Source organism: Lactuca serriola, chromosome 2, assembly GCF_051521515.1.
Source record: "Lactuca serriola cultivar US96UC23 chromosome 2, Lser_US96UC23_V15, whole genome shotgun sequence".
In the NCBI taxonomy this organism is placed as follows: Eukaryota; Viridiplantae; Streptophyta; class Magnoliopsida; order Asterales; family Asteraceae; genus Lactuca; species Lactuca serriola.
In genome coordinates, this window is record NC_136409.1 from 124,551,527 (window position 1) to 124,623,615 (window position 72,089).

The 72,089-nt window shown below is 35.1% G+C and overlaps 2 protein-coding genes and 1 non-coding gene across 3 annotated transcripts; 1 reads left to right on the forward strand and 2 right to left on the reverse strand.

The window, feature by feature from the left end:
- Positions 1-22,646: 22,646 nt before the first annotated feature.
- LOC145091201 (small nucleolar RNA R71) lies at positions 22,647-22,752 on the reverse strand. The gene has a single exon (XR_013702087.1). It is a non-coding gene; the product is annotated as a small nucleolar RNA R71 (small nucleolar RNA).
- A 20,679-nt stretch (positions 22,753-43,431) lies between these two features.
- On the forward strand, positions 43,432-45,486 carry LOC145086748 (L-ascorbate oxidase homolog). The gene has a single exon (XM_079024589.1). The coding sequence runs from the start codon at positions 43,608-43,610 to the stop codon at positions 45,273-45,275; it is 1,668 nt and encodes a 555-aa protein (XP_078880715.1). The 5' UTR covers positions 43,432-43,607; the 3' UTR covers positions 45,276-45,486.
- A 23,807-nt stretch (positions 45,487-69,293) lies between these two features.
- Positions 69,294-71,256, reverse strand: LOC145086749 (purin-rich alpha 1). Its single transcript, XM_079024590.1, has 6 exons — positions 71,140-71,256; positions 70,731-71,028; positions 70,516-70,563; positions 70,087-70,227; positions 69,738-69,992; positions 69,294-69,605 (listed from the first exon to the last, which is right to left on the reverse strand). Coding segments are annotated over exons 1-6 (903 nt in total). The 5' UTR covers positions 71,142-71,256; the 3' UTR covers positions 69,294-69,446.
- Positions 71,257-72,089: the final 833 nt, after the last annotated feature.

Sequence of the window (72,089 nt, forward strand, 5' to 3'; positions counted from 1 at the left end):
GTTCCTTTCATGCTTACTCGCGGTGTCGTCCTATATGACCAGAGCACGCTTGGTAGCTCCTCGACCCAGTTGCCCTTAGCTTTCTTAGACGCTTCTTGATTCCATTTACTAGCATTCTGTTGGAAACTTCTATTTTCCCATTCGCATAGGGATGTGTTACCCACATGAACCGCTGGTTGATCACCTTGTCGGCGCACCAATCTCAGAAAAGGTTTTCAATGAACTGCAAACCATTATCACTGACGGGTATCTTTGGTATTCCAAACCTCATCACAATATTCTTTCACACAAACTTTATCATCTGTCTCCTCGATATACACGCCAACGGCTCGGCTTCTATCCATTTTGTGAAGTAGTCCACTGCAACTACTAGGTATTTTATCTTGCCTGGGGTGTCTGGGAACGGACCTACAATCTCTATTCCCCATTAATAGAAGCGCCATGGGATAGAAATACTCGTTAGAGGTGCTTGGGGGGGGGGGGTTCCCTTCGACCGGGGAATATGCCTGGCATTCTACACATTTTCATGTCACTTCCAACGCATCATGGTGTATGGTTGGCCAGTAGATACCCATTCAAAGTATTTTCCCTATTAGGGCCCTTTCCCCTTCGTGTGCACCTGCTAGGCCGGAGTGCGTTTCTCGAAGCGCCTCCTTGCCTTTGGTTTCCTCCTTTCATTTTAACCATGGTGACATGAACCCCTTCAGGTACAATACTCCGTTAAGGATTGCGTACGACGGTGCCTTGATCCGTACCTTTCTACCTTCCTCGTGTCCGTCTGGTAGAATACTGTGCTACAGGTATTCGATTAGTGGTGGCATCCATGTATGCCTGGTCGGCGCTAGGGTTTGCACCCGTCGTTCATCTATACTTCTTTCTTAAAGCACTTCCACTTGGACAAGTGATTGAAACATGTTGACGCTAATTTACTGAGGGAGTCCGCTCTTCTGCTTTCTCCTCTTGGAATCTTCTTGATGGTGAACTCTCAGAGGGCTTCGACAGGCCATTGCACAGCCTTCACGTACTTCTCCATTCGTTTGTCCCTTGTTTCAAATTCTTTGTTGATCTGGTTAGTGTCCAATCTTGAATCTGTTAAGGCTACTATTGACTCTGCACCCATTTTCTTTTCCAATCGTAGGCCGGTTAGCAAGGCCTTATACTCAGCTTCGTAATTGGAAGTGTGGAAGTCGAAGAGGAGGGCATAAGTGATTTCTTCCCCTTCCGGGCTTGTCAAGATTAGGCTTGCTCCTAACCCTTTCTTACTGACTACTTTATTGGTATACAAAGTCCACTTATGGTTGTTCTTGGGTTCGTCCATCACCAACGATCCCGTTGCCTGAGGTGTAGTCTTTTCCTTGCCTGGGATTTCGAGTAGGAAATCTACTAGTGTTTTACCTTTAATGTCGGTACATGGGCGGTAACTGATATCATGCTCACCCAGTTCAATTGCCCACTTCGCTAATCGCCCGGACGTCTCTGACTTGAGCAATATTTGTTTGATCGGGAAGTTTGTTAGCACCTCTATTTAGTGTGCTTGAAAGTAGCGTCTCAGGTGTCGTGCTGCATAGATGAGTGCCAACACTAGCTTTTGGAGGATGGGATAGTTGATTTTGGGACCCTGTAGTGCTCGGTTGATAAAGTAGACTGGGGCTTGCCTTCCTTCCCTTTCCACGAACAAGACCAAAGAGATGGCTTCATTCGAGGTTAAGAGATATACTTGCAGTGTTTCGCATAGAACGGAACTGGCCAACGTGGGTAACTTGTGCAGGGCCTCTTTGATTTGTTGAAGTGCTGCTTCTGCCGCTGCTGTCCACTGGAAGTTGCTCTTTTCAATACACCCTTTAAGGGTGTGGAAGAGCAGCAAATCCTTTTCTGCTGACTTGGAAATGAAATGGCTCAGTGCCGGTAGCTTACCATTCAGTCCCTAGGCATCTCGCAAGGTGTTCGGGGATGGCACTTCCATGAATTCGTAAACTTTTTTGGGCTTGGTTGTATCCCTTTTTTGGTAACATAGTACCCCGGGAATTTACCTTCCTCGACATCGAAGGTGCACTTGCCTGGATTCCGCGTCATCCTGACCTTTTCTAGTGTTTTGAATATTTCTTCTACATCATCTAGTAATTTCTTCTCATCAAGGCTCTTAATGACCATGTTGTCAACATAAAATTCGATGTTTCTTCCAATTTGTTTGGTGAAAATGGAGTCGACTAGTTGTTGATAGGTTTCCCCTATGTTTTTTAGACCCAACGGCATTTTGGTGTAGCAAAAAGCCCCATGGTCTGTGTAGAAAGTTGTTTTCTCCTTGTCCTCCTTGCTTATCAAGATCTAATGGTACCCTTTGTACGCGTCTAGAAAGCATTTTAGTTTGAAGCCTTGCAATGATTCGACTTTTTGGTTGATTTATGGTAGAGGGTAGCAGTCTTCGAGACACACCTTATTCAAATCAGAGTAATCGATGCACATGCACCATGAGCCATCATGTTTTCTTACCATGAAAGGTTTGGCAATCCAGGTTGGGAAAACTACTTCTCTTAGTATCCCTGCCTTGGTTAGCTTAGCAACTTCGGCGTTGATTGCCATGTTTTTGTCTCCCCTTTGAACCCTCTTCTTTTGCTTGCTTTCCTTGGTGCTTGGTTTGATCATAAGCTTATGCTTACCTTTCTATCTACCCCTACCACGTCTGTAGGAGTCCAAGTAAATACATGCATGTATTTTCTCAGGAGGCTGACCAGTGCCTGTCTCGTGGCTGGTGGGAGGTTGCTTTTGATGCTAACTGGTTAGTCCGGGTATTCTTTATTGATAATTTATGTCACTTTCCGGCTCGACACGCGACTTCTTGTTTTCTTGCACTATTTCTTTTGGCTGCATGATCTCGTAACACCGTAACTCCCTTGGTGGCGTTGCAAGAACTGTTCCCCGCCCCTCTGTGGTGTTGGATTTTATGATCCCATGCATTATTGACAGGACTGACCCAAATTTGAGCAAAGATGTCCGCCTAAGGATAATGTTGTGTTCTGTCGGTTGTCTTATCACAACGAAATCTATTAGGGTTGTCTTCCTTTTCGCTCTTTCGTGCCTGGTCAATGTGAAAGGAATATGAATTGTACCTAGGGACCATAGGTTGTGCCCTGTGAAGCCTGTTAGTCTATTGTAGGCTTGAGGTTCTGCTTCCATCTGTCAGGGAGAAGGCAGAAGCAATGCTTGTAAATAATGTCTGCAGAGCTTCCTGTGTCAATGTATACTCAGTGGATCGTTATATCCTTGATAGACCCTTAGATTGTGAGTGGGTCGTCACCCCGTCAGCCCATTAGATGGGGGTCCTTTGCTGAGAACGTCAACCCTTGCATGGATCTGGTGAGATTGTCGTCATGTTCCTCTTGCCTTCCCCGCTTGGAATGTATCATCAAGATTTTGCGAGGTTGGTCGCACTCTCTGGCTGCATCTGTGGCGTTTTCAGCATCAAACTTGGCGCCAAGGCTTCGTGTCACCTCTATGAGGTTCCCCTTCAGTTGTTTTTCTTCCATCTCCCTTTTTAAAACAAAGCAGTTTACAATGTTGCCAGTTTTGCTTTTGTGGTACTCACAGAATCGTCCTTTCCCTCCTTTTACTGGTTGTTTGTCAGAAACGGTGTAGACATCCGGCTGCCTGCCCTGCCTTTTCATCTCTTTAGAATGGCCTAAAGCATCCCTGCGGGCGCTTGCCTTACCCAAAGTGCCTGCTCCCGCCTTGGGTTTCTGAGTGGGTTGGTTGTGGGACGTATCGTTTTGTAGCTTGGGCGTTCATGGCATTCAAGTATGCTTGTTTCGTTGCTTCACCTTCCTCCTGCCTCAGGTAGTGTTCCACTTTCTCTTTTAGCTCTACCCATGTCTGCAGCTACTTTCCTATGAGCTTTTGAGACAGAGGTCCTGGCAAGAGGCCCCATGTGAGGGTGCCTGCTATTAATCATTCGTCGTGGCTTGGGACATCTAGCATGGCGTTGGTAAACCTGGTGAAGTATTCTCTGATTTCCTCTCCTTCCTTCTATTTGCAGCCAATAATTAAATGTGAATCTCCCTTGTATTTACGAAGTTGCATGAAATTTTTTAGGAATAGGTATTTTAACTACTCGAAGTTGTATATGCTCCCTGGTTGCAACATCTTGAACCACGTTCCTGCATTGCCATCCAAGGTTGTTGGGAAGTACGAACACCAAAATCGCTCGTCCTGTTTGAGCAATGTCATCGTCCACACGTACGTGTCGATGTGGCTATTAGGATCTATAGTTTAATTGTATGTCTTTAAGTGTGGCAATTTTGTTGTGTTTGGGATTTCGTAATCAAAGAGCTCCTTGGCAAACAGAGATGTCACGCTATGCGATAGGCAATCTTGGTTTGGGATGGGAAAAGCACCCTGCGGGTTATACTGTTGGGCAGTAGCATGGGAGTGCATAAGCATGCTGTTATATGATGGGTAATGGTTGAGGTTTTTCCCGTAGAATACTTGGTGTGGAAATGGTAAGGTGAATGTTGGATTTTCGTTCAAAAATAGTTTCATAAACAAGAAAAATATGGCAACGGAAGACTTTAATTTTGAAATAACATATACATTTTATACCCACCAAGGATCTTCTTGCAAGTTATAGAAAGATTGAAACACCAACCAAAGAAGAGGTGAAGAAATAACAACCTTTGTTGTTCTTTGGGTCCTCTTGGGAGGCTTGGAAGTTGATGAAGAATGTGGAACTTTTGAGACACCAATAATGACTCAACTTGATGTAAATGCTAGTCCAAAACTCTTAAACCCTTAAGCTTTAAGTTCATAACCAATATGAACTTAAAGAATGCTCGAAGATGCAAGTGTTCTTGAAGAAAAGAAGAAAAAATGGAGAGAGTAACTTTCACAATGCAAGTTACGGTTTTGAGATGGAAAAATGGTGCAAGTCATTCAAGAGTGCAAACCTCTTATTTATATGCATAAAGTGAAGGTATTAACCATTAGGTCTTAACACTTTAAGAACATATGTCCCCATGTCATAAACATGTCTCCCATTCTTGAATTCTTTTGAATAAACTAATGGAAAAGCCATAACTCTTTATCTTTACTCAATTTTTCGGAAATTGTATATAAAAAGAAGAGCTTGTTTATATTTTATAAACTCAAATTTTATAAGATATAAACTTTGTCTTTTCCTAAAAGAAAAAAAAAACTTAACTAGTCCAAAAAGTTCTACACAACTTACTAATTCATACATTATGAAATAATATATGTTATATTACTTGCTAATGAAAATTAACTATTTCCTAGAAATAAATAATTTCCAATTCAATTATAAGAGTTTTATTGAATATTTGTTAAAATAAATTTCTAATAATAATCAAGTGTATCAAGTTGTTGCTAGTGTGACCCATTAGTATCATATGTTATTTAGCAATATCACTTTAATATGACTCTTGAGCATACTAGACCTTTCAATCTCCGACTTGTGCAAGACTCATATTAGATTGATATAGACAATGGTGAACGTCTAGCAACATTTCACTGCCCCCAACACCATATGACTTTTTGTGCTATTCTATCAATGCCCAATTCTTAAAAAGCTCAAAGCTACAATTAGTGTATAAGGTATGTTTATCAGTTATCCCTTGGCTACAAACATCATGTTGAACATGATGTTCGGATCGCGATCAATCTCATTATTGTTCAACTTTTGGTAAGGCGCCTTAGATGTCTAATTCTCAACACATAAGAGGAACAAATCCTATATTGACTACGTAAGCCTCTTGCATAGTTCACACCATACCTGAAAATGGCTTTTATTACTGCCCGGTTAAGGAACAACATTTGACCATTATCAAAGCATAGTACTCCCCATACTTAAGTCCCACTATGTATCTCAGGGGGTAAGGATACAAAGATAGTACCTTTTAATCAAGTATCATTCATGATAGTGATCCATGAGATGATCTTGATGTGGTTCAGTTCAATACTAGTTCTCTGTAAAGTACCTATGAAACTTGGTTACAACCACCTGCCTAATTTCATCTAGTGAGAGTCAACCAATCCAATTCATATTAGTCTTACTTCATAATTGTTCCCACAATTATAACCAACTATGAACCTTTAGAATAATAACATTATTCATGGATTAAACATATTAATATAGAACACAACAAGCATTAATGTGATGACTATATCCTAATATATGATCACATTATCGAATAGTTGTTGTTATAATGTTCCAATATCCAAATACTAAATCCAAATCAAAAATCCAGTTCTAGAGTAATAAAGTCTTATAGCTAATGTGTGATCATCCATACTTAGCTCAAAAGAATGACTTTATCGATGGATTTGAAAAAATTTAATTTGTGTGAATTATGTGAATACTATCATCTCCGTACTTAACTTTACTCTAAGTGTAGTTAAATATCTTGGAGAATATGATTGGTGTTCTCTCGTGACATAGAGTCTCTTAACTTGATTAAGTATACTCTCGATGTCACCAAGATTTCTATGTGATCCTTGAATGGCAGTAATCAACATAGTTTTTCAATGATCCCATTCCTCCAATCATATTTGGATTCAACTTCTAAAGTAGTGTATTCTTATTTTTGTAGTAGATTATGTCATTATGTTTTTCTTGGACCTCATTCCAACAAGACTTACCCTTCATTCCATAATGATGTCAAAATCCAATTTTAATTCATAATTATTTATATATGTTTAGAAATTAACGTCTTGTGTAGATCTTTCCATAAAGATCCTTTCTAAACTGATTGTCACAAATACATTCTCTTAGTTCTTCTAAAGTACTCTTAGAATGCTCTCTTAGTCATCCAGTTACTTAACCATGTATTCAGTTAGTATCGTATGACATGTTTATAGCATGATCAAATACGATGTCCTACGCATAATATGGCGTATATGATGGATTCATTTTCCAAGAAAATATAATATAAATCATTTCATCTAGCTCAAACCTATGAGTTATGTACTTTTGAGGCTATCTCAAAATGGTGTCATATGATAATGCCAAGAATTCTCCAAAAGAATCTTGTGTCTTGATCCATTTCAAGATATTTCCAGTATATGTATAAGGACATGAAACTTTTAACATTCATTTTATCTATCTCTTATAGATTTTACATTCCAAGAATGTATCTTCTCCTTACTAAGTCTTTCATTTTAGAAACACTTTCTGAGTCAAGGTGAAAACGACCTTGCTTAGTCCGAATGTGATTTCAAATGACTAAGTATGTCTCACTCATACAAGATTAGGAATTTCATTATGCTCCCACTAGTTCTTAGTAAACACACATGCTCTAGTCATTTTGATATAAAAACATACATTGTGGTTTTACATAAAATAATGATTGCAACATTAAGATGTTTTCTTTATATCCACAAGTGGATCTCAGGCTCTACACATTTTGTTAGGATAACATGGACTAAGAAAACCTCCAAGCCAATCTATATAGATATCTTCTGGTAGATTTCTATTAAGAAAAAGCGGTCTTTCTTGAAATTTATTTGCTATATCTCATATTAAGAATATGAATTTATAGTAAACAATATCCTTATTGATCTAGTCATAGCTACTTGTGAAAATGGTTTGATCATAGTCAATGTCATGAGTATGATGAGGACCATAGTTAATGACTTGAGTATAAGAAAATCCTTTTACTACAAGTCTTGCTTTAAATATGTATGGTTATCCATATAATTTATTCTTTCTAGAAGAATCATTTTCTCTTTCTAGCCTTGCTATAGGGATAATTTTTAATCAAGCCCATACTTGATTCTCATACATGGATTACATCACATGTTCATGACTCTAAGTCATTTATCAGATTCGAGAATTGACATAGCATTTTAGTATTTGATGGATTTTCCAGAGACCATCAAAAAAATATCATCAATGAGAGATTCCACATTTCTCAAGTCATAGATGAATTCTACCATTAATGCAAACAATTTGTGTTTGTGAATAGCTGTTATTCAAGTTTAACAATCCTTGTTAAAACTAGTGTCAACTATTACTACATAAGGTTATGGTTCTTGAGTTGCTTCAAGTTCCATGTACCTCCCATTTGCTTTGTCATTAGAAGCTTGCTTTCGACTAACTTAGCTTTCACAAGAATAAGAGGGCTTATTCTTGGCGGGTTTGCATATAATAATCTAAGCCACATTTAGAGTATTATACAAATATGTGTTTAGTAGATTTTGGGTTTAGAAGTTTTAGTCCAACATCAGCTTCAAATCCATAAAACATTAAGTAAGATGAGGATGGAGCCCTTCCATACTAAATCATATAAAGTGTTTAATCTACTTATTAGTTAGTATTTGTATTCAAGATATAATTAATAGTGATTGAAGTATTATCCCAAAAGATTAAAGTAGGATATTTCTACCGAGTAGAAAGTAAATCATACCAAGTAAGATTTAATTCATCCTTTATTATCATTAAGGCCTTAGATGGTTAGTACCGGTTTGTATCTCAACTTTTGAAACCTTCAACAAAGATTTCACAATTATGCTTTACCACGTAAAATATAATTAAAACTACTATAGTTGTTAATAAATTTGATTTGGTATCTTGTGCTTAATCTCAGACATTCATTAGAAAGGAAGTCATACACCAAGTGTATAGTTCCTTAATAACTTTCTCTACACCTTAGTGAAAATATCATTAGAAATCCTCTACATATAAATAAGGTTCACATATGCCAAATAAACTACATTATTTCCCTTCAAAGATCCATTTCTTGAAGTTAAAATATGTAAATGTCATTTATATCATAAAGATAACAATGTCAAAGATGAGTTTGATTTAAAACAAGTTTAAGTCAAAAAGTTTTTGCATATAGAACTTAATTTTATTTATAAAAATGTTGAGATTTACTTCACAATTCTATTAAGAGATCTAGTCTCGTAAATAGAATTTAATCATTTTAGAATATGAATATTATCGTTACGAAAAACGATTAAGTCAATTATCAAACATTTGAATAAAATAACTGAGACATAAATTTAGACATGCTAAATTAAAACATACTTTGTTCCAAAACAAATATTGTTTTACATTACAAGTAATTTAGGTTCTAAGCATAAATAATAAACTAAAATCCAAGAGTGTATTTCCAACTTGATTGTGCTCAGCTAGTACTCTTCAATAAATATATGTAAGCCATTTACAAATATTAGATCAACATTTAAGTCTCAAATACCCACGTGCTACATGAAAAGTATGAGTTCTATCTAGTAGATACTAGAAGTACTAGTCTCTTCCACACTTTCTTTCCAAATAAAAAGATTAAATCCTCTTTCCAGTGTCTAGTTTCTTCACAAAAGAAACAAGATCCATATATGTGGGCTTTAATAGATTTCCTGGGCTTAAAGGTGTTCAGTGCAAAAACATGGGCCTCTTAGATCACACTAGGTGACTCTTTTAGCCTTGCATTATTCCAATGTTTAAATTAGCTTTAAATAAAATATCACTATATTTATTGGAATATTGCTCGACCTGTTATATCATCAGATATATGTTTAAATTATCCAAGACTTCATAGAAGTCACGAATAACTATTTCCAAGCTTGATGTTAGAAGCATCTTTAGCATCACTGTGATGCCTTTACTAGGTATCATATTCAGGTTCTTTGCTCAAAGCAAATAGTTCAGGACTAGGACCTTTAAGTGTATACAGTTTCATATCCCTTACGAGATTGTCTCTTAAGACATGAACCCATTCATTGAAGTTGTGTCTATTGAATGTTACTGTTTCATTAAAGAAAATAACAATTCATGATTATAAGAATAGATTATATAACTACAAAATTTTAACAAAATTCATTTAGTATTTTCAATATTTAATCTTTTAGTTTCCAAAAACATTAACTATCAAAGTCTAGGATCCAAGTTACAAAACAAATAAATGGTTAGGTATCCTTTATCCCATCCATTTGAATTCGACCTGGTAGATATCAATTATCAATTATATATTGCTATATGATTCCTACATTTATGGGATCTCTAATAACAAATTAGACATGTTTGATCCCATCTATGCCTCAGAACTCTCTTGCTTAGGTATCCTTTATCACAAAAGATTTTCGATCAAATCGTCCAATTAGAAAAACTTGTGTACTCGGCCTATAACTTGGTTATAGAAATCACAAATACACCCCAACCATCAAAATCCAACACTTAGGTATCATTTACCCCACTAGTGCATACAAGAGATGTGTGGGTGTTTTTCAAAACGATTACACAGATTTGAGGATTGTAAAATAAGGGTCTTTCTATGTTTTATAACTCTAGTTTAAAAACATATGATATCATGTTTATTACTTGCATAAAATAAACCATGGTATCAATTTTCAAAAAAAAATCATTTTTAAAGGTTCTTTATTTAAAAAAGCTAGTTTTTATATAATTTGACGCAATTCAATTTAAATAACCGGTATTAAGTTTGAGTGCATTTGAACCTTTTATATCTTTAATAAAACTTCATTTTAATACTTATATATTTGGAGTTTCTATAAGTTATAAAAATCATCATTTTAAACTTATAATGGGGTATTTCAAAATTTGTCACTATTAACGATTTTATAAAAACGGATTTTATTTTAAAATTAATAACATGTTACATATTATGTCTAATTTTGAAAAACTCAACCTCTTTGTGATGTTTATTTTGTCAAAAATTATTTTAGCATGTGAAAAACTAATTTTATCAACCACACAAAATAATGCATAAAATGAACAGCACAAACATTTATAAAAAGATATGTGCATAAACATAGCCAACTAATGACATTTTATGAGCCAACACAAAAATGTCAAGTCCATTCCTAAAGAGAAATTTAAAGAGACCAAAAAAACTTCTCGTAATGTTGTTGTAGAAGCTCTCACTTGAGTAAATACTCATTGCTTACAAAAGATAGGAAAAACATCTTGAAGGACAAAATTCAGCAACAGTCGCTAAAAGTCCAACAGCCCTTTGTAAACAGCATTAGTGACACTTTGCAGAAAATGCCACTGAAAATCCTGCACACCTTTTAGACTTGAAAAATGCTCTTTTGTCTTCAAAAATGGTTCCAACATCATTTCTTGTTACATTTTGTACAAATAAATTATTTCTAAAAACTAATCTATTACTTTACAAAAATAACCAAGAAAAGCTAATCTAATTAATTATTATATATCATATGAATAAATAAATTATTACAACCACTTTATAACAAAAAATAACCAACACAACAACATAACACACATTGGTCATTGGCTAGTTTATGCATATCATATACATCAATATACACATCAAACAACCTTTGTTTTTCTAAGACAACTTTAAATGACAAAATATCCATGAAACTTTGTCACATAAAATAACAAAAAAAAAGTTGTCATAGAAAATATGTATGAACTTATTTTTATACAAAAACAAGTTATCCATATTCTCCAAAAACTAATATTTCCAAAAATAAAAAATCTAACCAAGCTTGCAAGGTGGCTCTAATACCAATTGTTGGATTTTAGTTCAAAAATAGTTTCATAAACAAGAAAAATATGGCAACGGAAGACTTTAATTTTGAAATAACATAAACATTTAATACCCACCAATGATCTTCTTGCAAGTTATAGAAAGAATAAAACACCAAAAAAAGAAGAGGTGAAGAAATAACAACCTTTGTAGTTCTTTGGTTCCTCTGGGGAGGCTTGGAGGTTGATGAAGAATGTGGAATCTTTGAGACACCAACAATGACTCAACTTGATGTAGATGCTAGTCCAAAACTCTTAAACCCTTAAGCTGTAAGTTCATACCCAATATGAACTTAAAGAAGGCTTGAAGATGCAAGTGTCATTGAAGAAAAGAAGAACAAAAGGGAGAGAGTAACTTGCACCATGCAAGTTACTTTTTGAGATGGAGAAATGGTGCAAGCCATTCAAGAGTGCAAGCCTCTTATTTATATGCATAAAGTGAAGGTATTAACCATTAGGTCTTAACACTTTAAGCACATATGACCCTATGTCATAAACATGTTTCCTATGCATGAATTCTTTTGAATAAAGTAACTAATGGAAAAGCCATAACTCTTTATCTTTATTCAGTTTTTCGGAAATTGTATATAAAAAGAAGAGCTTGTTTATATTTTATAAACTCAAAGTTTATAAGATATAAACTTTGTCTCTTCCTAAAAGAAAAAAAGCTTAACTAGTCCAAAAAGTTGTACACAACTTATTAATTCATACATTATGAAATACTATATGTGTTATATTACTTGCTAATCAAAGTTAACTATTTTCTAGAAATAAATAATTTCCAACTCAATTATAAGAGTTTTATTGAATATTTAATAAAATCAATTTCTAATAAATAATCAACTGTATCAAGTTGTTGTTAGTGTGACCCATTAGTATCATATGTTATTTAGCAATATCACTTTAATATGACTCTTGAGCATACTAGATCTTTCAGTTAACGTTCGGGTGGACAGTAGGGATGAGTTATGTTCATGGAGATTATTGGGCATAACTTGCTGATAATGTGGGATTGTGGAGCAGAGAGGAATGTTTGTTGCAAATAGAGGTGTTAGGAAGGCCACTATTTGGTTTTTCACCGTCTAGTCCAGCAGCAGCATTTAGATAGCCACTAGAGTTTCTCTCGCCATCTGGGTTATCGGTGGTTTCTGGAGGAACATCGATTGCACTCATGTCACCTGGTTTGTCGATGGTGTCTGGAAAACCACAGGTTATGCGCATGCCATCTGATTTGGCGGTGGTGGTGTCTGGAAAACCACCGGTCGTGTGCCTACCATCTGATTTAGTGGTGGTGGTGTCTAGAAAACCACCGGTTGTGCGTCTGCCATCTGATTTGGCAGTATCTGTTGGAAGAGACTCAATGTGGTGCTATCATCTTCCATCGTTGGTGGCATCATACTTCTTGGTATCATTGCTAGTTGGGGTGCTTGTATTAGAGTGCTTTGTGTTGACACAGCGGCGGAAGAAGGTTGTCCTCCATCGACTAGTTGCTCTTGTCCGGTTGTTGGTGCAATAGTTACTGTTGAACTGCCTTCTTTTGATGCTTCGTCGGCGATTATTATGGGATTCGGAGTAGTGGGTTGCTCCAGTGACATCATAGACCTAATGGGGCTGGCTGGCGTTCCACCGGTCCTTCCTGTATCGTCGGACGCCATTTTTCACCGATGAGTAGTGTGCTTTTGGTTTGTTTTTCGTCACACTTCGGATTGCGACAAATGATCTGACATGGTTCCTCTTCAGTAACGTTCTTCATTCTCAGTAGTTCCGGCGAACCTGTGAGGTCACAGCAAGAAAGGGCCGTCAGCCGTTCTCTGGGAGGGGCTCCCTGGAAAACACTCTGACAGTCAAGTCAATGGATAGACTTGCGGTTGTATTTTGGGTAAAAATGAGAGAGAATTTCTTACTTCCCAAGGTGCCTGTAGTAGCCTTTTATACTAGACCCTTCTGCTAGTCCGTACGGGACAAGAGCTTCAGACCCGATGGAATCGGGGGCGCTGATTGGTGGATCGTGCTCCTTAATCTGTCAGAGCCAAAGATTGGTTCAGGCGGTAATGGTCTAAGCATATGCCTTGTCGCCTGACCGTTATATTTGTTCTAGAGTGGAAGATGCCTTGGGCGGGGCCGAGCCTTTCTCTGCGAGCGCCTTGCTCTTAGGAGTGCTGACGGGCACAGAATTCCATCGGGCTTAGCCTGTCGGGCGCGTCATGCCTTGGGGCATTCTCTAGTGAGACCGGTTGCGGCTCCTTCGTGTGCACTAGGGCACATCATCAACCAACATACTATGGGTCCAATCAACCATCGAGTTGGAATACCCTAGGCCCTTAACCATAGGGTTGGAAAGCCAACATACTATGCGTCCAACCATCCTCATGATGGAATACCATAGTCCCTCAACAATCGGGTTGGAATGCCCCGATTTGTTGGCTTACGCACAAAGCAGTGAAGCCTCAGGCACCGACCAAACATTTGCACATATAATAGATAAACATACAAATAACCAGCCAGTAAACAAACAGACATATCTTACAGATCATTAAGCATAGCATCATCCTATCTACCCGGATGCAGATCTAACATATCACTAAAGCACACAATCATATGATAAACTAAGATAACAATCCAAAGGGTTGGCCTTGATGCCTTCGACCTGTAAGTACAGTGAGGAAAACTCACCTCACAAACTGAACAGAACTAATGGGGCCCGACTCCGAATCTCAGCTCCCTCAACAATACCTACATCCACCAAGTGACCAATTCCATCAAGATCCCTGATGTGTGTAAAACCAACTAGTTTTAATCCTACTAACTTAGACACAAAATAAACACACGAAAGGCAGTGTACCTATCGATTAGTAATATAGTTCAAGCAAGTAGGATATCGAACACAGGGAACAGTAAACAATTAAAATAAATGCTAATATTATCTAAATAAAACAAATTAACTCAAGCAATGGCCAGTTGTCTAAATTAACGGGTTTCCTAGATTATTGATTCGGGTTAAGTAAGACTTGTAGTAGTTAACTAAATTGGCCCTTCAATTAACCTTTTGTCGATGTTCATCCAACAAGCTTACACATTAACTTATCTATCTTCTAGTTAATTCTAGTTTCACGTTCGTTATTCCTAGACATACAACTATGTGGTCACAATAAATCATATGAAATTAATAACTAAGAGGTGTTCATACAACTTAATTACTGATTTATTAACAGAAGAATAGTTATTGTCAACACATAAGGTTCTTTAACAAGCTTAACAAAACATAATTACCAATTAAAATTAATCCTACTCAAATAATCAATCCATGTTCACAAAATTGTCTACCCTAACAGAAGAATAAGTTTTTAGCTCATGATTGCAGTAAACATAAACTCAAAAACGAAATCAAAGTATGTAAACATGATTCAAATCAAAAAGTTACTAAGAATAAACCAAAATTGTCTTGATTCTCTTCACAATTGAATGTAGGGTTGATTCTTCAGTTCCTCACGACCTAGCAGCACTTCCAATCGTTTCTCAGCCTCCTAGGGTTTCTCTCCATCCTATGATATCGACATGAAAGTCGCTTTATATAGATTTTCACAAAACAGAGGCTACTCGGCGAGTCCGGTGACCTACTCGGCGAGTCCGTCACTTAAAACCCGTGTACGACAAGTCAGCGCGTCCAGAATCGCGAAAGTTCGATACAACTCGCCGAGTAATCGACCCTACTCTCCGAGTACGTTTCGAATCAGCATTTTCTCAAAACACGAAAGTCGTCCGAAATTGTGTCTACTTTTCAGAACATGTTGAGTCTCGTCAATCGGAGTTACGGTTCATGAGATATGGCCAAAACACTGACAAGGGGTCAAGCTGTCCAGCAACATCCTTCTTTCTTCAAAATCCAAGATCCAAGCCTCCAATCGCTAGTTCCGCTTCCTTTTCCATCCGAGCATGTCTTTGTTACTGAAAATGAAATATTTAATCTAATTAAGCACCTTTTGTTCATTAAATGAGACAAAAACAACATAAAATATTAAGATAATGCATGAATTTTATAACTAAATATGCCCATATCAAAATACCCCACACTTGACTTTTGCTTGCCCCCAAGCAAAACTGAATTTTAGTACACTAATATTACATAAGACAATCCCAATCGAACCCAACCATTATGCCAAGACCGCAACGCATGCATTTGTGTCTAAAATTTTTCCTAAGGACCCCCCTCAATTCTAAACACTCACAATCCTCATAAACACTCGCCCACTTCTTTTGAACAACGCTCATTTTATGCATCCCTCCGAATCCATCCCCAGAAAACTTTGTTAACCTCAAGTCATTTTTGGTTAAATCCCCAAGCATACATACGATAAAATAACCTAGAAAAGAAAATTACAAATACAACTTTTGATTGAATCTTTTATACTTTGTAGCTTTTCTTGATGATATTCTTCTTTGTCTTCATAGTTTTGTAGATTCTTTATTCAAACATTTCATCACTCTTTTTTCAACTTTTTTTTTGTTTCTTTTTTTTTCTCTTTTTTGTTTTTTTTTTCAACACACTTTTTCCATTCAAAACTAAAAACCTAGAAAAACATATGCTTAAGCAAGGGAATTTAACTTCATCCTTTATTGGTTAAAGGCATTAGTCTAGTGTGCAATGACTACTTAAGCTTTCCTGGATACATTTCTGGTACACGATGCTAAACATGTTGCGATCCTCAAACTAAGCGAGGTTGTGTTTTTGTCCCATGATTTCACTAGAATAAGGGAAGCCACAAATGCACTAGAACGTATATAGGCTCAACTAAACATTTGAGTTTTGATGCAATCATCAAATATAATACTAGCATGGAATCCTAATTACTTTTACCAAAATTTTCTAAATTAAGTCCTAAGCAACATTTTTGGTATGCAAAATTTTAAAATTATACCTAAAATAGGATTCTAATTCAACTAATATGACCAACCCCCTAAGATTCTAATTCAATTAATATGACCAACCCCCTACCCCACACTTAATTCATGCAATGTCCCCATTGCATGCTATGCATGATAAAGAAAAATACTAAAGTAAAGAGGGAATTGGAACAAACTCCCATGGGATAGCAGTGGCGAGGCTGATCATCCTCAATTTAGCTCCATCTTCAATTAACTTTAGACATGGGAACAGCTCATCCATGCCTGGGGTGTCAAGTATCTGTGGTATAGCTCCAAATGTAGACGAAAAAAACTCTCGGAAACGCTCGGAAATTGTTCTTCAAAGGTGTAGCCAATTGTCGTATCAAATCATCAACTTGAGAGACAAAATAAGGATCATCTCGTCAAGTCTGTAGGGTGGCTCGCTGAGTTGTTGCGTAATACTGGCAGAAGTCGAGTTTTTATACTGGGACTCGTCGAGTAGGTAAGTGCACTCGCCGAGTCCATCGTTGTATAAACAAAATGTTTCTGCTCCAGGTCCGATTCTGATGTGTGTGGGGAATATTAAATTGATACTTTCCCCATTTTTTTCTTCAGTAAATGAGCTCTTAATAACCTCTTTCATCACTGGACTCGTAACTAGACTCAAAACTTCGTTTTCTCTCTCGCCTAGAATCGATTCTTTCCCTAGGTTATCCTTGACTCTAGACTCTCGCATGCATCCTTACACTCAAACTGAAAAGATCAAAAACAAATACCAAGTAATAAAAAAAAACATCAAAATAAAAATCCTAAATTATCCCTAAATACTAGAAGTTTAGAAAGAAAAAAAAAAAGCAAACTCTAATGACGAGTTGCCTCCCGCAAGCGCTTCTTTTGGTGCGAGTCTTTAGCTGGACTCCCAACTTAATAAACTTCTAATAAATTCGATGCCCATCCATCCATTGCATTAAATATTTTCTTTGGACCAATTTGTAAAATTTGGCTCTTTTCTTCTAAAATTGGCCAAACGAGCTTGAATACATAAAACCCAAGAATTCTGACAAGGGTTGGAACTGGTCGGGTACTAATCAGAAATGGGTCGCGCTTCAGAACTTTCTCCAAATTTGGAATCGTCACCCCATGCTTCGAAACACAAACCGGAAGAACAGGGGACCATGTCGTGGTAATGGTCAAACCACGGGTTGGTTCCTGCAATTTAGCTTGTTCTTGTTCTTCGTCTGACCTCTCTGCTAGCAACCTTTCCAGCTCCTCCAAATCTCTTTCTGGATTAAATTCATCATCTTATAACTTTAGCTCTTGTGACTCAAATTGTTCTTGATCGTTAGACAAGAAGTTGTCTAACCATCTATCAAATTTCTTCAAATCTTCATCCGAGTCATAATCCTCATCTTCCTGCACTACTTCATCAAGAAAAGCATCAAAAGCATCGAGATTTGGAAAATACATAATAAATAAAAATAAAGATAAAAATTAAACTAAATAAAAAATAATCAATAAAATAAAACCGATAACAATTAGCAAATAAAATTAACTATTTGAACCGTTCCCCGGCAACGGCGCCAAAAACTTGATGTGTGTAAAACCAACTAGTTTTAATCCTACTAATTTAGACACAAAATAAACACACGAAAGGCAGTGTACCTATCGATTAGTAATATAGTTCAAGCAAGTAGGGTATCGAACACAGGAAACAGTAAACAATTAAAATAAATGCTAATATTATCTAAATAAAACAAATAACAAAAAGGGGGTTTTCTCTAGTTTTACAAGACTAGAAACTTAATTAGAATAACCAACACACAAATTAACTAACTAGCAACTAAAACAATTAATTACCTACTAAATTCAATAGTAAAGAGGACTTCTATTTAGGTACGACTCATTTGTTCCCATGGATGATTTTAATGTATCAGATTAATTCTTCATTGGCTACCGATTAAGATAATTAGGTTCATGTTCGCTATTCCTAATTCTTAGAAAACAAATTAACTCAAGCAATGGCCAGTTGTCTAAATTAACGGGTTTTCTAGATTATTGATTCGGGTTAAGTAAGACTTGTAGTGGTTAACTAAATTGGCCCTTCAATTAACCTTTTGTCGATGTTCATCCAACAAGCTTACACATTAACTTACCTATCTTCTAGTTAATTCTAGTTTCACGTTCGTTATTCCTAGACATACAACTATGTGGTCACAATAAATCATATGAAATTAATAACTAAGAGGTGTTCATACAACTTAATTACTGATTTATTAACAGAAGAATAGTTATTGTCAACACATAAGGTTCTTTAACAAGCTTAACAAAACATAATTACCAATTAAAATTAATCCTACTCAAATAATCAATCCATGTTCACAAAATTGTCTACCCTAACAGAAGAATAAGTTTTTAGCTCATGATTGCAGTAAACATAAACTTAAAAACGAAATCAAAGTATGTAAACATGATTCAAATCAAAAAGTTACTAAGAATAAACCAAAATTGTCTTGATTCTCTTCACAATTGAATGTAGGGTTGATTCTTCAGTTCCTCACGACCTAGTAGCACTTCCAATCGTTTCTCAGCCTCCTAGGGTTTCTCTCCATCCTATGATATCGATCTGAAAGTCGCTTTATATAGATTTTCACAAAACAGAGGTTACTCGGCGACTCCGGTGACCTACTCGGCGAGTCCGTCACTTAAAACCCGTGTACGACAAGTCAGCACGTCCAGAATCGCGAAAGTTCGATACAACTCGCCGAGTAATCGACCCTACTCGCCGAGTACGTTTCGAATCAGCTTTTTCTCAAAACACGAAAGTCGTCCTAAATTGTGTGTACTTTTCAGAACATTTTGAATCTCGTCAATCGGAGTTACCGTTCATGAGATATGGCCAAAACACTGAAGAGGGGTCAAGCTGTCCAGCAACATCCTTCTTTCTTCAAAATCCAAGATCCAAGCCTCCAATCGCTAGTTCCGCTTCCTTTTCCATCCGATCATGTCTTTGTTACTGAAAATGAAATATTTAAGCTAATTAAGCTCCTTTTGTTCATTAAATGAGACAAAAACAACATAAAGTATTAAGATAATGCATGAATTTTATAACTAGATATGCCCATATCAATCCCAAAATACACTCAAGGTCTAGCTTGGTCAAGGTCAACAATCCATGTTGACCCAACACATCGTGTTCCTCTTGGCCACTTCGTGTTCCATGATCATTCTAACAATCAGAAAACCTCAGCCAACACGTCGTGTTGACTTGCAAACACGTCGTGTTCACCTGAGTTCCAACAGCTTAATATATTCAGCTGCCTTTTCGACTTCAAGAGCTCTAAAGCTTGGATCTTGACCAAAATGTGATTAGGAAGGGTAAAGTTTCCAACTTTATCCATTGGGGCTACCAAAATGGTCCAAAAACCAAAACCACAAGCTTGATAATGCAAGGGCTTAATCAAAATACCCTTAATCCTTAACATATGAAGTCTATCCTTTCCATAAGTGATTCTAACACCTAAACCATCCCAAAGGTTGGTGCTTTTTAGAATACATGTCCAATTTATGTCTTGAACCGATATTAAGTTAAAATGAGGATTAATGACCTAATCTCTATGCATGCCATCAAAACTTGATTATAGACCATATCCAAGACACTACTAGGTCACCTTGACATGGAGATTCATAAAGTTGCAAACTTTATGAGATCCAACCATTACAACATTCAAGAACAATGAGGAAAAGGGACAAAACTCAAGATCTAACAACTTTGAATGATAAAAATCGGGTCTTGGACACATACAAAGGTCCAGAAGAGTGCCAAACTGAAGAATGGGGTTTCCTTGTTGGATCTTTGCTTCCTTCTTCCACTTTCTTATTTCTTTAGCTTTAAAACACCAAACTAGCTTCACAAATGGGAGAGAAAATGATTACAATTTCTTTCAGGGCTTGAGGGGCTTATGGGGGCTGAGGATGAACAAACCTAGCCTCCACATTCCTTTAAATTAGGAGAAAATCCCAGAAGATTAGGTTTTCTTTCTAGCCATCAACACACCGTGTTCCAAGAGGGAGCACTTCGTGTTGCCTAAGATGAAACCCACACCTTCTCAAGTCTTGACATGCTGTCTTGGTGCCTGATATGTGCATATCTACATATATATATTTTACATCATATCTTAATACTTTTAGCTATAATTATGCTTATTATAAAAGAAAAGCTACTTAATCTATTATATGTTGTTATGTAGCTTAAAAGATATTCTCAACAGCAATATGGATGTTGGAAGCAAGAAAATACGAACTAAGACAAGAAGAAGACACAAGAAGGATGTTGTAGGACAACTTGACCCCTCGTCGGTATTTTAACCATATCTCAAGACTCGTAAGTTCGATTGACGAGATTCAAAACGTCCTGAAAACTAAACACAATTTTGGACAACTTTCATGTTTTGAAAAAAAGTTGAATCTCGTAACCACGATAGGGTGATCCCATCATGACGGGGTGAATGAAATCTTCGTGATTCTTGATACTAGCTTGGAGAATACGAGATATACACGAGGACCACGACGTGGTGCCATTACCACGTCGTGGTGGCCAGATTTTAGGCAAGTATATATATCCGAACATTATGAGGAATTGAGAGACTTGGAGGTGACTTTCTAGAGAAGTATTACGATAAAAACCCTCCAAAAACCCTTAGAAGATGAGGAAACGATTGGAGCTCAAGTTTTAAAGAGATCCAGAAGAAAACATCATCAATTCATTCGGTTTGATCATGTTTATCTTTATTCCTATTATTTTTTGTGTTTGATTACTGCCATGAGTAAGTAATTTAGTAGACTTTCATTTAGTTAGATGAAACCCTAATAACTATGGTTTAGTTTATTAGTTTATGGATTTATAAAAGTTTGTTTGGAGCTTGTGTTTGATTAACTTACCTAGCATGTTAAAGTGTTTCTCTTTTTTGCTTTAATTCATGTTAAGTCTAGCTTAGTGGCCATTAAATTACATGAACTTGTTTACCTAGTGATTTAGTGACCATTAAATTGCTAGAGCTAGGATTGACCACATCTTAGCTAAGTGATAAAAGTAACAATTTAGTTGTGTTAGAGAATATAATTGTGACCATAATTGTGTTTACCAAATCTTACGTAGCCCAATTATAATTGATAACTAATTTTGTGTTTGCTTGTGTAGGACCTTACAAAGTAGTACATGAATTGGTGAAAATATTAGTTTATTGGACCAGATCGCTAATTACACAATAATTGGTAACCAACTTAATTAATCCATAAATAATAACTAACCATAGAAAAAGGTGGATTTGAAACTAAACAAAAGTGTTCTATATATATTGATAACAACCATATTAGCTGAGTGATTAAGTTTTTGTGAACTTGAAAAATCAGATAAAAACCCTCATTTTATTTGTTTTTCTTAGTTTAGCTTCTAGTAGTTATTTTATCAATTAAATATCGTTCCCTGTGATCGACACCCGACTTACCTAAACTATTCTATAATTCGACTAGGTACACTGCCTATGTGCATTCTAGCTAGTTAAGTTCGTTAGGTTATAAATTTAAAACTAGATAGGTATAATTTGTGCACATCAAGTTTTTGGCGCCATTACCAAGGAACGACTTATTTGATTATTAGTTTAATTTCTTTTAGTTATTTGATCCTTTTGTGGGGTAAAAACCACAAAAAGTTACTTCGTTTCATTTGTTTATTTTAGTTTTTTCTCTGAAACGCAACCACATCGTGGTTATCTTCACCACGTTGTGGTCTCGCTTCAGTTAGTTTTTCGTTTTTTGTTCTTTTTTATGCGTGTGTTTTCTAGTTTTTTAGCACAGAATATAGGGGACATCACCACCATGTCAATGGAAGAGTATAAGCGAGATATGAGGAATGAAAACAGATGGGGTCTTGATTCACCTAAAATCCCAACCACGACAAAGTTTGAACTTTCGGGGCATATTATTAATATGTTAAGGGAACTACCTTTTTATGGGAAGGAGCACGAGGACACTTATGAGCATATAGAAGAGGTGGTGGAGATTTCACATTATTTTAATACACCTAACGTGAGTAAAGATGCAGTGATGCTTCGAATTTTACCGGTCACATTGAAGGGTGAAGCAAAAGAATGGTTAAAATCACTAACCTTTGGAGCAATCACGACATGGGCTGATTTTAAGACCGAGTTCATCAACCAGTTTACCCCTCCTTCAAAAGTGGCATAGCTTAAGAGAAATATCTAGAATTTTCAACAATTAGAAGGGGAGTCATTATGCGAAGCTTGGGTACGTTACAAGAGATTGTTATGACATTGCCCTCAACATGACTTCAATGTGCAACAAGAAATCTCAATATTTTATGATGGATTCAATGTGTGCACTCGTCAACTTCTAGACTCGCAAGGGCCCATGACAAAGAAGAATCTGGCAACAAATTAAGATTTGATTGAAGAATTTTCTAAGCAGTCAAGAGAGTATCACAACTCAAATGAGGATTTCACTAGAGGAAAGTCAAGCAAAGATGGAGGTCAAGATGCTATTAGTGCCGTTATTGCAAAGCTCGATGCAATGGAAGAAAATATCACAAAATTAGGTGGACCAATTCAAGATAGATGCGGAGCTTGTGGAGGACCCCATTCTACTAAGGATTGTGAGTTGGAGCACAAGAGAGCTCAAGACACGACAAAATACCAACAACTAGAGCATAATCTCTACCAACTAGAACGAGTCTTATCTGAGAAGATAGATGCTCTCGAGCTGATGTTATTCAGATTCATGGAAGCTAGCGAAAAAAGACATGATGCAACACTTAGAGTTCAACAAGCATCTATTTTGAGCATCCACACATAGGTTAGGCAATTAACAAAACTTTTACAAGAAAATATATCGGATCTACCATCAAGAAAAGTCGATTCAATCCCTATGGATCCAGTCATGACCGTTGATATAGAAGAAGAAGATGAATTGGAGCATATGAAGGACCTTGAAGAGGAGTCTAATTAGTCACTCGAAGTAAAAAGGAAAGAAGAAGAAGAGTATCTTGAAGCTTCCCAATTGCCACGACGTGGAGACAATAGTGCCACGTTGTGGGCGATAAAAGAAAATTATGATTTCTTAGTTGTTGAGCCGTATCGACCACCTCTCCTTTTCCCATCTCGTGCCAATGTAAATTTGGTGAAACAAGAAAACACGAAGTTCCTTAAGCATGATGAATTTGAACACATGAAGGAAGAAGAGTGGGAGGAATGGGAGGAGCCTTTACCAAAAGAGCAATTGGGAAAACAAGTGAATTATTCAAAACCTCCAGTGTCAATGCCAATGATGTTTGAGGTGTTTGCTTTTACAAGACCACCAAATCTAGTAATAGAGGCGATTGAAGAAAAAGTAGTAGAGAGGGATGAGTCTCATTTTGAAAAGAAAAACCCAGAAAAAGACAAGACAAAAGCTAAAGACACGAGAATGAGGAAAGAACTCAAGCGGAAACATAAAAAAGATGTCAACCCAACAATGCAAGAAAGTTCAAGAAAGGCATTCAATAGAAGGGTTGCTTAGAACTGAGTAAGGTTCAAGATGATGGAGAATGGGGAGGTTACACTTCCACCCAACACAACGTAGAGTGGGAAGGAGGTCGACTCACGACTCCTCAAAAAGAATCGCTTGTTGGGAGGTAACCCGATTTTTATGAGTTTGCATTTTCGTTTCCTTTTGATTTGTTTTAGTTTTTAATTTTTTATTTTTAGTTTTTTTTTAGTTTAACCAAATGAATTGATTTTTTTCTCTAGTCTTTGATCTTATATTATAGTATTGAACGAAAGTAAACCAATGAAGAAGCTTAATTTGAAGAAGTCGTGCAATTTTTGAAGATTAGAGTTGAAGAACAAGTTTTTGAATAAGTTTGGTGTTCCCACATAATGAAGAGAAAAGCATTTTGAATCATATCTATTGAAAAGAAAAGTGGGAATGATCTTACACATTACAAAGATTCGATGCCCACCTGTTGAGATCTTAGAAGATTCTCTGAAAAGATACCACAATGTGGACATCATCAACACGTCGTGGCAAAAATTTTAATCTTGACTGAATCTGACTACACCACGATGTGGCATCATTAAACCACGTTGTGGCAACATTATTTTGCTCGACCTTGATGATCATTTGCTCGACACCACGACGTGGCGTTACTTTCCCATGTCATGGCAGCGGTTCAACACATTTTTCAAGAATGGTTCTTTGATTTCATTCGATCCGACACATTTGCATTCACAAGAAGAAGGTCCAAAAATAATGTTTCCAAAAATTATACGAGAAGTCTAAGCTTTCCACACGAGTCTCTGGTTCACATTTTTCGGCACATTTACGAGTAGCTGCATGCGTCTGGTTTCAATTACATTTTCGAGATGTCCAAGCTTTCCCACCAACAATCAAGATCAACCTCACAACTACTACCCAAGGGGAGTCTGTTCTAACTCTTCCTTTTTAATTTTTAAGTTCTTTAATTGTTTTATTATGCAATGTGGACATTGCATCATTTAAGTGTGGGATAAGGGGTTGAATTTCGGAAGAAAGAAAAACATTATGATTAAAAAAAATTAAAAGGACTAGGATTTAAAAAATAATTAGAAAGATTTGAAATAATAATATAAAATTAAATCTAGTGATAATTAACAAATTAAATGCTAGTATTATGTGAGATGATCCGATGAGAGCTCAAATGTTTACATGAGCCAATATATGTTATAGTGTATTTGTAGCTTCCCATTTCCTAGTGAAAAGTCATGAGATATGAAAGGTAATCTCGTAGTTTATATGGCTTAATAAGTTTTGCAGCATGTACCTGAAAACTATCCAGGAGAGCTTATGTAGTCATTGCACTTAAACTAATGTCTCTAACCAATAAACGTTGAAGTTAAGCTCCATTGCTTAAGCATGTAGGATTTGAGCGGAAAAAATGAGTTATATATAAAAAAGAGTGAGAGAAATTACATAAAAAGTTAAAAGAATTTTGGAGCTATCAAAGTATGAAGATCAAAAGATCAAAAATTCTAAAGAATCAAAAAGTTGAAGATACCAACAATCAAACAAAAATGCGGTGAATTCAAAGAAATCAAAGAGCAAATATCAAAGAAGAGATGAATTCCAAAGAGCTCCATTATGGTATCAAAGTTGTAATTCTTACTAGATTATGCATGCTTGAGTAGCTTAACCAAAAATACCATGAGGTTAACAAAGATTTATGAGGATGGATTCGGAGGGTTGCAAAAATAAATGAATGACTTATAAACTAAGGGATGAATGTTCATAAGGATTGTGGGTATTTAGGATTGGAAAGTTTTTAGGAATTATAGACAAAAATACATGCATTGAGGTCTTGGGATAATGGTTGGGTTTAAAATGGATTGTTTTATGCAATATTGGTAAGTTAAAAATCAGTTTGGTTGGGGACAAGCAAAGGTTAAGTGTGGGGTATTTTGATATGTGCATATCTACATATATATTTTACATCATATCTTATTACGTTTAGCAATAATTATGCTTATTATAAAACAAAAGGTACTTAATCTATTATATGTTGTTATATAGTTTAAAAGACATTCTCGGGAGCAATTTGGAAGCTGGAAGTAGGAAAATACGAGCTGGGACAAGAAGAAGACACAAGAAGGATGTTACTAGACAACTTGACCCATTGTCAGTATTTTGACCATATATCATGACTCATAACTCCGATTGACGAGATTCAAAATGTTCTGAAAACTAGACACAAATTCAGACAACTTTTATGTTTTGAGAAAAAGTTGATTCTCGATAACGACGATGTGGTGATCCCATCACGACGTGGTAAATGAAATCTTCACGATTCTTGACGCTGGCTTGGATAATACGGGATATACACGAGGACCACGATGTGGTACCATTACTACGTCGTGGTGGCCAGATTTTAGACAAGTATATATATATATATATATATATATATATATATATATATATATATATATATCCGAACATTATGACGAATTGAGATACTTGGGGTGACTTTCTAAAGAAGTATTACGACAAAAACCCTCTAGAAAAACCTTAGAAGAGGAGGAAACAATTGGAGCTCAAGTTTTAAAGAGATCTAGAAGAAAACATCATCAATTCATTCGGTTTGATCATGTTTAGCTTTATTCCTATTGAGTTTTTGTGTTTGATTACTGCCATGAGTAGGTAATTTAGTATACTTTCGTTTAGTTAGATGAAACCCTAATAACTATGGTTTAGTTTATTAGTTTATGGATTTATAAAAGTTGGTTTGGAGCTTGTGTTTGATTAACTTACCTAGCATGTTAAAGTGTTTCTCTTTGTTGCTTTAATTCAAGTTAAGTGTAGCTTAGTGGCCATTAAATTACATGAACTAGTTTACCTAGTGATTTAGTGACCATTAAATTGCTAGAGCTAGGATTGACCACATCTTAGCTAAGTGATAAAAGTAACAATTTAGTTGTGTTGGAGAACATAATTGTGTTTACCAAATCTTACATAGCCCAATTATTATTAATAATTAACTCTGTGTTTGCTCATGGAGGACCTTACAAAGTAGTACATAAATTAGTCAAAATATTAGTAGATTGGACCAAATTACTAATTTCATAATAATTGGTAACCAACTTAATTTATCCATAAATAATAACTAACCATAGAAAAAGGTGGATTCGAAACTAAACGAAAATGTTTTAGATATATTGATAACAACCATATTAGTTGAGTGATTAAGTTTGTCTGAACTTGAAAAATCAGATAAAAAGCCCTCATTTTATTCGTTTTTCTTAGATTAGCTTTTAGTAGTTATTTTATTAATTAAAAATTTTTCCTTGTGATCGACACTCGACTTACCTAAACTATTCTATAATTTGACTGGGTACACTGTCTAGGTGCATTCTAGCTAGTTAAGTTCGTTAGGTTTGAAATTTCAAACTCGATAGGTATAATTTGTGCACATCAATGTCTCCAACGCGCCGTGTCCAAACCTCAATTATACCCAAGGGTGCTACCACTTGAACAATTGACATGAAATAGAATTATAAGGATGAATTTCGAAGTATCTAAAAATCGTGATGTTAAGTCATTTCAGATGATCCGTTCCTTTGTCACATACTCGATGAACCTCAAGTGTTCCATTGAGTTCTAAGTGTTCCAAATGTTCAATGAAAATGCTCCAAATGCCCGAGTCACGTTTAATATATATATATATATATATATATATATATATATATATATATATATATATATATATATATATATATATATATATATATATATATATATATATATATATATATATATATATATAGTGGTAACGCAATTGCTTTTGATATCTTTTTGTATATTCTGATCCATATGATTATACACCAAATCACTAAGATTAGTTACACCTAATACCACCCTCCACATTAGAAGTTAACAAATGAATAAAAGGTCAAACACTAGGATTCTACGTAAACCAACTTTTTGTTCTTTTGTTTGAATAATTTTAGTGGCAGTTAGACTACGAGTAATTGAAATCAAAAGGAATTCGATGGAACATAGTAATAAATGTTGCTTACATATTTATAAGGCGTGTGTATATATATATATATATATATATATATATATATATATATATATATATATATATATATATATATATATATATATATATATATAGAGAGAGAGAGAGAGAGAGAGAGGTTATTTTGTTTTTAGTAACTATTGTGTGCCAGAATGCACAGATCTGGACCATTGAATGGAATATTATCAAAGATCATGATTCGAAGGTCTATGATAGTAAAATAGGATAACATGTACAATATAATCACACAAATTTGAGCATAAGGGCATTTTAATCAATTAACTTATATTAAAAAAGGAAATTTTCGGATTTTTAGGGATAATTAATTCATTTATTTTTAAAAAATCTGAATATTTTAAATTAATTTAAAATTAAAAATCTGATTTTATTTTGTCAGAATGATATAATTTGAACCATAAACTAGTAAATATATTTTTCTATTTTATTCTGTCAGAATGACAGAATGCCAACCATAAACTAGTAAATACATTCTAAAATAATACACAAAATCGATTTTTGAACTAATAATATACCAAATAATTACATTGTATGATTATGATTCATTGAATAATAACAAAACATTCTGAAAGAATAACAAGTATAATTCTTAAAAAATAACAACATTCTTAAAACAATGAGTGTGATCATTCCTTAATTCATTATTCAAGCATTTCCCATCAGGTCTTCAAGCCATTTCTATCAAAAATTCATTGCCAAGTAATTTGTAGTGATACACTTGTAACAACTGCACACATTAAACATACAAATAATTAACTACAATTCTATCAAAATACAACAATAATATTCTTACAGAATATAATATTCTTGCAGAATGGTTTTGAATATTCTTAAAGAATTTGTATTATCAAGAATATACAACTGTAGTTAAAATGCCTCCTGCTTCATCTTCAAAATCTTTAGCTTCAGCCTCCATCTCCAGCTCATAACCACTGTAGTTAAAATGAAAAAGCAACCAACATTCTATTTCTAATTCATCTATTTTATTAACTCTATAAAAAGTAAGCCATGCTTACCCTTTAGTAAGATCCATTCACAGTGTGATCAGGTGCAATTTCCTATAATATAATAAAATGTCAACTTATTTTATGTCATTTGAAATAAAAAAACAACTTAATCAAGTCGAATGACTATTCTCAACTTCATAATTTATTCTAATAGAATGTAATCCTAAAACTGCAATAAGAAAAAGATGGGGTCTTATAGGCATTTCATCGAACAGTTAGAAGGCAGAAAAATTACACCGTTTATGTGGGAAGCATCATCAGCAACCGGCGGCAGAGGGTTATTGCTCACAGTAGTCGGATCAAAATCCTCCGTTAAAGATTCGATCGTTTCCAGGTTGAGATTACGTAACATCATATCGATACTTCGAGACATTGTTGCAGCTAATTGACACGAATGGGATTAGTTAATTGGGTTGTAAACTAAGATCTTATATAAATTGTAAATAAAAGTTTGTACCTTTTGATGGAGGCGGAGGATATGAGTTTGATGGGAAGTGGATGACTACTCGGCGAATGTGGTTCTGGGCAAGCAAAAAGGAGTTCTTGTATCTGCGATTATTGTATTATATAGACAAATCGACTGTTGTGCGTGAAAACCCAATTTGAGTTTGGTTAATGTTTCTGGCAACGAAGGGGGAGAAGTGGCGACGATCGGTGGTTTTTTGTAGGGTTTTAAAAGTGATTGAAATTTTATAGGGATTTGATTTGATTTTAATTTTGGAATTTATTTAATATACATGCAACATTACTAATTTACCCTTATTGATTTATTTAAAAATTTAATTTGTGCTAAATTATGATTGGTACATATGTGCACACAATACTTGTTGGAAACATTTGAACCTAACTCTCTCTCTCTCTCTCTCTATATATATATATATATATATATATATATATATATATATATAATGATATTCATGTTGGATTAGTGTCTAAGTCCATAACTATTTTGGTATGTACTTGACCCGATGGCGCATGGTCCTTTTGGGTTGCCTTCACCAAAGCAACTTGATTGGAGAAATAAATAAAGAGAGAGAGGTTATTATGATTTATTAATATGTTATAAGAATAATATATTAAAGGAGAAATCATATTTGTTTAATTAATATTGGTCAATAATTAATTAAGAATTAATTTTGTGATCAAGTGTAATTAATTAAACTAGAGGGGCTGAATTGTAATTATGTGATAGTTACAAAATAAGGTAAGGATTATCTTATATATATGGTGAACGAATTTGAGGTGTAAATCCCTTAGAATTCGAGTATGATAAGGATTCAAGGATTATCTTATTGGTTGCTTGGTGGATAAGCAACTAGATAAGGATAATGACTGAAACCCTATCTCTACACCTATATAAACACCCCTAGGGTCATGAATTCGTGTATCCCTTCCCAAGAAGTCTTAGAGACGAATTCTAACCTCCCTCCTCTCTCTTTATACCTTCTCCACTTGCTTGTGGTGTTTGTAAGCCATTAGAGGAGTGACACTTGTGACTCTCAGCTTTCTAAGGTCAATTCAAGGAGGAATTAGATTGTTATTGCTATATAACAATCAAGGTATGTTCTTAAACCTATTTACATGTGAATTCTGATTTTCCATATGCTAGAATTAGGGTTCATAGTCTTGGATTCAAAGCATGTACAATAGAGAAACCTAGATCCAAGCTTTAGGGTTTATATGAGCACATAGGATGTCTTATGACCAAAACTCATCAGTGGTATCAGAGCCTAGCTTGGTTTCAATTGTATTGATGCTTGATGTAACTAGAAAATTCGTTTTTTTTTGGATTCTGGAGGCTGGACTCGCCGAGTCCATGGCTGAACTCGCCGAGTCCAAGCCTGACTCGCCGAGTCAGCTCGTCAGATGGAGGGTATTTCGCGATTTCTTGCTGTTTTTGCTTATGGATAGCTACCTTATCATGTTAGATCAATATTAATCCGATTATATGATATATTTGACTATATTTTTGATCTAATTGAAGATATTTATCAATTAATAAGATAATTGTTTCCTTATAAGATAATTGATTAATTATTTTGACTAAATTGATAAATTGTTTTGCAAGAAATCATTAAACAAAAATCAAATATGGATAATTATGTGATTAAATGTTAATTTAAATTATTTGTTATTTGATCCTTGTTGTTTTGAAAAGTTTCATATTTTGCCCTTTAGGTTTTATAGTTTAAATTTGAACCCAAAAGTTTTGTTGTTTTGAAATTTAAATAGTTAAAACCCTTATGTTTTGAAAAAGGTTTCAAAACTCGCCCTCAAGTTTTGGAATTTAAATTTTGATTAAAAAGTTTAATTTTAATGTATATTTAAATTCTAAACCCCAATGTTTTGAAATGTTTCAAAATTTGCCCTCAAGTTTTGGAATTTAAAAGTTAATTAGGAATGTTAAATTCTAAAACCCTAGTTTTGAAAAGTTCAAATACACCCTTATGGTTTTATTAATTAATTAAGGTGTATAATTAAAAGAGATTTAATAAATCCATAAAAGTTTAGGTTAACCATTTAATAGAATTAAAAGTGTAATTGTTAAAGTTAACCACCTAGTATTTTGAAAGTATAAAATACACCCTATACTATATATAATATTAAAAGTCTAACATTATATATATGTATGAGTAAAAGTCAGTCTTACCGTTAGTAGGCCTCATTCACGAAGCTAGTCTATAAGGGGTGTTTAAGGAAATTGCCTATAAAATGGCGATTGAATGGGTATCCACTCTTACCCACCGCACTCTTGATTAGTGGAGGGTCGTTAGGCGAACGGGTAGGATAGGACGAAACCTTCCATTATAAGTATAATGAATTACTAAAGTAACTAAATGTTTTCATAAAATTCTCAATCTTAGTTACTTAGGCAAAAGTGAATTGATGCAATTCCATGAAATTACACTTTGTGCCCTTGCAAAGACGTTAGTGGAGCGTGTGTGGTTAACCGGCACACTAAATGGGTCTAAGCAAAGGTAGCAAAGGGTGACTCAATGTTTGTCATATTTCGGTGGAGCGTGTGTGATTTACCGGCACATCGAATAGGTGACTGTAACATGTGAGGGCACCATGTAGTTTGCATGGTTATTCACACCCGCTTTGTAATCCTCGGCATCCCAGTCACAAACAAGAGGGGCATATCGAGATATAAACATGCCATTGAAAGTTCAATGTATCTCAAAGGATCTAGGAGTTTTCATAGATTTAAAACTTAAATTTCTTTTTCGTTTTTCATGGTGGAAATTAGTGAATCGTCATTCACTTACCTTCAAATATTCTGCAACTAGATTACGGCATCCCTTTTCTAGGTTGTAGCATATTGTGTTAGGTCCTAGCCTTGGAATTTCATTTGGGTGATCCACTAAGGACTCAATCTATCAACTAACTTGAATTCATTTTTCTCCCGTTTTGTAGATATCAAAGTTCGACAACTATGGTCTTCCCAAATCCCGTGGAACAAGCATTCCACATGAAGATGATATTCCACGATTTGATCGAGGAACAAGAAATCATGCTTCACTTCCTCCTCCTCCTCCAATTATTCTCCCTAACCCACAAGTTCAAAGGCTTGAAAAGTTCAAGATCACTCAAGCCCTTTTGGCAAGTAAACATAAAGAAGGAAAGTCCGTGTATGCACACGTCCTAGGGATGAAGTCATACATTGATAGGTTAAGAATGTTGGGATCCGTTGTCTGTGAGGAAATGGCTGTTGATTGGGTTCTTCAGTCACTTCCCAACTCATATAGTGAGTTCGTAAGAGAGTACTATATGATGAACAACAACGTGGCCCTTATAGATCTCACCTATATGCTTATTGCTGCTGAATCAGCAATGGTTTGGCGCAATAGAAAAGCAAAGTTGATTGGTGAATCTGCCTTCAAGACCTCTATGGATGTAGACAATGACAACAAAAGACATGCTATGATCGAAAAGTTTGATCATAAGAGAAAGGCAATGTCTAAAGTAGTTCCATGTCATACTCCAAAAGAGTCAATTTGCTTTTATTGCCAAGAGAAAGGGCATTGGAGACAAAGCAGCCCCATTTACCTAAGAGATCTAAGAGATGGGAGAGTCGAAACGTATGGCTCTAATATAGGTAAAATCCATTGACTAACTCTTTTAAGCTTCATTCTAGATTCTTAATACATAATGTAATAAGATTACAATTGATGTTGTAGGATCGAAGAAAAGAAAGGGAGCTTAAGGGAAGAAGTGAGCAAAATCTAACCGTAAAGGAATGGATTTCGATCGCATTTCTCGAAGATTAGATTCTTGAGCTACTACTTAGAGTTAGAATTAGATTGCTAAGAAAGATGTATTAGCATAAGTTTTCAAATGAGTTGCATTGTAAGGACAAAATTTTTCCGCAATAAAATAAATTTTGATTTTAAATTTTATTTATTTATCCTTACAATGGCGTGTATGAAAAATTGATGTTAAAATGGTTCTATTATTAGCAATAATGGATTTGGTTCTTATTATGTTATTTATGGAAAGTCGAGAATTTACCAAATAGGGAGAGTTTCTCATCGCCCAAGTTTCAATTGGACAGAAACTTGGAATCATGCAACGTGGATGCACGATGAATGAGAAATTTCGTATTTGGAAATTAGACTAATTCATTGACAAAGTGTCAAGTGAAGGACTAGGAGATCGAGTACACAAAGTTGTGTGATCAAAGTCCACCATAAGAGTAACGAGATATTCGTCATGATTTACTAAAGGTTTAGTAAATATGATTATACTTATAAGATTAAGTGTAATTCTGAATTGATTGAAAAGGTTTAAATCAATAGTAGAACGAATAACAAGAATCAAGTAGGCAGAAAGATAAAAGTTTCTCCATTCTAAGAAGAAGGGAGAGTACCTTTTATGCTTTATGATAGGTCTTAATGATTAAGAACCATATCTCAATTGATCCTCTAAGTGAGTCTTGGTACAATTGTATGTCCAAGAAGAGGAATCAAAGATTGAAGAAATGGTAAAATCAAGAAGTCAATCATACTTCGTTCCAAAACAAGTATTAGAGTTAAGATTGTGACAATGAGTGAAAAAGAAGGTTTAAAACATTCATTAAATGTGGTAAGTTGTGATGTCTTAGATAAGACAAAGACCAACTAGGACCAATTTATGAAGATTTTTGATAAAAGCTACACTAACTCTTGAATATTTATTTGTCAAGAAATGTTTTGACAAGAGAATCTTATATGTCAAGGAGTCAGTGGGAGTCTTAATGGTCTTGAAAGGTTTCAAGAACAAATCAAATAAACCTTATCGATCATCCCTAGCACACGAGTTAAGGTTTACAACCTATCGTGATGACATTATTTTGATTCTGTGCCAATCCAATCGAGTTAATTATGCATGTGAGTTCTATGAGTTCTCATTTTGAACGCATAAAAGGCAAAGCACCTTAATCAATGAAAGGTACATTGATAGGAAAGGGTGAGCTGCTTAACTACTTGGAAGACATGGTGGGCAGCTGTGCTACCATAAAGGCAAGAAATCAAGATTAAGAAAGGTTCGGTCCATATGAGTTTGAATTTGTCGTAAACTTTGGTTTTAACAAATTCACATGGATAGGAACACATACACCGCTCAAATCTAAGTGTCATAAGATTTCTTCCTTCATGAAAATGATTGTGAGGAAATGCTTTCACTAAGAAAGATTTTAAGAAGATAGTGATTGTAAAATTGCTTTCTCAAATTCAATTATGGTTACGGCATCCCTTTCCATAATTTGAATTGTGAGGTTTGACAATTAGTCTTAATTGTTTAAACACACATATGAACTATCGAAGGTAAAGGTGTATAAGTTCAAGAAGCATTGATAAAGGATTATCAAAGCACTAAGTATTAGAAACATGAACTTAAGAAATTCAATAAGTATTGTTTTTTGGAAGTTAAGATGTTTATGAATACATGTCGAAGCAAGTGGGAGCATAAGTGTTATGTTTTATAGTAATCATAATGATAGTGGGAGCATAAAAGTTATGATTGTATGATTATTATGGAAAGTATTGCAAGGTTAGCAATATTAATTATAGAAAACAAGAGTCATACTTTGCAAAGTCGCAATAGTTGAAGAGTTGTTTTGCTATAATTAAGGGAGAGAATATTATGCTTCATTTCAAATCTAAAGGATTAGGTTGAGAAATGTTAATAAATTTAGTCAAAGGTACAAAGTGTGTTCTTAAAATTTCAATTATGATTACGGCATCCCTCTTCACAATTCGAATTTTGAGAACATAACAAATAAAACATTATGCGTCGTGTCCCATACGCTTCGGGTATAGGATCGATTGCAAATGCTTTAATGTTTGACCATTCTAAAATTTTCCAAATTTCGAGCGCATTTAGAAGGAAAAGGGACTAGAATTGGTTTTTGACTAAAACAATTAAACAACTATCAAAGGACAACCCAAATTTCGACGAGGATTGGTCGCTTGTGAGTAGTTGGAAGTATAGTATTGGAAAATATGGAAATGTTTCCATATTGGATGGACCATATCGAAATCATTACGAATAGATAAGATTCTATTAATAATGAGTTGTCATATGGAACATATGGAAGTGTGTCCATATTGGGAATTAATATTGAGAAATCTATGACTAGATTAGAAACTTCTATGCAAAAGGATGTTCAAAGAATGTACATCACGTCTATGGAATTGTCTTGTAACAATCTCTGATAGAGGACTTTGTAATATCATTGGCAATAGTCTTTGTGACTTTGGTGCAGTGACATTACGAAAGGATAGTTGCATAGAATGTTAGAATCTAGCATATTATATAAGTACCACGAATTTGATATTCTTTGACTTATGAAAAACGGATTTGGAGTTGTGAAATGAGAAGGATTGGAAATGTATTCAATGAGATCTGTTTCACAAAGTAAGAACCATAGGTAAACATTGTGTGCATGCTAGGAGCATGAGACAAGTGTTGGAATTCAAGTAAGAAGTTGATTAACCGAAACGACAAATAATGAGTAATCAATATGGTGATAAATAAAAGGTGTTTTATTTATGCTCAAAGGGTTGAGGCCATATGGGATTAGTATTATTCTTGTGTTTCACATTTGCATGTTTTGACTTCCAGAATAATTGAGTTTATTAAGAATAATCGAATTATTCGAACGGGCCACAGTCATTCATATGTTGGAAGTATATATGAATGAAGACTGTCGTGAATTGGTGTGTGGAGTGTCTAGAAAAGTATTAGACATAAGCAAATGTTTGCTGCAACGTTCATGAGTGCTTATGAATATGATTTGAGCATTGGATTAAACCCACGCTCACTTGGATCACTCCATGAATTGTATCACGAGTGATTGGTGAGACGATAACATCTTATATTCTTGAAACCGAGATGTGTGAGTTGTATCTTGCGAATCGGTTGCACATTGATAATATGTAAACGCACCAGTAACTTGGTGTTATAAAACATATTGTTGTGTGTGATTTGGTTAGTGAGTGCAAGCAAGCATTGTATCAAAGTTTATCCATTCCTTTTATTCAAAGTAGGATAAAAGCGATATCTTTGGGCCCCTCGATGGTTTAGTGATGACAAACGTAAATGCTCGGCCGGGCTAGGGCTAATTTGATTTGTTCAATTAGTCAGTCGTCGTAAATCGGGAATCGAGATATAGTACAAAGAGAATGATTTGAAATCATATCTCATGTGATATCTAGAATGGAGGAATATATGATCCCTTATCTAAGGACACGCGTATTTGAAATGATCAGAGTTGACAGCGGCTTTGGAAAGCTACGATTGCAGATCGGGATCCGAAGTCATACGCATAATAGTTATTAGACTTATCCAAGTGGGAGACTGTTGGATTAGTGTCTAAGTCCATAACTATTTTGGTATGTACTTGACCCGATGGTGCATGGTCCTTTTGGGTTGCCTTCACCAAAGCAACTTGATTGGAGAAATAAATAAAGAGAGAGAGGTTATTATGGTTTATTAATATGTTATAAGAATAATATATTAAAGGAGAAATCATATTTGTTTAATTAATATTGGTCAATAATTAATTAAGAATTAATTTTGTGATCAAGTGTAATTAATTAAACTAGAGGGGCTGAATTGTAATTATGTGATAGTTACAAAATAAGGTAAGGATTATCTTATATATATGGTGAACGAATTTGAGGTGTAAATCCCTTAGAATTCGAGTATGATAAGGATTCAAGGATTATCTTATTGGTTGCTTGGTGGATAAGCAACTAGATAAGGATAATGACTGAAACCCTATCTCTACACCTATATAAACACCCCTAGGGTCATGAATTCGTGTATCCCTTCCCAAGAAGTCTTAGAGACGAATTCTAACCTCCCTCCTCTCTCTTTATACCTTCTCCACTTGCTTATGGTGTTTGTAAGCCATTAGAGGAGTGACACTTGTGACTCTCAGCTTTCTAAGGTCAATTCAAGGAGGAATTAGATTGTTATTGCTATATAACAATCAAGGTATGTTCTTAAACCTATTTACATGTGAATTTTGATTTTCCATATGCTAGAATTAGGGTTCATAGTCTTGGATTCAAAGCATGTACAATAGAGAAACCTAGATCCAAGCTTTAGGGTTTATATGAGCACATAGGATGTCTTATGACCAAAACCCATCAATTCATACTTATAATTCATTTTTATGGAAACTAATGAATTTCGTCATTAATGTAAACAATAATATTCTTTCAGAATGAATTCGTATCTAAAAGAATGAGAGTACATTCTAGCAGAATGAGAGTGTATTCTAGTAGAATACACTTTCGTTCTTCATATTCAATACAACTTTATTGTATTTTAAGTGAGTGAGTCCTTAAACAAAAAACAAACTCATACATAAAAACTTAGGTATAAATTCATTCTGAAAGAATGTTATTGCTGACATTAATGATAAATTTAATTAGTTTTCATAAAAACAAAATTATAATTATGGATATCATTCAATATACATACAATTATGGAAATCATTTGATATCTATCTTTATTTTAATTTTACTAAATTCTTATTGGTGCATTCTAGCACATAATAAATATAAGAAACACATTAACCTAGCCCTATATATATATATATATATATATATATATATATATATATATATATATATATATATATATATATATATATTCACCTTATATGTATATATACCTTACATAAAATAAATAATACGTTTTAAAATATTTAAAAATAATGTTATTAAATATAACTTTTTAGTTATAATTACTTTTGAAATTATAATTTTCACATTAAGTTGTTATGACACATTGTAATTATTTAAAAATACAGGATAGAATAATTATATATTTAAATTGTATCATCGGATCATAAAATATATTTAATTTTGAATTTATTGTTATTTTTAATTATAATTTTATAGTTAATCGATTTATATAAATATATATTATACTCATGACATCTCAATGGTCAATTGATTAAAATATTGTTTGAAATTTTTTATAATTACAAAAATAAAGATTGTGGTCATATTTTTTTGTTAATTTGTAATTTTGATTTTGATTTTATATTTATTATTATGGTTAATCAACTCGAATAAACATAATTTAATTTTGTTTTTAAAAGTAACCTATTTGACTATTTTTTTAGTTTTCAAAGTAACTTTTTTTTTATATTTTATGTTATTCATAACAAGTATTATTTTTAGTTAATAAAAAGCCGCCTCTATAGAAAATTATAACTTATATAAAAAAAACATAGTTTAGCTCAATTTTTTTTTTTTTTTTTTTTTGTTAATTTGACATTTTACTATAGGTTTTTTTCTTAATATTATATTTAATTAATTTTATTATTAAATATTTTTTGTCTTTGGTCCATTATTTTTAATTTACTTGATTTTATTTATGATTTGCATTTAACATAATATTTAGATTAAAAAAACTAACTATTTTTAATTAATCATTATAAAATTGTGGCATTCAAAAGATATTGAAAAATATATGGAATTAAAATAATAAATGAGTTATAAAAGAAATTAAAAAGTCTTAAAAGATTTAAAATGATTAAAATCAAATGACTTCTTTTATAATATAGTAGATTTATATCCATACATTAGACAAGATTTGGAATGGGTATGAGTTAGTTATTAAAGCTTTCAATTCCAATTTTGGTAAGTAGGTTTACACTTTCACATACTAATGGATTATTATATTTGTCAAGAGTGGAGAATTGTAAGTAAAACTAAGGCTATGTTTGACATACTAATTGAAAAATTAGTTGTTAGCTGAAAAGTTGGTTTATATCTAAAAAGCTAGTTGATAGCTGATAAAAAATGGCGTTCAATAAAACTAGCTGATAAGCAGGTTGAAATATATAAGATGACATAAAAGATTGTTTGAAAAATATGATGTTTATAATTAATTAAGGGTTTATTTTGAAAATTTTTAAAAAGCTTCTGAAAAGCTAGGATAAATAGTTTTTTGCTAAAACTAGTTTTTAATCTTTTGGTTTGTCAAACATGACAACTTAAAAAAAACTCGAAAAATAAGTTAGTTATGACTCGCCAAAGATAACATAAATAAAAGCACACATAGATCTAGGATTAATTGTGAAACCCTTATTATTGTTTTGGGACATATAGCCCTATTATTATAGTTATAATTATAGTTACAATATAAATTTTTATATTTTATTATGTATTAATTTTGTATTTATTTTATTACTTTTTTTTCTTTTAATTATTATCACCATGTATTGGAATTATTTTATTGTCATCGTTATTATTATTCACAGTTTTTAAATGTTTATGCATAAAGCAAACACGAAATTAGATTTCCATTGAACTTATATGCGACTAAGGGTGTGTTTGGCAAAAGTAGTTGTTAGCTGGAAGCGGTTAGCGGGTAGCTAGTAGCAGGTAGCATGTAGCGGGTAACTGGTAGCGGGAAGTTATAGTTTTTATTTGTTATATGAATGTTTGGTAAAAGTATTTGGAAGCTTTTGAAATATATAAAATTACATAAAATGACAAATGATTAAAAATAAACAAATATATAAATATATTTATAAGGGTAATTATGGAAATTGATTTCAAAAACTCAGTAGCGTTTTGTTAAACGCTACATGAAGTAGCTTTTAAATTTGGAACGTTTTGTTTAAACTAAAAGTTAAATGCTCGTACTGTCAAACGAAGTTTTTTGTTTAAATTAGAGCGTTGTGTCAAAAGCTAAAAGCTAGAAGCTCTCAAACGTTTTCAAAAGTTCTGTGTCAAACACGTCCTAAGTGACATGTGATCCACGGCATCTGAGGCATGATTCAACGTGTAAATAGGGTAGTTTGATTTTAATTTTAACACTAAAATGCCTTTGACTAAACGCTATTGATAAATTGGAAAGATGTCCCTTAATTAAAAGACAAGGGTTCCATTGCCATAGTGAACAAAAGTGTAGATTTAAAAGTAACATTAGGATATGTTCTCATTGTTTTAGAAAAAAAAAATTGCAATTAAAATGATTTCCATAGAACGATGAATGCCTTTGTGACTAAACGATAGGTGTCTAATTGTTCGAGGCATGATCCATCAACATGTAAAGAGTAATATGGAGCTAAAATCGAGGAATATGAAGCTAACTAGTAAGAATTTATATTACTTTTCTGAAAGTTCTTTATAAAAATTGAACATGTTAAGTGATTACAATTGGATAAACAATACAAAAAAAAAAAAGAAAAAAAAAATGGTTGCTAAGGGCAACAAAAGTTGTCGTTGTAGCCTTATGGGTACTCAACAATGACATGCTAAAGTTAAAAATGTTTATTAAATTAACTTTCAAGTTCTAACAACATCACCGACATACTATCTATAAAAACAACGCATGACCAAATTAAGTATGTCTTTAAATCATTACAAATCTACAATATTTACTGGTCTTTCCATCTCACGAAAGAGTACAAAACAATATAACTATCGACATACTAGAATTTTATTATAAAAATATGGTAGTTGTTCTAAGGTCAAAGCTTGTTTTAAGTCTACTAATTTTTATATACATGTTTGGAGCAAGCCTACTCGTATATCAATTATTAAATCGGATGCTTATATGTAAGGTATATAGAAACGGGATATCAATTTATAGTCAAGTATAATAAATAATATTATGGAAAAAGTCACAATTAATAGGGTCAATAGGTTATCTATGATTGATAATATTATCATCTACTAGACCATTTTTCATGTATATATAAAGTTCTATGAAAAATATTGATATTGATACATACCAACGACTAAAAGAATCTAATGATGCATTGTACACACAATGTAATTAAAAATTAAACATTCATAGTCAAATAATAAACGATTGAGTGAAGTTGTAAACAGTACGATATAATCTAACAAATGGAGAAGTACAAAAAACAATGACTAATTCAAAAATATTAACGCGGGAATATATCATCATAATAAAAACAAACATAATATAATTACACTGAATACATATTCAAAACTAAGTCGATTGAGAACGCAAATTCGATCAACTATTTCTTTTTCTAATAAATTTTTACGTACAGCTTCCTGATGTAGCATGTGATATTTTTAAAAAAATTCTAACACAATGTAAATTTTTTTAAATATGTATTTTCTGTGAGATTTTGTTTTGGGTCCACCATTTTGACACATGGTGTAATACTGGGATTGTGCCACTAAAAAGATTAACACAAAACTTTTTATCAAAAGTCATTCAAAAATATATTTAGAAAAGTAGAATATATTAAAAATCTAACAAGATGCTTAAAATTTTAGCATATAAATACAATTTTTTTCGTTTTTAACATAAATATGTGCGAAAATTTTATATAGATAACGTTAAATAACTTATTTCCCATCATTAGATTTTAAAGACACATACATATTTTGTTGACACAAAACTATTGAAAAACTAACAAGGAGATAATAAAATTATTTATAAAGAATCCATTAAGCATCCCATAAATCCATTTACTCTCAAACAATCGTCAAGTTAAAACGACAATATTATATTATGCAAAAGCCCAAAAGCCCAAAACATTGAATACACAATAAAACGTCACTAAGTCATTACAAGTAGAGTTGCATAACCGGTTTAGGTTTAAAAAACCCATTTGCTACAACAAACCAGTTTAAGTTATAGTCGATTTTGTTTTTTAAAAAATAATTTTTTGTTAATAAATCGATTATTTTCAGTTTAAAACTCGGTTCGGTTTTTTAGAAATCGATTTTCCATTTCATAAAAATGAAATAAAATAAAACTGATTCTAAACCGCTAGTTAAGTTTTAAACGGTTCTGTTCTCACCGGTTTTATTTCACCAATTCTAAAAAAACCAGTTCATTTTGTGCAAAGGGCCAAAAGGCCCAAACATTAATGATTCAAATATCTTTTCTAAGTTCATAAGGTGGAACTTAATTTATCAAAATGATTTTGTATACATGTTTTCGAGTTATTTTGTTGAATATATATTTTAGGACGATTTTATGGGTTTTCATTTTTGTATTTCTTTTTTTCTCTCTCCAATGGAATGAAATCATCTTCTGAAAACTGCTTTGAATTACATAATAACACTATTTATTTATTTAACACTCTCCACTCTATTGAGGTCGAAAAATAAAACCCATATAGATTTAGTTGCGTTAATGGATATAGTTCTTGAAGACAGATATTTTGGTTTCAGATTTGAAATTTGATTGTTGTGGTAATGGATAAAATTGCTTTCAATCTAGTTAGATTAGTTGATATAATTTTTCGTTCTTATTTTCAAATCCATCGCAGATATGGATTTTTAAAGCAATTTAAGTTTTTTTTTTTTTGTGACGCTTTAGTACAACTTAGCGACATTTACTACAATAATTTTTTATCACACACAACAATAAATATTTTACAGGATTATATAACATACAAATTATATAATTCTCTAAAACATAACATGTTATATATAACAACAAATAAATAAATAAATTATACAAAAAAATGTTATGTATTTATAAAATGAGGTATTTCTCTACACATGGCGAGCCTGGATGGAACGTTGCACCATGCCACAAAGAACACGTCATCATTTATTAATAAAAAAACCACGTAGGTATAATGGATAGTTGAATAAACTAAAAGATAAAAATATAAGATAAAGTTCAATAAACTAAAAGGTGTGTTTTCAACTTCAAAGAATACAAAAATATCTTAAATGCAAATCAAATGTGAAATATATATTATCCACGTTATCAGTTTATCAACACCCATTTTCGACCATTAAAAGAGACGTAAAATAAGGAAAAAACATTGTGGGTCTCGTATTTGTGAAACGAGGAATTTAAGGAAACAACACAAAACGATTTTTTGGAGAAAAACGTGAAGAACCAAACAGTAAAAACGGTCTTGTAATGGTATAAAAACATTTCCTACACCCACACCGATACCACAATCCCAGGTAGCACCTGGAAGAAGCCAACTTCTTCTTCCTGGTCTTTTAATAAAATTTTATATTTTCAATTTTCTTCTATCTATCCTGTTTTATATTATTATATACACACCGATATATAAAAAAATATATATTCTAGGTGTCTCCGGGATTGTGTGATGGATACTCTAAAATTTGTTTTTTTCTCTGCGTTCCTTAGCGTCACATTGACGTTAGTGAATGCAGAAGATCCTTATGTCTTCAATGAGTGGAAGGTCACCTATGGGACAATGTCCCCTTTAGGTGTCCCACAACAGGTCATTTTAATTAATGGCAAATTCCCTGGACCCGTCATTAACTGCACCAGTAACAACAATATCCTCGTCAATGTTTTCAACAACCTTGACGAGCCTTTCCTCCTCACCTGGAACGGTGTCCAGCACCGGAAGAATTCCTGGGTGGATGGCACACCGGCAACGATGTGCCCTATCCAGCCAGGAACCAACTTTACTTATAAATTCCAGGTGAAGGATCAGATCGGTACTTACTATTACTTCCCGACCACCGCCCTGCATAGGGCGGCGGGGGGCATCGGCGTCCTGCAAGTGCACAGCCGGCCGTTGATTCCGGTTCCTTTTGATAATCCGGCAGATGAGTTTGCAGTGGTGGTTGGAGATTGGTTCAAGAAAGGTCACAAGTCTATGAAGAATCTTCTCGATGGCGGCAACTCCATCGGCCGCCCTGACGGCCTCCACATCAATGGAAAATCGGCTCAAGTCGGCGCACCGGCGGAACCGTCGTGGACTTTCGAGGCCGGAAAAATTTACCGGTTTAGGTTTTGTAATGCCGGAATGAGGACTTCGGTTAATTTTAGGTTTCAAGGACATGATATGAAGTTAGTGGAACTTGAAGGGTCCCACCTCATGCAAAATGATTATATGTCAATGGACCTTCATGTGGGCCAATGTATGTCAGTGTTAGTCACCGCCGATCAACCACCCAAAGACTACTACTTAGTGGTGACAAGCAGGTTCACCAAGACCCTACTGACCACCGTCGCTACAATCCGATACACCGGAGGAAACGGGCCAGCATCGCCTGAGCTCCCACCTCCGCCGCCGGAAAACACCCCCGGAGTTGCGTGGTCGATAAACCAGTTCAGAACATTCCGGTGGAACTTAACCGCCAGTGCCGCCCGGCCAAATCCACAAGGTTCTTACCATTACGGACAGATTAACATCACTCGCACCATGAAGTTTGTGAACAGCAGGAATTATATCGACGGAAAGCTTAGGTTTGCTTTGAATGGAGTCTCCCATAAGGATCCACCGACGCCATTAAAGCTCTCTGAGTATTTCGGATTGGCTGAGAAAGAATTCAAATACAACCTCGTCCCCGATGAGCCACCACCGGAAGTTGAAAAGAACTGCAAGGTAGCACCAAATGTATTGAACGCAACCTTCCGAAACTTCGTGGAGATCATATTTGAGAACAGAGAGAACACGATTCAGTCGTATCATCTAGATGGGTACTCATTTTTCGCGGTGGCGATAGAACCAGGGAGGTGGAGTCCGGAGAAGAGGAAGAATTACAACCTAGAAGACGCAGTAAGCAGACACACCGTACCTGTGTTTCCGGGATGTTGGGCGGCGGTGATGACCACCCTTGATAACGCCGGAATGTGGAGTTTGAGATCGGAGATGTGGGAGAGGTTCTATTTGGGACAGCAGCTGTACTTCAGCGTACTCTCGCCGGAGAAATCCCTGAGAGACGAGTATAACTTACCGGAAACTTCATTGCTTTGCGGCGTTGTTAGCAATTTGCCCAGGCCAGCACCATACGTTTAGATTTAAATCTTTTCTGTAAGTAATTAATTAAGTTTTTGCCCCTTTTTTGTGTGGCCAAACAAACGGATTAAGATAAGAAATTGCAAGGGAAAATGTGACATTCGAATTTGAATTTGAATTTGAATAAATATATATATAATATGTATGTACATGATCTTGTTGTAATCATCCCTTGATCAAATGAATTGGCCTTTCTGGTTGTTCGATTTCAGTATTAATTGGTCTATATCTTCTTCAACAAATCGCTACAAATAACTTGTAATCATCCTCGATCAAATGAGAATTTGGCTTTTTTTTTTTTATTATTATTGTTCAGTTTTTGGTGCAATTGATCTTATTCGACTGATTCTTACGAAAATTCTGATGATGAAAACATACGATTTCGATGTTGCATGAGGTAAAAGCATGTGTAAGTAAGAAAATGTACCATTTGGCTTCACAGGAGGTGGTGTAGGAACTCCGGCCATCGTCATCACCGTAACATTGTGGTGGCCGGTGGTGACCTTACGGCGGGAGTCGTTAATGCTCTAGCGAATCGGACAATTTCATTTGGGCATTAGAAATTACCGGTCTAAGTTTGTTCCTTAAATTGTTCATTTTGAATTGTTTAACCGTTTTAATGATCTATTTATTAAATCTTACGATAAGATTAACTAAAGCAATTATTTTAGTTTTGTTTAACGCCGTTCACTATTTGGAAAAAACCGAATTGTCCAATTGGACAATTTGGATCGGACTATTTTGTTCGGATATTCGGATTTTTGGATTGGTTTTCAACAAAACCGAATTATTATTTTGGATTTCGGATTGGTTTTGTTTACATACTAAGGACCGAATAGTTCAAAAAATCCGAATAACAACTTATTATCTATTTTTCATATGTATCTTTAACAATTTATAAATTTACTAAATTATTATTTTTAGTTATTATAAATTTTCATCGAATATATTACTTTAAAATTACTTCTTATCAAAAGTTTTTTTTGTCAATGAAATATTAACTATAATATATTTTCTTACTATTTGTTCATAAATTATAATTTATAAAAAAAATAGTTTCTTTATAGATTTTGCTAATATTCAAGTTATATAGTTTCAAAATGTCTTGCCTCTTGAAAACCGAATTGTAAAAACCGATCCAATCGAATTGTAATTTGGTTGGATCGGATCGGGTTTAAATTTAGTTTGGACTATTTGGATCAATGTTTTGAAAACCGAAATCTATTCGGATTCACTTGATTGGATCGGATCAAACCGATCCATCCAAACGAACACCCCTAGTTTTGTTAATTTAGGTTGTACAAAAATATAAATAAAATTGAATGAAAAAAATTTATATACTTTTTTGTCATCTATAAATAAATAAATATACCGGCATATGTCCACACTAGTCCGTAAAAATTTAAACTAATGAAGGATGAAGGTTGCAACTTTTAACCAAACAATGGACGGTCCGAGTTAATTTCAAAAAATATGGACCAAACGTGCATTTTAGCATCTACACGTGGGACGACGATCCGTGTAGTTTACTCTTTTTCTGTTGAAAAATCATTTGATTTCATTTTCAATAATTTAGTTTCGGCTCTTTGGGTTTGAAAAATCATTCACTTTCGGGTTGTGTTAAAAGCCAAACAGCAAATTTCGGTTTTTATAATTTTGTCTGGTAGTGCATCTTTCATATCTTTTCATATGTCATATAAATACATGAACTATTTCTATAATTTAGTCTAAAAAAATATTAAATTATTACTAGGATCGTCATATTTATTTATTTGGTATGTTTTTCCTTAAAACAAACCCACCCGCAAAAATCATGTTTTTCAAAAACCAATAATTGTTGGATAAAACTTAATCTAGTCAAAGCAGTCAAATTATTAAGGACGTGTTCGGCACGTAGCGTTTGAAAGCTTCTAATTTCTAACGCTTGACAAAACGCTCCATTTTGAACAAAAAGCCTCATTCGACACTACAAGCTTCTATCGTTTAGTTTAAAAAGACACTTCAAATCCAAATGTTAATTCATGTAGCGTTTAATAAAACGCTACAAGCTACAATCTATCCGTTAGCAGCTAATTTTGCCGAGCATGCCGTAAATGTTTTAATTGTGAGAACAAATAAATTATTCATAAAAAAAATAAAAAATAAATATTTTTCTAATTTAAACAAAAACAAAAACAAAAAAAAAAAAAAAAAAAAAAAAGACAATATTTTTTGCCAACAATTTGGTTTAACCATCGATCTTTAAAATTACATGTTTGACCGACATTCGTATGTGATAATAGTTGTGATAGAACTTTTATCAAAAAAAATTGTTGTTTTTAAAACAAACTAAAACTAGGTGTTAAATCGGAAAAATTTATAAAATATTTTGTTTTTCTAAAAAAGACAAACTAATTTACTTCTAATAACCAAAATATCTCCAGAGATACTTGAACTTATAACGTCTCAATTAAGATAGCATCTTCTTACTATGGCAGGTCCGTTCACTTTGAAGACCATGTGCGAAAAATAAAAATAAGCCCCCAAATATTAATTTTTTTATATATATATAAGCAAAATTTATTAATAGAAATTAAGGTGGGTTAGGATGAGATAAAAAAAAGTGAGAACAATAAAAGGAAAAAAAATGGAAACTTATTAATATATTAAAAATGGGGTTGCTAATTCAACCTTGGTCCATTAGAAGGAAAGGAGTAAGAAAATATATTAAAAATAAGGCTGTCAGGATACACATGGGTTATATATAACAAGGATCTAACAACCAATGGGATGTCTACCATCCGCCTCACTTTCTATTCCTTGTTTGGTTGTGGGCTTAGGACAGATACACACAATAGCGTGTTTGTTTAATCCGAGTTTTATATACATTGTATCCATTTAGTACTCATAGAAAGGATTGTAGAGTCATTTTTACTTATCTTTCACCAAAGCAGAAAATATAGGATTTTCTAGAAGAACAGATGAACTTTTCTAAACAGAACTTACAATTTACTAAATTTTCTTACAACTTGCTTACATCACTAAAATCATATGAACTCACCAGCTTAATTGTTGATCAACTCTTTCAAAATAACTTGTATTCTCAGGAAACTAGTAGACAGGTACTCGCACTGGGAATTCAAAAGATGGAGCATAATAGCTTCAAGTCTTGTTTTGTTAATTGTGTATGTACTCTATGTTTTATGAACACATACTTTGTAAACACTTTCTTTCTAATGAAATGGTTGTTTATTATTTTGATTACTATGATGCATGTCTTGTGATATTAAACATGACGTCCTCCACCCCCGAACGTTTTCGCCATTCCGGTTTTGGGGTGTGACAGATTGGTATCACAGTAATGTTTATAGTGAACTAAGTATATCAACCGATAAAATATATACAACTATAAATACAATGGGGCTTAAGTGCTCTGGATAATAATATATTTTAAGAATATAACAATAAGTTATAAAAACATACCTACTTGCTTATACATGTATACATACTAGAACAAGTATCACAAGAAGAACAGAACAAAAGTATTTAAAGGTTGAATATTGCGGTCAACCCTAGGCAGTTATGTAATCGTATCTGGGATCAATATAGTCTGATCAACTATATTCATTTGAGATGCGACCGACATATGCTTGGGAGTGATGTGGTGTTGCAACGGTGTTAAAACTTACCTAACTCTATATAAGAGATTTCTAGATCAGAACATGAAAGTTAGAATACTATAGGAGTATTCTATGACACTATAACACGATAACAAGTTTGAAACATACTAAGTACATTACATTAAAATACTATAGGAGTATTTTAGGCACTATATAAATAACTTATGTGATAACTTAAAAGACCCTTACGTAGAGGTCTATAATCTTGAAATGTATACACCCAAGGTTTTATATAATTGAGATTTTATAGACTTAGAATTTGTGATCTACGCTTCACTACATGTTCCTTGTTTGGTTGTGGTTTTGGAGTAGGATCACTTATTCGAAAGCCTATTTAATCTTAAATTATATACAACTTGTATACATTATACAATTATAGGAGGACTCTATAAGGATCACCCCATAAAGTTACCCTAAATCTCATAGATTCTTTAGACACTTCCATTCTCGCATGGTAAACCCAGATAGATGTAACCACTTCCTCATAGCGGTCAACAGAAGAGTCAAGGAGGAACAAGAGCAGGTTCAGGAGAAGCTTTCAAAGAGGGATCAACCGAAGTAACCAAAACATCTTATACGTCACACTAATAAATAATAATCTTGGTTAACTTAATGAGTTAGTGGAAACACTGCTCACCCTATGTGTTAGGATTACTTTCTTTACATACAACTGGTAAAAGTTATTCAGGTCACAGATATTCATTCGGGGATAGCCATTTCTAATTCATAAAGTTTATTCGGTATAGACTCTTTTATGAATCATTTCCAGAACCCTGTGGAAGTTAGGACCCGATACACTCAAAACTAGGATAACCTTGTCTTTCAGCTTTCGGCTTTTATCCACTGCTATAGACTTATTCCATCTCATCTTTGTATTCTTAGCAAAAGATGCCTCGCGGTAGACCAGTAAGGAACGTAGTCAACAGCACGACAAAGAATCAACCACCATATTTCGACCTAGCTGCTTTTCAGGCAGCGGTAACAGCAGCAACGGAAGCCGCCCTAACCCAAATTCGCACAAGTGGTATCAGTGGATCTGGTAGTGGTGCTCACCTAACCAACCACGGAGATACCTATGAATATTGTGACAACACAAAGTTTATTTCGTTATATTACCCCATTTCCGTTAACGGAATATTCCATTTTATAAAAGTTCCGTTAATTTAAGGTCATCAAATAAATAAATGTCTTATTTATTTATATATTTTATGTCGTTATCGTCGTGATAAAATAAATAAAAACACGTCAATTACATTTCCATTTAGTTGGAAAAAGTTAATTTTTATTACGACCATTTAACCGGGTAAAAAGCTTAAACCGCGGTAAACTTTAGTATCGGGTAGTCGTATACCGGATGCAACACCCAAGGTATATATATATATATATATATATATATATATATGGATTCGGGTACTCTATTTGAAGCTTTTACCACCCTAAAACCATTTCCTCCCTCTACTCTCTCTCTTTCTCTCTCAAGGTCGTTTTCGACTCAAATCCGCGAGTTTCCGCCTCCAAATCGTAAGTTCTTGCACCCTAGCTTGTTTTACAACCCATTGCATGTCATTATAATTCAAAAATCGTCCAAGAAGGCAAGGAGTAAGGATCTAACAGCCCAAGAACACTCTAGGGCCATAAACCCCTAAAATGATGCCAAACTTGCCCTAAAACTCCTCCTTAAGGTTGGAAACTAATTTAGGATTAAGCCTAGAAGTGTTTGAACCTCAAAACAACAATTTTTAGAGCATAAAAGAGGGTTTACGGCCCAAGCACATGCTTAGGCCGTAAACACCCTCTAACCATGCAAAAATGCCCAAACACACTTCCAAATCATGTTTAAGCTTGAGATATGACTTAGGGAATTTCCATTTCGAGTTTGGAACAATTAAACATCATCATTTGAGGGACAAACTAGATTTTACGGCCCAAGCATATGCTTAGACTGTAAACTCCCCCAAACCATGTCAAATGAGAGTTTAAGTCCCCTAAAGGGCCCTATACCTTCACTAGAAATTGTTGGGGTTGAAACAAGGACCTTAAAATCACAGATTGGAGGGTGCACAAGAGTTCACGGCCTAAGCCATGGGGCTTACGGCCGTAAACTCCCAAGGAGTGGTCTTTGGGCCATAAACTCCAAGGGAGTAAACTCTTGGACCCTTAAACACCCCTATAGCCTTGTACAATTTCTTAAAACTATTTCTAGAACCACATGGGACTTGAAATCATCCGAAAACACTCCTCCCATGAGTTTACGGCCGTAACCTCATGCGGGATGTGGCCTCCCAACCGTGAACTCACATAAAGTGAGTTTTAGGAGAGTAAACTCCTTATCCAAGCCATACACACCCTTAAATGTTACCCGGGGCCCCCTAGCACTTAACCAAAGTGTTTTCCGCACTTTAGGATGCATATACTTGTTTAATTAGTATTATATGTATTAATTATATGTAAACATATGTTATCATATTTTAATAGGTCACTAAGTGTGTTCAAGTCTTTACTTGACACCGAGCACCCAACCGGCACCTTCGTTCGATACACTTACATCAGGTGAGTTCATACCCCTGAATTAACCTTTTTAAATGTTTTTACATGTTTTATTGGGGGGGGATACAAGTTAAACATGCCAGTTATCATATCAATTATATGTGATTGATAACCCGCATGCACAAGGATTTATTACACTGTTAACTGTTTTACCAAATCTGATACTGTAATGTTTTTCTAAAATGTCTTTATTTGTTCAAATCTTTACTTATACTGTTTATCAAAGTTTCATTTAAAACTTGTTTATGAAAGGTTCCCAAAGGATTTCTAAAGGTTTTCAAACTTATTTTACAAAAGAATACCAAGTTGTGATTTTCTTAAGTATAAAAGTTTTCCAAAGTTTTCATCAAGGTTTTCTTCCATGTTTTTATACTCCTACTTGTTAGATATTACTGCTTCGTTATACTTCTACATAGTTAATACTCCTACTTAGTTAAATGCTTCTACTTTGTTAATGCTTTTACTTCGTGATACGCTTATACTTGTTAAATGCTTCTACTTAGAGAAATACTACTACTTCATAAACGTTCCTACTTTATTACCGCTTCCACTTCACGAACCGCTCCTACTTGATTAATGCTACTACTTCGTAAAAGCTTATACTTTATTGACACTTTTACTTCGAGAAATGCTTCTACTTCATGATACGCTTCTATTTCACGATACGCTTATACTTCACGATACACTTCTACTTCACGATACGCTTATACTTCACGATACGTTTTTACTTCACGATACGCTCCTACTTGTTAACACTTATACTTTGTGAAACACTTCTACTTCGTTAAACACTTAAACTTCGTTAAATGTATGTTTGTGCTTGTATAGATATATATAAATAATGTTTAAAGGACTTAGGAAGGCTTGTTCGCCCTATTTCCTTTTCTTCGTTGAGATGTGGTCTGGTGGGATCGGACGTCCGTCCGAAGGTCGTTTGATCATTAGTTATATATTATGTATACAAGCATAGACATATAGGTTTACATTAGTCAGTTAAGTTGTGAGTCTCTATCATTAGTCCAGTATTTTACATCAGATCTCACTATACGAGATACATCTTCAGTACACGGCCTTCTCTGTTGTCAAGTTGGTAACCAGAGTCTCTTGTAGGGAGAGCGGACATTGTGTGTATAGATCTATACGGGATTGACACCCCCGCACCCTGACTGCTAGCTACAGTCTACGGCCTACCAAGCCAAGGGGTGACAAATGTCACACTTACACAGACGCTTGCAGGGCGTCTAGTTCTCTAGTGTCTATCAGTATGGTTATGAGTATCTCGGGGTTACCTTATAATTCATGGCCTTAAGGTAACGGGTTTTAACACTATATTCACTGTATTCCCTGTGTTCACTGTATTCACTGTTTTTAGACCTTGCTAGACGTATCATTCATTTGATACTGTCTGGGGTCTGTATTCACTGTTTTTAGACCTTGCTAGACGTATCATTCAGTTGATACTGTCTGGGGTCTGTGTTCATGGTTTTTAGACCTTGCTAGACATATCATTCATTTGATACTGTCTGGGGTCTGTATTCACTGTTTTTAGACCTTGCTAGACGTATCATTCAGTTGATACTATATGGGGTCTATGTTCACTGTTTTTGGACCTTACTAGATATATCTTTCATTTGATACCGTCTGGGGTCTGTGTCTCCTTTTGTTAGACTGAGCCAGGCGTACCGTTCATTCGATACTCTCCTGGAGTCTATGATTTCTTTCTGCCTTAGTCAGCAGTCTACACTACTGAGGTATATGTTATTTCCCCTGATATTCTCCTACTTCCTTTAAATCAAACACCGCATTTTGGTAATGATAGTGTTTAAGGGAAAATTACTTTTTACAACATAACTCTGTCGGGTCTTGGTAGAAGACTACTTTTATTTAAGAAAATATAGGATTTTCTGGAAAGGACTCTAATACACTGTTGATTCCAAACTACTACTTTTAATTAAGTTATTTGAATAAAATGACACTAAATACTTATGAACTCACCAGCATTTGTAAAAATGCTGATACTCGCTTTTCAAATAACTTGTATTCTCAGGGCAGTATTAGACAGGTATATTCCAGGAGCTTCTGTTAAAGACGGTTTGTGTCAAGCTGCATCTATACTAGTTTTGTATTACTTTGATGATTTTTTACAATGTAAACCAATGTAAAACTATTACTATTAATGCAATGATTGTTGTACTTTGATTACTATATTGCATATGTTGTGATACTTGACATGACGTCATCCACCCCAGAACGTTTCCGCCGTTCCGGTTTTGGGGTGTGACAGATTGGTATCAGAGCATTGTTTATAGTGAGCTAAGTATATCAATTCATAAAAGATATACAGCCTATAAATACATAGGGATAAAACACTCTGACCAAGAATTATACTTTAAAATATAACCATATTTTACCAAAGTATAAGAACATCTAGAATCTAAACGCTCGAACACAAGTATCATAAGAAGAACAATAATAAAAGTCTTCAGATGTTGAGCATTACCGTCAAACCTGGGTAGTTATGTAATCGTAAGATGGAATAAATGTAACCTGATCAACTACATTTATTCGAGATGCGATGAACGTGTGCGTGGGAGTGATAGTGGTGTTGCAACAGGTCTGAAACTTACCAACTAGGAATGCTAGAGCCAAACATAAAGTTTAAAATACTATAGGAGTATTTTGGAATACTAAAAGACTCACATTATTCCCAGAATCATAATCAGAAGATAAGAAACAAACAAGAATTAAAATACCATAGGGGTATTTTAGGATCCATAGACAACCTTGTGTGCAGAATTAAAAAGATCCTTATTGATATACCTACAATTACAGAGGGTATACTCCCAAGGTTATATATAATAAGGATCCCATAGACTAAGAATGTGTGGTTTCGCCCTACTTCCTTTTCCTCATTGGGATGTGGATATAGAGTAGTATCACATATTCGAAGGCCTATCGGATCTAAGCTATATATGATTTGTATACTCTGTGTAATCGTAGCAGGACTCGATATGGATCACACAGTGAAATGTTAATAATCTCTTAGGATTCTTTAGACATTTCCATTCTCGCACGAACCCTGTAGAAAACCTTATCCACTTCAGTACTTGGCAGAAAAGTTGATTCAGACCCAGAAGAGGTTCATTGAGGAGATTTCCAGTTTGGAAATAAATGAACAAGGTCGAGACTATTGAGACCACCGAGTGCCTATATCTTCTTAGGGACATCAGTGAGAAATTCGCCTAAACTTCCGAGATTTCCAGTCATCCATCATGAAGTGATGACACCCAGATTCGGATTCGGAAGTAAGGCGGAGTAGAAATTCAATATGTCTTCACGAGAAAAGAACGCTAGGTAACTACCCGAAGGAAACCAACACCGGTCCCAGTCAGGGATACGAGGTTGACAGAGGGAACCAGTACATGGAACCCAAGAAGTGTCTTCTCCTCACGATTCGTCACACTAATACACCCATAAAATAATACAATTTAGTGAGTTAGTGGTTACACTACTCACGCTATGTGTTAGGTAAAAACGCCTTTTCCCATTACCAGTAACACGATTAGAGCGGATCCCCGCACCTCTATTGAGAGAGTTTATTCATAAGTCTTCATGAGCCTTTCTTTCTGCGGTATTCGTTCTGAACTGTTCTCAAATCTTTCCAGGCCGGGGAGTGAAACCTTTCCCAGTATAAAGGTAACTTAGTAGGAACGACTCCCATCTTATGGCTTTTTCCGACACTCATACTCCTACCTTGCATACCAGGACTACATCATAGGGATGTAGGTCGACACTCAGACAACCAATACCCGAAGCACGGGAAAAATTTATGCCTAATACAGTAAGGACAAATATGTCCAGGTTTAACCATCGTCTCTCATCCGCTTGAGCTCCTTTCCGTATAGGGAAAAACCATGTCTCCGAGCAAGCGTAACCAATCCACTAGCAAGAAACCTACTCTCCTACTCGATGAAGCTACTTTCCAGACTGCAGTCTCGGCAGCCGTTGTAGCTGCCATGGCTCAACTGAATGCTGACAACGCCAATGTTAGCAAGAGCCCTATCGGAAATTCCGATCCTAGTAATGGACAGCAGCAACCAACCTCTGTGTACCCAGCCACCCGAGAACCTCAACCAATTCCACTAAGGAGAAAACTCAAGAACGAGGAAGGAAGTACCTCGGCTCAAGGACCTTTCGTAAGGCAACGAGATGAGACAGTCAATACCCCTACCAACCCTTCCATCCCTACACCTAGGAGACCATACCTAGGAAACTTTCCCCACGGCAGCAAGTGTAGCTACCATCATCATGGTGTACGCCGGGAGCTCTATGGTGCTAGGTGCCATATGAAGGGCCATGTTGCTCGTGTCTGCAGAACTCCGGTTGAGTTTATTACATCAACCGCCAATGTGGCAGACAACCCAGTTTACCACCTATGTGGTAAGGATGGACACTTCAAGAAGAGCTATCCAAACTGAAGGAAACAACAAGGACTCAGGAGGAGTCTGACTCTACTGCTTAGGGAGAAGCATCCAGGAACCCGGTAGAATTTTAAGTACGTCTCTCAAATTCAGATAACTAACCAAGAACATAAAAAGGCTAATTCTAAGTGTAATTATTTTCCATTAAGGTGAAAGTCGCAGCACTGTTATAAAATTTAAAATTCATCAGGTAAAACTATAATGGCTAAATATATACGTTACGACGATGTATGATTGAGATGGATAGACCTAGAGTGAGTGAAGGCCGCCTCATTTCCTGTTCCTCGTTTGGTTGTGGATTTAAGGCAGATTCGCTCAGTCAACAGTCGTCCCCACCTTAACTATACATGACTAGTATATGTGAGGCGATTATAGAAATGCCTTGTGAGAATCCATTCATAAAAAGGTACTCTATTCAGAAACATCCAGGACTCTCTATAGTTTCGCGTCGACTCTATCGGTCCAAGTATCCGCGGCAGTGATACACGGGACGAAACCCGAGACGCCTAGAACTTGTGTTCCTGTTCGGCACATGACTCTATTGACCCTCATTCTATATCATGTCAAAGTGTGCCAACTTCGACGCCTCTATCAATAATGGTTCGACTTTGTGCGACCATGTGTAAATCCTTAGTGCTGTGTAAAAGAACTTTCTCCATAGCCATTCGGCAAATAAAGGTTCTTCAGAACCTAAACAAAATAAAATAATAAAGATTAATGCGATCCGTCAGTCGTCAATCTTATTTCAAACCTTCTGAAGTACCCAGGAGAGGGGTACCGCGCGCTGTTAACCAACCCTCTTTAGATAGATAAAAACCAAAGCGAAAGACACTGCAAGAATTCCAAAAGACGATAACCACCCGAAGCATACCTCGTAGATCCCTCAGAAAGACCCTTCATCCTATCCCATGGAACGGGAGCTAGAGTCAAGAGAACCCCTTGCGGGTTGAACTACTATAAAGACCACAAATCCAAAATTGTTGCCATCCCGGTTAAGCCAACATAGTAGCTAACACCCTCAGTTGGTAAAGAAATTTGAGTCGTAAGAGTCAAGGACATTGACTACAACCATCCATTCACACTTAATCCCCTGAATTAGGCATCGCAGCGAATATCCCAGAAATCCGAGAGTTGCGATAAATTAAACTCTGAGAAGAGTGGATGAGGAGATTAAAGTTCCGAGTGATGGAACCCTATACTCACTAGATTTGGCCTAGATCGAGGCAACTCAGAACCTTCATAAGAGTAGTTGCAGAAGATGTTCGCACTACTCGGGCACTTCGTCCACCCCGTTACCGACGAGTAGTGCCTAGGACCCTTCGCCCCCTTGCGTGGAGGAAATCGTCGTCGCCCTGTAGACGATAGACTTCATTCTCCAAAGTGAACACTAGGGTACCGAGAACCACAGGATAATCTCCGCAGCCAAGAATACTTGATCAAAGTGGAAAAGTAGTTGCGTTAAGCCTTATAACCCAGATCCCGAAGAGATTATAGACTTGACACCAGTCTAGGTGTTAGTCGATGGGTTATACAAGAGCAACCGCTTTCCGCACTAGAATAAACTAACGCCTTGGAAATTAGGGCATGTCTTACAAGATTCATTGGACTATCAGGTGTTCCACGAATACTATCTCATGCAGAGATAGTAGAACCACCTCCTGAGATAGTCCAACACTCGTCTGGTGAAACCCTATCTTCCCGACCCTGAGGGTTTCCATTAGAATTATCTCAAGAATCAGAAGTGCAGGTTCATTTTGCACGAGCTTGAGATAGACACTCTACAGCAAACAGATAATCGTAGACACGCAACCCATCCGATGATCTAGAAAGTCCCTAAAAGCCAATTAACAGGAAACGCGAAACCAAGGGCAACCTGAGCTTCCTAAGAACCAACCTGAAGGACTACACTTCCAGTATGAGAGAGAACGTTAGGAACTTCAGAATGGCGATCACGCCAGTGATGATCTTGCCATAGAAGTACACTATGTTCTAAGTACTAAAAAGCTCTACCCTTCCGAGAGCTTAGGACCATCCGAGATTCTTTACGGAGATTGGTCCAACCCTCATCAGACCACTACTACTTTCGGAAATTCCACAAGTTTCACCACGGATCGATCCACTCCTTAGACTTGATAAATGTTTTCCCGACACCACTCTTCGTATCCCACTCATCTTGATAGAAACCATTGAGAACCCTAACTTCGTAGACATACCTGTAGGAAATCGCTAACTGCACGAGACAGAATCCGCATCCCGTAGGTGAAGGTTTGTTGGAATGACAAACACAGGCCAGAGTTCACTTGGGAGTGCGAGGACAAACCGAATAAGAAGTACCCTCCTGCCTCTACTCGGTCATTCATACCTACTTCCTAGCCTAAACCTGAATTTCAGGACGAAATTCCCTCTAACGGGGGAATGATATGACAACCCAAAGTTTATTCCGTTATATTACCCCGTTTCCGTTAACGGAATATTCCATTTTATAAAAGTTCCGTTAATTTAAGGTCTTCAAATAAATAAATGTCTTATTTATTTATAGATTTTATGTCGTTATCGTCATGATAAAATAAATAAAAACATGTAAATCACATCTCCATTTAGTTGGAAAAAGTTAATTTTTATTATGACCATTTAACCGGGTAAAAAGCTTAAACCTCGGTAAACTTTAGTATCGGGTAGTCGTATACCGGGTGCAACACCCAAGGTATATATATAGGGAGTCGGGCACTCCATTTGAAGCTTTTACCACCCTAAAACCATTTCCTCCCTCTACTCTCTCTCTCTCTCTCTCTCAAGCTCGTTTTCGACTCAAATCCGCGAGTTTCCGCCTCCAAATCGTAAGTTCTTGCACCCTAGCTTGTTTTACAACCCATTGCATGTCATTATAATTCAAAAATCGTCCAAGAAGGCAAGGAGTAAGGAGTTTACGTCCCAAGAACACTCTAGGTCTGTAAACCCCTAAAATGATGCCAAACTTGCCCTAAAACTCCTCCTTAAGGTTGGAAACTAATTTAGGATTAAGCCTAGAAGTGTTTGAACCTCAAAACAACAATTTTTAGAGCATAAAAGAGGGTTTACGGCCCAAGCATATGCTTAGGCCGTAAACACCCTCTAACCATGCAAAAATGCCCAAACACACTTCCAAATCATGTTTAAGCTTGAGATATGACTTAGGGAATTTCCATTTCGAGTTTGGAACAATTAAACATCATCATTTGAGGGGCAAACTAGATTTTACGGCCCAAGCATATGCTTAGACCGTAAACTCCCCCAAACCATGTCAAATGAGAGTTTAAGTCCCCTAAATGGCCCTATACCTTCACTAGAAATTGTTGGGGTTGAAACAAGGACCTTAAAATCAAAAATTGGAGGGTGAAAAAGAGTTCACGGCCTAAGCCATGGGGCTTACGGCCGTAAACTCCCAAGGAGTGGTCTTTGGGCCGTAAACTCCAAGGGAGTAAACTCTTGGACCCTTAAACACCCCTATAGCCTTGTACAATTTCTTAAAACTATTTCTAGAACCACATGGGACTTGAAATCATCCGAAAACACTCCTCCCATGATTTTACGGCCGTAAACTCATGGGGGATGTGGCCTCCCAACCGTGAACTCACATAAAGTGAGTTTTAGGAGAGTAAACTCCTTATCCAAGCCATACACACCCTTAAATGTTACCCGGGGCACCCCTAGCACTTAACCAAAGTGTTTTCCACACTTTAGGATGCGTATAATTGTTTAATTAGTATTATATGTACTAATTGTATGTAAACATATGTTATCATATTTTAATAGGTCACTAAGTGTGTTCAAGTCTTTACTTGACACCGAGCACCCAACCGGCACCTTCGTTCGATCCACTTACATCATGTGAGTTCATACCCCTGAATTAACATTTTTAAATGTTTTTACATGTTTTATGGGGGGGGGGGGGAATACAAGTTAAACATGCAAGTTATCATATCAATTATATGTGATTGATAACCCGCATGCACAAGGATTTATTACACTGTTAACTGTTTACCAAATCTGATACTGTAAATGTTTTTCTAAAATGTCTTTACTTGTTCAAATCTTTACTTATACTGTTTATCAAAGTTTCATTTAAAACTTGTTTATGAAAGGTTCCCAAAGGATTTCTAAAGGTTTTCAAACTTATTTTACAAAAGAATACCAAGTTGTGATTTTCTTAAGTATAAAAGTTTTCCAAAGTTTTCATCAAGGTTTTCTTCCATGTTTTTATACTCCTACTTGTTGGATACTGCTGCTTCGTTATACTTCTACATAGTTAATACTCCTACTTAGTTAAATGCTTCTACTTTGTTAATGCTTTTACTTCGTGATACGCTTATACTTGTTAAACGCTTCTACTTCGAGAAATACTACTACTTCATAAACATTCCTACTTTATTACCGCTTCCACTTCACGAACCGCTCCTACTTGATTAATGCTACTACTTCGTAAACGCTTATACTTTATTGACACTTTTACTTCGAGAAACGCTTCTACTTCACGATACGCTTCTATTTCATGATACGCTTATACTTCACGATACGTTTTTACTTCACGATACGCTCCTACTTGTTAACACTTATACTTTGTGAAACACTTCTACTTTGTTAAACACTTAAACTTCGTTAAATAGATATATATATATATATATATATATATATATATATATATATATATATATATAAATAGTTTTTAAAGGACTTAGGAAGGCTTGTTCGCCCTATTTCCTTTTCTTCGTTGAGATGTGGTCTGGTGGGATCGGACGTCCGTCCGAAGGTCGTTTGATCATTAGTTAGATATTATGTATACAAGCATAGACATATAGGTTTACATTGGTCAGTTAAGTTGTGAGTCTCTATCATTAGTCCAGTATTTTACATCAGATCTCACTATACGAGATACATCTTCAGTACACGGACTTCTCCGTTGTCAAGTTGGTAACCAGAATCTCTTGTAGGGAGAGCGGACATTGTGTGTATAGATCTATACGGGATTGACACCCCCGCACCCTGACTGCTAGCTACAGTCTACGACCTACCAAGCCAAGGGGTGACAAATGTCACACTTACACAGACGCTTGCAGGGCGTCTAGTTCTCTAGTGTCTATCAGTATGGTTACGAGTATCTCGGGGTTACCTTATAATTCATGTCCTTAAGGTAACGGGTTTTAACACTGTATTCACTGTATACACTGTATTCACTATATTCCCTGTGTTCACTGTATTCATTGTTTTTAGACCTTGCTAGACGTATCATTCATTTGATACTGTATGGGGTTTGTATTCACTGTTTTTAGACCTTGCTAGACGTATCATTCAGTTGATACTGTCTGGGGTCTGTGTTCACTGTTTTTAGACCTTGCTAGACGTATCATTCATTTGATATTGTTTGGGGTCTGTGTTCACTGTTTTTGGACCTTACTAGACGTATCATTCAGTTGATACTGTCTGGGGTCTGTGTTTACTGTTTTTGGACCTTACTAGACGTATCTTTCATTTGATACCGGCTGGGGTCTGTGTCTCCTTTTGTTAGACTGAGCCAGGCGTACCGTTCATTCGATACTCTCCTCGAGTCTATGATTTCTTTCTGCCTTAGTCACAGTCTTCACTGCTGAGGCATATGTTATTTTCCCTAATATTCTCCTACTTCCTTTAATATCAAACACCGTATTTTGGTAATGATAGTGTTTAAGGGAAAATTACTTTTTACAACATAACTCTGTCGGGTCTTGGTAGAAGACTACTTTTATTTAAGAAAATATAGGATTTTCTGGAAAGGACTCTAATACACTGTTGATTCCAAACTACTACTTTTAATTAAGTTATTTGAATAAAATGACACTAAATACTTATTAACTCACCAGCATTTGTAAAAATGCTGATACTCGCTTTTCAAATAACTTGTATTCTCAGGGCAGCATTAGACAGGTACATTCCAGGAGCTTCTATTGAAGACGGTTTGTGCCAAGCTGCATCTATACTAGTTTTGTATTACTTTGATGATTCTTTACAATGTAAACCAATGTAAAACTATTACTATTAATGCAATGATTGTTGTACTTTGATTACTATACTACATATGTTGTGATACTTGACATGACGTCATCCACCCCAGAACGTTTCCGCCGTTCCGGTTTTGGGGTGTGACAAATACCCACGGGAATGTTCGTAGAAGGACTTCATGAACTGCTAACCCAAATCCTTCAATGGAGATGGAGGAGTCATTGCTCTGATGTGATGGTTCGAGAAAACAGATTCGGTCTTCGAAATCTGTTCATGCCCAGAAGGGAGCAAAGTCAAGTTTGCTGCTTGCACCTTCTCTGGCAGAGCCCTAACATGGTGGAATGAACATGTTAAGTCATTAACTCTAACAATGGCTAACTCGATGGGCTGGAAAAACTTGAAGGAAATGATGATGGGAGAGTATTGCCCAAGGGGCGAAGTTCAAAAACTGGAGCAAGATTTATAGGAGCATACCATGGTTGGCTCAGACATAGTGACCTACACTGACAGGTTTAGCGACTTGGCAGCACTATGCCCTGAGATGTTTACTCCAGAGAGTAAGAAGATAGAAAGATACATATGGGGTCTAACTGCTTTGATCCAAGGACATGTACTGTCTTCTAACCCAACCATATTCGATAGTTCCAAACGTCTGGCTCAGCGACTCATTGACCATGGAGTCCGCCATGGCGTAGAAGTCCCAGTTCCCGAGCCATCAAAGGGAGAGGACTATAAACGGAAGTCGGGGAACAAGAGGAAGAAGAAGCGGACAACACGGGAACCTCCGCAAGAGCAACAAACGGGTACTATGTACGCCGCCACAACACCTGCTACTCCAGCACCAGCTAGTCGATATGCTGGAACCCTCCCGAAGTGTGGAAAGTGCAATTATCCCCACACCTTAGTATGCCGGGAAATGTAGTGTCTGAACTGCCACATAAAGGGACACACAGTCCGTTTCTGCAGAGCACCGGCTCAACCAATCTCCCAAGTCCCCGGAGTTAAAGAAAACCAAGCCTGCTATGGTTGTGGTGAGACTGGACACTACTAGAGGAACTGCCCGATAACAAAGAACTCAGGAGCGGATGGACGAATTCTAATGATCATCGCAGGAGAATCAACCCCGGAGTCGCCAGTGAGCAGCGGTACGTTTTCGAAATAATAATTACTTTAAAAATTAATTTATATTTATATAAGATTAAAACTTGGGAAAACACTTAAAGTGATTATAATAACTCACATATTGAAATAGATCACAATATTCAAGAGAACTAAAAGATCCGTTCAGAGAAGCTATGATGGCTTAGCATATACATCAGGGTTGTGCATAGCTAAGATGTTGCAGACTTAGAGTGAGTGATTCCACCTTAATTCTTGTTCCTTTTTTGGTTGTGGATTTGAGGCAGAGTTACTCAGTCGATTGTCTTATTCATCTTAATTATTCATAACTTGTATATGACAGGCAATCATAGTGGTACCAGGGAGGATCGTGGTATAAACTATCGACACTAGTTATCAAAACACTTTCATTTGTATGTACTCGCTCATCGCGGTGCGATACGTAGAAGTGTTAACATCAAGGGGAAAACAGAAAGCACTAGAACAGTTACAAAGAGTACATTGTCGAACACACTAGGAGTACATTGTCGAACACACTAGCAGTACATCATTGTATAACAAGCGTTTCTTTCAAATCGGCTAAACTTTTGTTCAGTAAAGAGTCAATTTCTACCATTCTTCATGAATTGGCGTGGTCCTCACCATACTAAGTTCATATGCTTCTATCGTCTTAACCGTCAGTCCGTGAAACCTTCATCAATCGCATCGACAGTCCGACCTTAACCTCAGTTTTGTCTTTCGTATTCTAAACCCCGAAGTACTCGTGTGAAGAGTACCTTGCCTTCCGAAACCTCGTCACCTTATACTCCGCAAACCTTCTCGAAAGACCACTCGTCCAGCAGATCAAGTTCAAGCACAGAGGCTAAGGACGAATACAGCCCACCTATCACTATTCAGTGTGTACGCAAGGGTGGTATATGATTATGATTATGCTGATTTAGTATGTGTGTTTCCGCCCTATCTCCTGTTCCTTGTTTGGTTGTGGACCTAGGGCAGAGTCGCACATTCGACTGTCTTACTAATCCTAATTATATGCAACTTGTATACATGAGGTAATGATAGATGGACCGAGTATGAGTCCTATAATGAACACTAGGGCAAAGTTGCCAGGTCTACGGGTGGGTATTCTGCAAATCAGAGGAGCGCAACCCCAGTAGTACTTCTAAGAAAGCTAATTTTGGGACGAAATTCCATCTAACGGGGGGATGATGTGACAACCCGAAAATTCCTGCCTTGTAAAGCCCAACCAGTCAACACAACTGAGTGTCAGACTCGTTTATGCTATCATTTAGCCTTGTTTAGAGTCCGTTCAAAGATTCAAAGCTCGGTACATCCAAGCATTGAGTATAGGATCGAGTCGCGTACACTTCTAAACCAACAAACAAGCCCTACACTCCATTTGAGGGAGTGTACGGCCGTACACCCATGTTGGTCCGTATACCCCCCCCCCCCTCCATATGAGTGTTATCCTTCATTTTTAGTTTTCTTCATTCTTGCACTTTCACCTCAAGAACACTTGATTTCTCTCTCAACTACCATCTGATTTTCATCCTTGATCTTCAAAAGTTGTAAGTGTTCTTCCCTTGATTTGTCGTTATACTTCATCTCCTAGGTACACTCTTTGATTTCATCCATGGAAATCATGTTTTGACTAGATCTTCAAATCTCACCAAGAACACACACTTGTTCCTGGTGATTGTGAACTTTTTTGAGCCTCCGGATCGTAAGTACTCTTTCCCAATGCTTGAATATTGTTTAGAACACTAGTTTAAGTCCTTGAAAATGCCCAAAACTCATGATCATATGGTGTGTGCGGCCACACACCCATGTGTGGCCGTACACCCCTCAAAACACCCTTAAAGGGCCTTCAAAATGCATTTCCAGCTTCACCACTTGTTGAGCAATCGTCCCACAAGCCTCCCTACCTCTGTAAAACACTTTTGTGCACTCATTACCATGAGTGTGCGGCCACACACTCCTTGGCCGCACACTCCTCAAAGTGGCTGTGAAATCCCTTTTAGTGAATCACATGTGATTCCAACACTTGGTCAAAGTGTTTCCTAGTCTTGTGAAGTGTTTCCTTGCATTTGATTGCTTCTAAACACCCTATTTATGTCAATATATGCCATTATATGTCATTTAGGACTCGTTAATTCTCGAGACTTCATTCGTGGAACTTCTCATCCTTACACACACATTCGTTTAAATCACTCACATAAGATGAGTTCATATCCCGTAATCAATCTTTTAAACTGTTTTAAATGCTTTTAGGGGGGAAATATAAGTTGAACACAATGATAATTGTGTAAATGTTTGTTATAAACATCTTTCAAAAGATTGCTTATGTCTTTTATAAGTGATCAAAACGTTTCAAAAACTCTTTTAAAGTTATGCTACTTTATAGTTTAACAAGACTCCATTTTAAAGTACAATCATAACTTAGTAGATAAAATGAGTCTTTTCTTCAAATCAGTATCGGTTCAAGTAAACATACTAGTAAACTATAATAGGTATAGTTTAGGGGTTTAGTTCATGCTATAACAAGTATAGAGATAAACATGCGATAACGAGTACAAAGAGGAACATACTATAACAAGTACTGGGAAAAACACTTTAATATATCTTTCCGGGTTTGCGTTGACACCGATACGATTTCACGTACCAGGGTTAGCAGACACGAGGTGATAAAACTTAATAATATATCTTTCCGGGTTTGCGTTGACACTAGTACGATTTCACGTACCAGGGTTAGCAGACACGAGGTGATAAAACTTAATAATATATCTTTCCAGGTTTGCGTTGACGTCGGTACGATTTCACGTACCAGGGTTAGCAGGCACGAGGTGATAGTTATATCTAACCTAAGTTATTTATAAAAAAAAGGTACATCTGTAAAGTACCTGATGATAATAAATAAGATACGTAACTTATTCGTAACATGAACATTAAGTGGGAAAGGGACCTATAATGCTAACCTTATGATTCCTCAATGTATACAACAAGGGATATATGTTATTAGGATCCGACAGGTAATAGGATGTGTGCTTTTTGCTTCATTTCCTGTTCCTTGTTTGGTTGTGGGCTTAGAGCGGATTCACCCAGCCTATTATCCATTCGATCTTAGTATTATATATGTTCTGTATACATTAAGTCATCATAAGGGGTACCAGGTATGGGTCAGGTCATAAAACACTAATTCAATGCACAGTTTTCTAGTACAAAACATATTTTTCAAATAGAACTTTTAATATACAAAACTAGAAACTTATCAGTAAAGGGTTTAATCCATTTTATTAAACCAGCATAACTTAAAGGACCTTAGGTGGTTAACGCTATAGTACCTTATTTTATACATCAGGGTTATATATAAATAATACCCGATAGGTGGTTGTGTGTGTGTCTTTCGCCTCATTCCCTGTTCCTGGTTTGGTTGTGGGCTTTAGGCAGATCCACACAATTAACTATCTGTTCGATATTAGATTATATATATAGCTAGTATAAACTAAGTGATTATAGAAGGAACCAATGTGGTTACTATTTTTATTATAAGACATAATGGTTTTCTTAAAGAATCTTTTCATCAAATATAAAGGAACTAGTACAGTTAACTCCGTGAGTACCAAGGGAATACACCAGAGTTATATATAACAAGGATCTAACAACCAACGGGATGTGTGTCATCCGCCTCACTTCCTGTTCCTTGTTTGGTTGTGGGCTTAGGGCAGAGACACACAATCAATTGTTTGTTTACTCCGAGTTTTATATAACTTTTATCCATTCAGTACTCATAGAAAGGATTGTAGAGTCATTTTTACTTATCTTTCACCAAAGCAGGAAATATAGGATTTTCTGAAGGAACAGACGAACTTTTCTAAACAGAACTTACAATTTACTAAACTTTCTTACAACTTGCTTACATCACTAAAATCTTATGAACTCACCAGCTTAATTGCTGATCAACTCTTTCAAAATAGTTTGTATTCTCAGGAAACTAGTAGATAGGTACTCGCATTGGGAATTCAAAAGATGGAGCATAATAGCTTCAAGTCTTGTTTTGTTAATTGTGTATGTACTCTATGTTTTGTGAACACATACTTTGTAAACAATTTCTTTCTAATGAAATGGTTGTTTATTACTTTGATTACTATGATGCATGTCTTGTGATACTAAACATGACGTCATCCACTCCCGAACGTTTCCGTCGTTCCGATTTTGGGGTGTGACAAACAAAGACCCTTTGATTATTAAGTCCTTTGTATTTTTATTTTTATTTTCTTTTTCTGTCAGAAGTCTTCTACCGAAACAATCTCTTAACTTAGGTGTTGTTTTTTTTGGTAAAATATCTGCAATCTGCGGACCATATTTGTAGATATCTGCAGTAGAAGGGGTGGATCAAATGTCTGCAGTTTGAAAAAAGAAAATTGTTTGTTTTTTTAACATCTGCAAGCTACTAAAATAAACTAAAATCTAAATAAACTGATTTTTTTAAACTTCAATGTGTTTTTTTAATATTTTTATGACTTTGTTATAAATAATTTACAAATCTAGATCAACTTTTATGTATTGAAAATAAAATTTTACGAATTAACGTATATATTGAATAAAAACCAACAATTTTGGTCGCAAAGTTATACTTAAACATTGTAATTATGAATCAAAGAATTTGATACATAAATGAATGAAAATAAACTTTGATTTTTCTAATTAAATCAACTAAAATCATACCATAAATATTTTTTTTAGAAATTAACGATACTGTATTAAATAATGTTTTATAAAATTTGGCACAAAAAATATAAGAATATATTATGATTTTTTTCCATATTTATATAAACAATTTCAACGACCATTATTGTAATAAATTTTTATTTATAAATTTGTCAAAATATCATATTTGTGTCGTCAAATTTTTTTTTTTAAAGTATTGTAACTTTTTTCAAATTGTTTATCATTAATAAAGTTGGAATAAATATAAATTATAAATAAAAATATATGTATTTTTTTTAACTAGAAGATTTCTGAAACCGTTAGAGGATTTTTCTAATATGTGCCCTAAGGGCACATATAAGAAACATTAATTCAAGTATTAATTATAAAAAATGTTATCATAATTAAATGTGATAAACATTAATTATGTGTATTATTACCATAATTAAATTATGTAAAATACATTAATTATAAATAATATTATTTATAATTAATATTTAGCATATTTGATTATAGTAATATCCCTCGTATTAACACTTTAATAAATGCTTCTTATATGCTTTAAGCCTTAAGGCACATATTAGAAAATCGCTTGCATAAAATCGAAATATCCAATTAATAAAAATTCAAACTAATGAAATAATGGATAGATGTGCAAAATAAAATGGACCGTGTTCTTTGAACTGGGCAATGTTAGCAATAACTGCGTCAAGTAGAACCGGCTTGGACAGTCTGTTTTGAGTGGGTTAAACTGATAAAAATACATGGATTCTTTTTTAACTTTTCCATAGTTGGTAACTTGGTATATAAGATGTATGTTTAATAATCCTTATAATCTTTTTCTTTCATTTGTTTTTTCATAATTATTTAATTTTTTTTTTTTTGTAAACTTATTTTAATAAAATAATGCTGTATTTGTTTGTAATTTTATTATAAATCATAACGTTCACGAATCAATAAATAATCTTGATAAAGCAACAACAATTTCAAAATAATAAATTTAAGACACAATTACAAATTCGGTACATGAAATTAAACCAAAATTAGAACTTCAGTCTAAACCCTAACCCATATAAAATAAAGATTTGTAATTTAATAAACTTAAAACAAAGTTACAAATTTCATCCATATGATCACCCCAAGATCACAAATTCAGTCAAGATTTTCAAATTGTCTAAAATATTAACCTTAAATTTCCATTTTGTTGCAAATACAATCCCAAACCCATATAAAATGACTTCATATCAAGTAAACAACAATTACAATTAATAATGTCAAGTCAAATAAATGGCCAAAACACAACCTTATCCAAATCCCCAATCAAGCCAACAAACCACTAGAAATCAAACTGTTCACAATATAACAAAAAAAAAAAAAAAAAAAAAAGCTAGCTTTGCTTTTCTTGCTTATTCTGTTCTTAATTATTTCCATGTTGGATTATTATTCAAATTTCAATTGAAGAAGCACGCGGGTGGGGTAGGTGTATACACAGGTTCACAAATTCAAATAACATTCTTTTTCTTTTACTAGATACTTCATGTCATATCCTGTCATATCATATCATGTCATGACATAACACCAGATACTTCATGTCATGTCATGTCATGTCATATCATATCATGTCACGACAGTTTAAAAACCCAAGACTATCTTTGACTTTGAGGGGGGTCCACATTTCGCACATTTGCCCCAGTCATCCCTTCGATTGCATCTTTTGTTATTTCCACAAAGTGTCCAACCATTTCATGAAATTGTTTCAGCCCCGATAACGGTAGAATGATTGATGACCTATCAGATCCTGCCACCTGTCCACATCATCATCACGAAAATTTTGTTCTCTTATTAAGGTGAGATATGGTTTGAAAGCTCTACCAATTATAGCATTGAACTTTTCAACTTTTATCCTGATAAATTGTATTTTAAAGAAAAAAAATTACCTCAGATATTCTCAAGTAATGGCCACGGTTGTTGCTTCCAAGGTCAAAGAAAAACCGCTTCTGATCAGCTCTGATCACTTTGGAGACACCAAAGCCACCACTTTCATCTGAAGATGGAGGAGGCAACTCAAATGTAGATGTCAACTCAGATGATGCTGGAGGGGTAGTTTGGGAACTATTCCCAGCTATAAATCCAGCTCCAACATCATCAGATAGACCTACAAGTCTCTCTGGAGTGATGGCATCGGTATTTTGCTGCTTATTAAGAAATGGAAGAAATTGAATCATGAAGAAGGGAAGATGGATTGGTTGCTTGAAAAGAAAGAAGGAGAAAGGTTGAAAATGGAACCTGATTGGGAAGAACAAAAAGCTTAGATGCTTCGTTTATTTCTTCCAAGATGTTCCTGAATGCACTCCACCCTTCATCTCTAGTGCTTCCTGCTGGGACAATGATAGTACTCCTGTTTCTACTAACTGAAGCTTCGGATACCTGTAGACACACTCCATTAACACAGGATATGCTTTCATGTTTCATGTTTCTGAAGATTCTGTTTGTGTACAATAACAGGTTGCATCTAGATTTTAGAACCTCTTCTTTAACTAAAGCTTTGAAGATTAGCAATCTGAACAAACATTATTGCATTCTCTTTTGGTATATTCATATTGCAATACAAGTATACACAAGTGATTCCTACATGATTATACAGGCACAAACAGAAAACCATACAAGCTTCCATGTTTTTAAGCATACTGAAACCATAATTACACAACTGCGTACCTTGAGAAACCGACCTCTCCTGTTTTCCCCAATGTCAAAGTAAAACACCTGAGGAAAGAACCCTAATCAGAAAGGTAATTGGACATATATGAAGGTTATTTGAAAGAAAAATCTATGATAATTGTTGAGAAACTAGGAAAATCAATCCCACATTTTGCAGAGTAATATATATGAAAATATGTATAGTATGTGTAATGTGTAATATAATAAATTGCCTTGCTATCAAGCTGGAGTTCCTTGCTAGAAATATCTTGGTCATCAGAAGTGACGTAGTAGTTGAAGATATCAAAGAACCAAGAGATTCCATTGAAAGGTACGATTATGGTGGACCTTGTCGCCGACGTCTTCTCCGATATCTTCAGGTAACGACCGCGCGGATTCTCCTTGAGATCAAAGTAAAACAGCTTATGCTCCACCTGTAACGTCTTAGACAACAGCTCCACGTCATTCCCACCGCTTCCTGCACCTCCTCCGCCGCCCGAGTTAAACTCCATCTCCTCCTTCCCACGCCGCCTTTAGATTCAAACAGAACTCACAAATGCCAAGATGTTATACTTGAACTCTTAGCTTTGCTCAATGAAATCCAATCAATCAAATCAAGCAGAGTGAATAATTGATACTCACATAATGAATTGCAGCGTGAAAGAGCAGATCTGGAATTATTCGAGTGAGAATTCCAACTGAAAATGGATATTAGGGTTTCAGACTTGACCCAGTCTCGTCTTCCTTCGTCACATAAACAAAACAACCGGTTTTATTATATGTTCGTCGCGAAAAGAACTTCGTCTATTTTACACTTTACCTACCTAAACTTTTATCATATGTCGTTATGTACCCAATATTGTCCTAATGTTCTATGTTCACCCCTTCTTTAAGTGGCATTTTATTAAGCATCGGATACAAATATTTATACCCCTTTCTTTCATAAAAGTATAGAAGCATGACTCATGTCAATGGACTCTTCATATTTGTCTGAGAACGTTATACAATGTCAATATCAAAGGGTTTATAGTCTATTAGTATCAAAAGTTGACGTAAAGATGTTCTTCAATTGAAAGTTAAGGGTTTCATGTCTTATTAGAGACAAAATATATAGATTTAAAAGTAGAATAATAGATGTGTTTGTGTGTGTGTTAGTCGGTCTAAAGAGAAACTATACAATGTCAATGGACCCTTTCTCATTTTCATCTCGACACACACAATTGTTACAAAATATGTTGATAAACAACCAGGTCAATGGATGTGTGGATATGTGAACAAGATCAAAGAGGAGAACATAACATATAAATTTCATGCAAATTGAGTGTGGCCCATTTGAAATGTTGTTTTGATAACCGTAATTTGTTTAAAAATACTTTATTAATTAAAGGAATAATGAATTTTAGTTAAGTTGTGTGATTTGAAAATTTGAAAGATTTTTGCTATTTGGCGTACATGAACAAATGAATTATGTAAATATGGGGATAAATGAAAGATTGAAAGATTCAACATGTAAAACTTGTAGATTTAGGTCTAAATGAATTATAAAAACACAAAAAATCAATGTTTGTATTTCTCTCATCTCATACAATTTT

Bases quoted from the DNA above. Each gene is read 5' to 3' on its own strand.
- LOC145086748 (XM_079024589.1), top strand. From the start codon at position 43,608: ATGGATACTCTAAAATTTGTTTTTTTCTCTGCGTTCCTTAGCGTCACA.
- LOC145086749 (XM_079024590.1), bottom strand. The intron at 70,564-70,730 runs GCAATTTATTAT...TTCTTTCCTCAG, and splicing joins AACTCCAGCTTGATAGCAAG to GTGTTTTACTTTGACATTGG. The intron at 69,993-70,086 runs GTTCCATTTTCA...CTTAATAAGCAG, and splicing joins TTTTTGTTCTTCCCAATCAG to CAAAATACCGATGCCATCAC.